We start from the raw sequence: 72,089 nt of genomic DNA, 5'->3' as shown, positions 1-72,089 counted from the left end.
TGGTTGAGTTAGAAATACAATGGAAAACAATTACCACTTTCTTATGCTTCTTGACAGTTGGGAAGCAATTTCAGGGTCCCATTTCAGCACCTTGGTCAGAGCAATAGGATTAAGAGTATTTTTTTTTTCCCAATTGTTTCCTCTATGCCAACAAATGCATATTCAAAAGTTATTGGCAAAGGGATATAATAGCCAGCTATAATCATTCTTTAAACATCCACTTATAGTCTTCAGGCAGCTTTACCTTAATAAACATCTTTGTAAAAAATCAATCATAGAGTCCTCAGGATTAAAAACAAAACAAACAAACAAACAAAAAACCCTTGAAGATCATCTATTCCAAAATTTCTACCTCTCTTTGTATATGAAAAAAAGATTTCTACCGAAGTTATTTTTAAGTATACAATTTTACATAAGAAAGAAAAGACACACAATCCTTTGGTTTCTTTAAAATAAAGTGTACACATCTGTGTGTAGAAGAAAGAGAAGTATATAGAAATGTACATAGTGGTTTCAGAGTTGTGCTTGCTCTTTTTTCTTGTCTGTTTTCTGTTATTTCTTTCATAAATGTGTGATTTTAAAAATAATACACATTTTTGATAAAAAAAAATAAATCATTAGCTTGCTCTTTCAATGATAAAGTGAACCCAAGAACCTTATCAGTGGTCATAGATTTAAGGAAGTCACATCCCTCAAGGGTCTAACATATGTTGATAGCAGCAGTGACAATAGGTAAAGAGACCAACCTAAGAGCACAATGATACCCTGAAAATGAGACATAGCAATTTAGTTGACCATTCTTCCTAGTCACAGGGTCCTTGTCCATTTCTAAATTACGAACTTTCTGTTTATACTTGTAACAGGAGCTATGTACAGTTGTTCCAGATGGTTTTGAAAGTATCTTCCAGTTCTCATTAAGTTTTACTTCCAGGATTTCATATTCTATGCTGATGCTTTTCTTTATAGATGATCATGATAGTGATAGTGATAATTAACATTTCTGTGTACTTACTATGTATCGGAAGCAATTTTAAATATTTCAATATAACTGATTTACTTTTTGCCTCAAAACCCGAGTTAGACACTGTTAATATTATAAATGAGCCAAACTCCTAAATAGCTTAAGTAATATGCCTAAAGCCACACAACTGTTAATCCATTATAAATTTTGAGGAAATCAGCTTTTTTTTTTCTTTTTGGAACTTATCAATTAACAGTTTTAAGTTTTAGTTGACTCCAGACATGATGTGAAGATTGCTTTAACTGTTCTTTGTAGAACTGGAGACTCAAAGATCCAATAAAACTCATCCAAATGTCAATATTTCTCAGTGTTGGTTATAGTAAATGCCAAAGCCTATTACAAAATCTATGAGATAGTAAAGATGCACTGAGAACTTCCTTAGTTCTTTCAGATTTAAGAAATATTTTCTAGAGAGTAATATGCTTTTATTTTATTTTTATTTTTATTTTTATATAGTGTAGTGTTGGCATCTCTACAAGCTGAGTCATCTCTCTTTCTGTCATTGGTTGAGGGTCAGAACTCTCATGATAGTAAAACAAAAGGGAAAAAAAAGTGTTGAAATTCTGCCGTGACTTTCAAAAATATTGCAGAAAATCAAAAGATTGACAGCCACATTTCAAGGAGAAAAAATTATTTCCTTGGCAGGATTTTAGAACTTGATTATAGATAAGTTGGAAGATAAAGGAGAAGGGAAAAGGAAAGGAAAAACAGATGGTCAGATATTTTTACAATCTCCTCTTTCGAAAGAAAAGCCGTATTAAAAGATGAGGGTGAATGGCAACAACATAAATGGCAAAGGTTTCTGCCCAGTGTTCCCTTTGAGATTCTGGAAGGAAATTGTGTACCAGGCCCCCTCCCACACTACAATGTGAACTCTGCTCATTTTCCCACAAGAGGTTGTTTCTTACCACACATTTTTAGAAAAAAATTTTTAAAGATTTTATTGATTTATTTGACAGAGATCACAAGTAGGCAGAGAGAGCCCGATAGCTGGATCCCTGGATCCCAGGACTTTGGGATCATGACCTGAGCTGAAGGCAGAGGCTTAACTCACTGAGCCACCCAGGCGCCCCTACACATTTTTTTAAATCCATAAACATGCACATATGAATTTTTGATCACTGTACATAAAGACACAGGGCTGCTTTATTTTAATAAATTAACATAAGAAGTATTTAAAATTTAATAAATAATTCTATTAAATGCAGTTTAGTAATTTAATAATATTAACCTTAGTAGTGGTATTATTTTATTAAAAATTATAAATTCAGGGTATATAATTGGATAGCTAAAAGAGTGATTTAAACAAAAATCTGGAATTCTTCCCTTCCATGGCTTAGAAATCGTTGTCTCATCTAGAAATAAAATAGCTCAAGTATTTTTGCTTGAATGTCTAACTCAGTCACATAAACTTTTTAAATTCTCCCCCCACTTTTCATTGCCCCTATTTGATTCACTGCTTTGGGAAGATGGAAATTCATCATATGTTCATCACCATGACTTCTGTTCAATTATCTTTGGTTATTAGGTCTCTTTAGCTTTTCTGTAATTGTTTTGGTTTGGATAGTAACAGAAATATAAATGAGAAAAAAAAAAAGTCATACAAATTCTCCTTCCCTCCACTGGTTTTGACCCAAAACACTTAAAAAAAAAAGATTATTTATCTATTTGAGAGAGAGAGAGAGAGAGAGGAGTTGTGGGAAAGGGCAGGGGAGATGTATAGGATCTCTAGCCAAAGTCTTCACTCATCACAGTGCCAGATGTGGGGTTCAATCTCACAACCTGAGATCATGACCTGCGGTGAAATCAAGAGTTTGCTGGCTCAGCCAGCTGAGCCACCCAGGTGCTCCCCACACAAAACACTTTTTATTGTTGATCTCGTTTCTGTTTTCTTGCTGTGTTATGTATACATTTTATTAATTTTTTTCATGTAATGAAGTTTCAATTGTGTTTATGCTTTTGTCACTTAGCATATATTTCATGACTCATTTCCTTTGTATATAAAAAGTGGAATTTAAGGCTTATAAATGCATATGAATATATAAAAGTGCAATATATTATTAGGGGATCTTTTATGAAACTATAATTTGATGGTTAATTAAGAGCATCAGAAAAGATATTTATCAATGCAAAAATTTTGCATGGAAGCAATTTTTGGCATTCTGTCTCTTTCATCAAGCTAAAAATATATAATAATCTACAAGTGATGATTGTAGAGTCTTAGAGAAAAACTAATCAACACTGCTTTAGACTTTTACATGATTTTCTAATATTTTAAGCAAATGGAGAAAACACAAAGGGAAACCTTAAAATAGTTACATATATAAAGTGAAGTTGAATACATTTAAAATAACAGAAATCACTGCTCTTTACACTTTCTAATATTTTAGAGGAAAAAGAAGAAAAAAGTGTGGTTGGTAAATAATTTACTTTGTTACCCACAATATATGAGATTCTTTTTCTTTTTAGAAAGATTTTATTGGTTTGAGAGAGAAAGAGAAAGGATGACAGAGGAAAGGAGCAGAGGGAGAAGGAGAATCAGGCTCCCCACTGAGCAGGAAGCCAGATGCAGGGCTTGATCCCAGGACCACGGGTTCATGACCTGAGCCAAAGGCAGATGCTTAATTGACTGAGCCACCCAATCTTCCCAGAGATTCCTTCTTTCATTTTATAATAAATTATCTCATAAAATATGGTCCTTGAAAATGAGCCTGGATTGCATTTATAATAAAAAAAAATAGTGTAGAACCATATGATACTCTCAATAGATGCTGAAAAAGCATTTGACAAAGTAAAGCATCCCTTCCTGATCAAAACTCTTCAAAGTGTAGGGATAGAGGGCACATACCTCAATATCATCAAAGCCATCTATGAAAAACCCACCACAAATATCACTCTCAATGGATAAAAACTGAAAGCTTTTCCGCTAAGGTCTGCAACACGGCAAGGATGTCCATTATCACCACTGCTATTCAACATAGTACTAGAAGTCCTAGCCTCAGCAATCAGACAACAAAAGGAAATTAAAGGCATCCAAATCGGCAAAGAAGAAGTCAAATTATCACCCTTTGCAGATGATATGATACTATATGTGGAAAACCCAAAAGACTCCACTCCAAAACTGCTAGAACTTATACAGGAATTCAGTAAAGTGTCAGGATATAAAATCAATGCACAGAAATCAGTTGCATTTCTCTACACCAACAACAAGACAGAAGAAAGAGAAATTAAGGAGTCCATCCCATTTACAATTGCACCCAAAAATATAAGATACCTAGGAATAAACCTAACCAAAGAGGCACAGAATCTATACTCAGAAAACTATAAAGTACTCATGAAAGAAATTGAGGAAGACACAAAGAAATGGAAAAATGTTCCATGCTCCTGGATTGGAAGAATAAATATTGTGAAAATGTCTATGCTACCTAAAGCAATCTACACATTTAATGCAATTCCTATCAAGGTACCATCCATCTTTTTCAAAGAAATGGAACAAATAATTCTAAAATTTATATGGAACCAGAAAAGACCTCGAATAGCAAAGGGATATTGAAAAGAAAGCCAAAGTTGGTGGCATCACAATTCCGGACTTCAAGCTATATTACAAAGCTGTCATCATCAAGACAGCATGGTACTGGCACAAAAACAGACACATAGAATCAATGGAACAGAATAGAGAGCCCAGAAATTAGACCCTCAACTCTATGGTCAACTAATCTTCGACAAAGCAGGAAAGAATGTCCAATGGAAAAAAGACAGCCTCTTCAATAAATGGTGTTGGGAAAATTGGGCAGCCAATGCAGAAAAATGAAATTGGACCATTTCCTTACACCACACACAAAAATAGACTCAAAATGGATGAAGGACCTCAATGTGCGAAAGGAATCCATCAAAATCCTTGAGGAGAACACAGGCAGCAACCTGTTCGACCTCAGCCGCAGCAACATCTTCCTTGGAACATCGCCAAAGGCAAGGGAAGCAAGGGCAAAAATGAACTATTGGGATTTTATCAAGATCAAAAGCTTTTGCACAGCAAAGGAAACAGTTAACAAAATCAAAAGACAACTGACAGAATGGGAGAAGATATTTGCAAACGACATATCAGATAAAGGACTAGTGTCCAAAATCTATAAAGAACTTAGCAAACTCAACACCCAAAGAACAAATAATCCAATCAAGAAATGGGCAGAGGACATGAACAGATATTTCTGCAAAGAAGACATCCAGATGGCCAACAGACACATGAAAAAGTGCTCCATATCACTCAGCATCAGGGAAATACAAATCAAAACCACAATGAGATATCACCTCACACCAGTCAGAATGGCTAAAATCAACAAGTCAGGAAATGACAGATGCTGGCGAGGATGCGGAGAAAGGGGAACCCTCCTACACAGTTGGTGGGAATGCAAGCTGGTGCAGCCACTCTGGAAAACAGCATGGAGGTTCCTCAAAATGTTGAAAATAGAACTGCCCCATGACCCAGCAATTGCACTACTGGGTATTTACCCTAAAGATACAAACGTAGTGGTCCAAAGGGGCACGTGCACCCGAATGTTTATAGCAGCAATGTCCACGATAGCCAAACTATGGAGAGAACCTAGATGTCCATCAACAGATGAATGGATCAAGAAGATGTGGTATATATACACAATGGAATACTATGCAGCCATCAAAAGAAATGAAATCTTGCCATTTGCGACAACATGGATGGAACTAGAGCGTATCATGTTTAGCGAAATAAGTTAAGCAGAGAAAGACAACTATCATATGATCTCCCTGATATGAGGAAGTGGTGATGCAAAATGGGGGCTTAAGTGGGTAGGAGAAGAATCAATGAAACAAGATGGGATTGGGAGGGAGACAAACCATAAGTGACTCTTAATCTTACAAAACAAACTGAGGGTTGCTGGGGGGAGGGGGGTTGGGAGAAGGAGGGGTGGGGTTATGGACATTGGGGAGGGTATGTGCTTTGGTGAGTGCTGTGAAGTGTGTAAACCTGGCGATTCACAGATCTGTACCCCTCGGGATAAAAATACATGTTTATAAAAAAAATTTTTAAAAATAAATTAATTAATTTAAAAAATAGTGTAGATTATTTTAAAAATTTACAGCTCTTGGTTAAGCCTGGTACTCTTGGATCCATGCCTGAAACTAGTTTGTTGTCAGAAGGAGAGTAAATATCTCTATTCCTAAACCATATGAGTAAGAAAAAGCCACAGGTGAGGCGATATGATACTGCAATAAAAGAAAAGTCTAAATCCTCCAGAAGAAAATGTAAGTGTAAAGTGGTAGTTTGGAGAGGGTGGAACAGGAGAATTGTGGGCAGGGGGGGCAGTTACTTATTTTCACAATCAACCCCTCATAACTCAAATTTTGAAATTCTTGTCACTTGACAGAATCATCTAGAGGGTTTAAGAGTCTCAATCACAACTTTTAGAAAAAAAAAAAAAGGTGTTGGTTCTATTGATCGAAGTAATTTTATTGAATTAAGCTTCTAAACAATACCTGAAATTTTCATGTCTATCATATATTTGAATGTCCTTTCCATATATGAGGCCCATAACAAATGCAGATATACATGTGTGCAATATTAGATGCAAGACTTTGCCTCATAAGACAAGAAATTCTTCATGGGCAATATTCTCAAGAAATTATTTCTGGTCCTTCAAAACTAGAAGACTTAAATAGGTACTTTTTTAGCCACTCTGATTCCAACATAAGTCCTGGAGCATTTTTGCTATTTATTTTCAAATCCTTAAAAGTGTAAATATTTTTTCATAAAGCAACTGCAATTCTAAGAAATAAACTGGGAAAATATGTTCCTACAAGAGTGTACACTGTTACATTATAGGTAAAAAATAAAATAGAAAGCAATCTTCATATCTGACAATAAGTAATTAAATATGTTACAGTATATTCACATAATAGTCATACAAAATATTAACTGAAAATCATATTGTATAAGGTCTTAATAATGAGAAAAAATGCTAGTGTTTCATAAGAAAGGTTATAACATTGCATATATAATATAAAGATCATATAATGTATATATACATAACTTTTTTTTTACATATTTTTCAGTTCATGTTTTTAATGAAATGTATAAATGTGTATACAAACATGTAAGGTGAAGTACTTTGTAGAAATTTATTTTTTTCTTTTTTGTTCTTTATATATTTGGTAATTTGTAACTTGCTTCTAAACACTTGATCAATGCAAAAGAAGGATACGTTGTAACTTACATTTATTTTACTATACATTTCAATTACCAGCTACAAATGAGCCCCAGTTATTTTCAAAAGGGCCTATAGCATTTCTTTGTTCAATTTAATTTTCACTCCCCACAAACACTTACATGTGGCTTATTGAGAAACATGAACTCATTGAAGTATTGAGAAGATGTAGCTTATTTTTCTTTCCTTTTGATGGTTTCAGTCTTATTGCACTGAAATACCTTTTCCATTTGTGGATAGATCTCATCAATTTTAGGTCATTTTTGTCCATGAAAATAAGTCCAAGTTCATGAAAAGTAGGTTAAACTTCAAGGCACTTTAGAATAGGGAGAGCTGCTCCAACTTTCCTCTTTTTTTTTTCTTTTTTTTTTTTAAGATTTTATTTATTTATTTGACAGAGAGAGATCACAAGTAGGCAGAGAAGCAGGCAGAGAGAGAGGAGGAAGCAGGCCCCCTGCTGAGCAGAGAGCCCGACACAGGACTCGATCCCAGGACCCTGAGATTATGACCTGAGCCGAAGGCACAGGCTTCAGCCCACCGAGCCATCCAGGCACCCCCAACTTTCCTCTTTTAATTTGAGTACATATCTACATAACCAGATGAGGTTTAGCCTATGCCTATTCATAGTTGCTGCTTTCCTGGATCATATGACTGTCTGTTGTTTTCCTCTACATCTTCTATGCAGGCATCTAAATGTTGACTTTTCTGTATATTTTGGATGTATGTCTGGTTTGGTTGTGATAGAGTAAGGTTATAATATGTGTTGTCCTAAAATTCTTTCCAGGTTAGTATTTATCACTCTAAAGAAGTCACAAATTGAAGAGTAGATTGTATGATCATGGTCCTTGTGGGATTTATTTATGTGAACTTTCTAGGGGAGAAGAACTACACAGCTTTGGCTTAATCCCTTCTAAAAAACTCCCTTCCCCTAACTTCAGCTCACACCATCAATGGTCTACCCTAGAGTCTCTTGCCTCTCATGTCCATTGCCTATGAGACAGAGTTCTCAGATTCAGCAGCTTCTCTCATGTGGATCGGCCACAGGAATCCCTTTCCCTTGAACAACTTTGGGAGTCCAGTTGCTCTACTGCCTCATCTTTCACTTCCCCTGCCATACAAGATCATACTGCTGTGGTCAGGGTCTACTCAAGAAGCAAAAGTTCACATCCTTTTTCTCACTTGTGTCTTTTAATCTTTATATGATTCCCCCCTCCTATACCTACATTAGCTCCAAAGAAGAAATTCTCTTACCCTAATTTTAATGGGAAAATGCTTGTGGCAGACACTCTTATCAGTGAAGATTCCAAAAATATAATTCCAAAAATGTAATGACTGTCACTATATATTCTCCATAGTCCTCATGTTATATGTGTAGCACATTTAAGATCTTCAAAGAAAATTTAAAATAGCCTGTTAAACAAACAATAAAAAACCTAGGATTCTGAAACAAAACCAGTGATATGAATGAGGGTCAAGTGGTAATTTCTACTATCTACATCCCTGTACCTTTTTGAAGGGTCAGCCTCACTCAGTCTAAAGAAACTGAGAGAATTTTAAAAGGTATGTATAAAAGTTGACACTTACTAGTTACTATTCTAATGTCATTGTCAATAAGCATGAACATATTTAGTGAAATCATTTTAAGGATAGAAATAATTTATCTAAGTTACTGTCTTTACCCTTTGGGTTTTATAGGTTTCACCTTATTTTTATTATTAGCAGGACATTTTTAGAGGTTACAGCATGTTTCATTGTACAGAATTTTTTGCTGTATTCCAAGGGATACTTTATTTTATAGAAGTCTATCCAGCTGTCACCTGGGCTAGTCATCATTCTCTAAATATTCCTCATATTTTGCCTGCTGAGATTTTCTCCTTTTTTCCCCTTCTACCTTTACCTGTACTGACGCAATTCTAACTTTATACCCAACGAATGTCTCTGACCTCAAGTGTTCAGTGAATTCTTTCTTAGTTTCCCTCCACTACCAACTTGTGAACTCTTTTAAGGCGTGGGCTATGGTCCATAGAACATAAAATTATACTTTGAACATAGTGGGAAAACAGTGAGTATTTACTGAAGTGAATCAGTAGAAATATGTATAAGTGATTTTTAGTGTTGTATTTTATGAAGTATGAAAGTTTCCACTCAAAATTAAATGGAAATGTACTTTTATTCTGTGTGAAGGTTGTGATAAATGACTGAATCTTAACTTAGACGTGATCTTTTCATAATATAAGATTGTGGGATAGAGCAAACATTACCTCCATTTTACAGCTGAATACAATTTGACCTTAGGACAACATGGGGGTTAGAGGTACTGACCCCCTCCACAGTTGATAATCTATGTACAATGCTTGACCCTTCAAAAACTTTACTAATAGATGACTATTGACCTGAAGTTTTACCAATAACATAGTTAACTAATACCTATTTGTATGTTTTATATATTATGTACATATTCTTACAATATAGTAACTAGAGAAAAGAAGATTTTATTAAGAAAAGCATAAGGATGAGGAAACACATTTTAATACTGTACTGTAGTTTTAAAAAAAATCTGCATACAAGTGGACCAGTGCAGTTCATGCTGTTCAAGGATCAACTGCACATTGAGGCTAAGGAAGATGGAATTAATTTCTGAGGTCATGCACCTGTGAATGAAGGAATCTGATTTGTTGAGCAGAGCTCTTTGTGCATGATATCACTGCACAATAAGAAAGGGGAGTGTGAATCTTTGTCTATATTCTTATCTACTATATGAATAAATTCTAAGAATTATTATAGATATTAAACAATCTCTTAAAAGCTCATTCTAAGGTCCTGAAAAGGATACTATTTGCATGTGACAAAGTGCTATTGTATGTCTCCAGTCCTTTTCCTTCTATTGTTGCTAACAGGATGGTTCACAAGAAACCCCATGCATTTCAAAAGAAAGCAGCATATTCATTAAAGCTACTGTAGCAGTGTGGAGTGAGGACCCTAGAATGGGTTGGGTGAACTACTTATGATCCTTAAAAGCAAGAGAAAGAAGGGCTAAGGCTCTTGCAGTATGGTGCTCCACTGTCAAAGGAGGCTGAGATTCCTAGGGGGCACGCACAGCTCTAGTAATGGATGGCACCATGGGCTGCACTGTGCAGATGTCACTCCCTTGTTCCACCCATGGCAACTCCCTTGTGTGCCAGGGATGGAAGAAGAATGACTTTGTGGCTTCTGTAAAGTAGCAAATCTCAGGAGACCAAATGAAAAGATGGGTGTTTTTTGGCCTTTTGCCTGACTGAAACAAGAGGTTCTAACCTCTCATTGCACAGTTATTAGAGGGCTTCTGGTCTCAGGTTCAGAGCAATTGGGGGACCCTAAGGAAACATTACCTTTAGAAAGCTCATGGTTATAGATCTGAAATCCTGGGTCTCATCCCAGGGGGATCAGGCACTGGGTATTAAGAAATCACCTTGAAACACCCTTTCTACAACTTATTATTTCAGATTATAAGCTTGGAAGAGAGATGAAGGGGGGGAAAAAACCACATCTGCTGTGTGCCTGAAAAGGTATTATTTAACCCCTGACTTCCAAAGTGAGCATATTGAATGCCTCCTTTGTGTTAGGAGTTGGATCAGCACTGTAAATATGCTTCTTCAGTTACTTTACTGTCCTTTGGAGTTATACTTAAAAGGATTGCCAGGAGGGAGTAAGGTCCTGCCTCAAACAGGTGTAAAATCTGTTTCCTATACAAGTGAAGAAGAGAGAGCCTGCATGAACATTGTTTATGAAGTGCTACATTAAGCTTTTCTATTAGCAGAAGCAATCAGAAGAGATATTTCTCTTTTCATTTATTCAACTTTTTTCATTTAAGAAGCATACTGATGCTTTTTACCATAAGTAGCATATCTTTTCCATCCTACTCTTTTTATCCCAAATTTCTGCAATAGTTCTCAATTTATTCACTTCTTTCTTAATGAAATGATAGAGGATCAATTCAGTGTCTTATGAACAATCCCTTTTAGCAATGATAGGATTAAGAGACCTGGACGCAGGTGAGCCCTCCAATGAATGTAAGCAAAGATGTCAGAGCCCCTCCATACTTTCAGGGCCCTGGTTCTGAGACCTACAATCATTTGTACCAGACAGGACTGTAAGCCCATTTACTGGTCCCAAACATCATGACTGTGTGATATAGTAGAGAATTGGACCCAAAATCAGTGCCAGGATTTACCTTGGGTTTCAAATACTTACTAGAACATGATGCATAAAAAAAACTTAGAACCAGTTTTCTCATCTGTAAAATGGGAATCAAGATACCTGCTTCTTCCTGATGTTTCCAATAACCTGTCCTGATGACATTCAAGGGTCATTTAAAGTGAGTGAGTCATAGATGTAATGGTCTCCAAGAAAAAAAAAAATCAATCAAATATCCCTGTAAGGACACTAAATAACAACCAGATTATCCAAGACTGATAATAGGAGAATCTCCATGTAGCAATGGATTCCTGGCCTGACATGTAAGTCTCAAACCATTTTCTATTTATATCAATCTTCCTCTTAGGGATGGATATGGGCCTATCTAGTGAATGCAGGGGAAATCTGCCCATGATTACCAGACTCTGTTCTTTCTAGAACATTTAACTGAGGGTTTATTCATCTTAGGGAATTACAGTGTAAAGAACAAGGAGAAAGTCACAAAACCGGAAAACTTATGGGATATAGCTTGCTACTCTTCAAATTTACATTGCCTATCCCACCCTGGTTTCTGTTATGCTTTTGTGTAACAAGTACTATCTCAACACCCTTCCATAATCTGTCCGTATTCATCAGTCTTATTTTAGATCCCAAACCAAATTCTTGACAATATTCCTTGAGCTATAGATCCATGTATAGCTAAAGCATATGCTTGTCGGTTATGAGAGCTAATTATTCCCTTGCTTTGATTAAGCATGTTTATGTTTCTCTCAATTATAGACAAGTTGGTTTGAGCACCTATTTTATCCTTTATTTCCTAGAGAGCTGGACACAGGCTATTATCTTTTGAATAAGCATCTCTATTATTAATTTTACCACTATTGGGAAATTAAAATACGTATTATTTCAGTGCATATTTGTGGCAGAAATGAGAACTGACAACTGTTTTTCATCTGTTCAACTCATTAAAAAACATTTCTAAAATAAGGGCCAAAAGTAGGAGTAAGTTTTTCCCATTACTTTATTTATTAGACATTAATTCATTACAAAATTGACTCACATATAATTAGAAATATTTTAAATCACAAACAAATCAAAGTCATTTAAAATATTAAATGTTAAATTATATTTTACATTTATAGAATATCCACCATAAGAATTATAACTGGATGTCTGGTTTTGCTCATGTAACAAAAAAAGGTAGATAAAATATGACAAATATGTTAAGAAATATACTTACATCATGCAACTTGTAAACCAATTTTATTTGGTTTCATGAAAAATAAAGAAAAAATGGGACATCTAATATTTATGTACATGAATCTTCTGGTAAACTGAAATAAATGTAAATTTGTGTATCCTGACTTTATAGACAAGAAGTAAACTTGTAAAAAATTATCACTGGATGTCTAAACTCTATCGGTTCCTTTGATTCTGTGATATAGGTTGGTTGTTGAATTAATTTGTCACATTGAAAAAAAATCTTTTTTTGAAATAGATAAAATGGAGCAATTTTTTTTCCCATTGATTCACAGTTTTTTTTATCCAGTTTTTCAAAATTATGGTTTAGCATCACCACATTTTTTAATTAATCCCATTCATTGTCACCTACATAACTGAGGCTTTCAAGTGCCTTTATGCTCCAGATATTAGCAAGATACAAATAGGCTTTATTTTCACGTGATCAGAGAACATTGGAAATGTCATCACATTTTAAAAATTGATGCCAGATACTAGTTTTTATGGGAGGTTAGGTTGCACCTGAGTTTTTAGACCATTAACATCTGAAGGCCTCGTGAATGTATCCTAGATAAGGAAAAGAACTCTTTGACCCTAAATGCTGAAGATTGGTCTGGCCACATACGTCATACAAAAGAGGTACAGATCAATAGGATTATGGTTAAAACCTAGGAGAAGAAAATCTATGACTAGAAAATGTTACATACAACATAAAGGTATTATTCATCACAAGCACCAGTTCTTAGTTTTTATTTCTCCTCTTACATTAATAAAATATTACCTGTGGATTACAGGAGTGGCATGGTAAAACCATAATAGAATATATACTTAGGTGAGAGAAATTTCCAGTTTCTCAAACATCAACAAAAGAACTTTTATACATAATGCAAATGAGTAGCAAATGTCTATAGATATGTAGTCCCAAGAAGATGTGGTAATTTTCTTTCATCCATGGTATAAGCCAGAGCAAGTTACCATAATTTATCACAGGAGTGCTTTAATTTCTTTAAACCAGGCTGAGATCAAGCTTCATTTAAAAATGGTTAAATTTTATAAGGCTCTGTTTTATCTACCAAATGCGCTGTGCTAAGCCTGGGTGTTTCCTCACGGTATATAACTTGTGATAAGGCACACAAAAATGCAATAAGTATTTGTTGACTGATCAGTTTTGTTTTACAGCTAGATCATTTAATCTTTTGAAGTAGTTATGTTGCTTTCTTGATTCCTAGGGTGTTAAAGTACAATCAAATTTAATTACTCTTAATTCTTAAATTTGTTATTTTAAAAAGATAAATTTCACCCACCAGGGGCACAGATAGTGCAGTGTTAAGCACTTCTTTGTTACTACTTTTGTTTTGTTTTAGAAAATAGAGTGTGTTCTACCTCTTCCTAAGTCATCAAAATACTCTGGAGAATAATATTAGTTAATATCTTAGTTTCTCCTTCATGGATTATAAAGAAAAGTAGAGGTTAAGAAAACTTTCTAAAACAGATTACTTGCTCACAATCACCAAAATAAAGCAAAAACCAAGCAGCAACAGCAATGAAAGTCATGTCTTGGTTACAAAGAATCCCAAAGGGCACAGTCATGTTCTCAGGCACTGATGGTACAACATGACTTATTGAGAGGTGGGAACAGAAAAACAGGAAAGAAGTTCACCCTGGTGGATCTTATTGCTAACTGACGTTTTCTCCAAAAAACAGAGGTACACGTCGTTGATATGTAAATTATTCTGCAAAAGATAGAGAGCTTGAGGAAAACTAACATAAGCACTAAGAATATATTTTTTATTTAGAAAGAGAGAAATCTTTGATGTCAAAATTTACATTATATTTATGCACACTTAATTAAAAATTATTATCTCTATTTGTTAGATGCAAGTTACTCTCACATACTTAGACTGAATTAACCTATAACATGGGCTCATACCAGAAAAAGAATACTGTGATCAGAGCAATGGTTTCTTGTGTCGACTACAAATGGCTCATGTTTAAGAAAAATTGTATGTAAAGCTCATCCAACATACCTATAGTGTCTATCAAAACTAAAGAGAAGAGTGAGCTGGGCTGGCAGTGTTGGAGTAAAGCTGATGGACCCAGCCTCAGTTATAGAATGTTAGTGATGGTCTCATCTATCTTCTGTATTCTGCAGCCAGGAAAACTGAATCTTCACTGTTGGGAATTAGGTTTCTCAAGGTCACAGCAAATATTGGCTCTGAGTCTCATGAAGGTGGCCACAAGATCTAATTTGCTCTCATTTATTCCATCACCACCCCATAGGACAGCGCCTGATACATGGCAGGTGTTGTACAAATATTTTGCGTGGGCCAATGAATGGAAAACTGAGTAGATGAGTAAGTGAATGAATGAGGGAGACAACGACAGAGTTTGGCTAGACAACACTGGCAGGACCAGACCCTTGACAGCATCTGGGCGATTAAGATGACAACTTGTTGTTATCAAGCATCCCTTAGCCATGTTCTAGTTTGAGTCATGTTGGTTAAAGAGGCAATGCCAGGTGTCTATAGAAGCTGATATACTGTGGCATATTTTGAATTAATTTTAATTATTTTTCATCTTTTAATTTATCAGTGGTATTTCTTATTCAGTAGAGTTGCAACTCATTGAAGAGGCTCTTTGTCAACTCCACAGGGCGCATAACTTCCTGAACTGCTCTACACGTGGCACTGCTCACATCTATATTATGTCTTTGGGAATGATGATGTCCAGAGACCCTTGTTTCTACCCCACCCCCAAGATCGGAGCACTCAAGAACAAACACCTGGAGCAATAATAGTGTTCACTCTCGAGGCAGTTTTCAGAAATGAAGAAGAACAGGACAGGATAAAAGTGAGAGGGTAGAAGCTATGAACATTTAAACTGCTTGATGAAAGGAGAAACGCTCTTAGACTTATTATAATTGGAACAGCATATGTAGGCCTCGAAGGAATATTCGGGCAATTGGAAAATACCTTTTCAGGTACAGGGCGAAGGGATGAAGTCAACAGCAGGTGTTGGTGTGTAAACAAGTCAAATTTAGGTGAAAGAAGAGCAGGCATGTTTCATTATGGATTCGTGGAAGCTGTTCTCTGCAGATTTAAGTGGGTAATTGAGAGTGACATTTAAAGTGGCAGGAAACAGTCAGGGCAAAAGCTTCTGTGTTCCAAATAGTCAGGTTCAAGTGCAAGAGAGGTCTTTGTAAACAGAGTTTATAGCAGTCTTTCGTGATAGAAGGGAGGTCACTAAGACTGCTTAGGGACCCAGGTAAACTTCCAGCCTCCCTCCTCATCTCGACAAACAAAGGCTTGTCCCTGGTGGAAGGAATGAGTTTTCACATTACAGTGAGGGCTCAGGGATGTGGAAAAGGCCATCTCTGTTTTATTGGGTGACACATCAGAAGTATAGTAAGGAGAAGTTTGCAGCCCTCCTGGGGGATTTGAAAGTTGAGGGAGGAAGTGAAAATCTTCCCTGTGCCCAGCAGTGCCATGTGAGGGGGTTGCTGGGTTGCCTCCATAGTCAATTGGCAGATCCTCCCTGGGGACATTTTCATAATCAACTGCATCATCCAGAAATGGAGGAAATGTGCTGGCAATTCTTCTCGGATGAGAGGAGTGGGCACTGTAGTTAGCTGATAAAGTGTCATCGATGGTGTTGAGGTCTTTTAACCCAAGGGTCTGAAGAACCCAAGGGTCCACAGGGGGCCCAGGTTGTCCTTCACAGTTAGCAAATTCACTAGAGAGGTTTCTCTTGGCATTTTTGTGGTGGGGGATCTCAGGAGGAAAGTATCTTTGCTCTTTGGGTTTCCTCTTTCCCTTTCTGAATTGCCCAAATGCTTTGGAGAACTCATCTGATGACAGCAATTTCTAAGGAAGTAGTATTTGGAAAATACACAGTCAGATAGTCAACCAAGATAATTTCTTTACTGCTATCTAATTAAACTTCCTTCACATAGTTACTAATGATCTTAATTCCTTAAAAACATGATTAAAATTCTATTCTCTCATACATACACTGCTTAAAAGTAATTGGATTCATTTCTGATTCTAAATTAAAATATATAGTGACAAGTAACTACCTGGAAACCACAATTCATGTTTTTTACTAATCATTTAAAAGTTGAAAGAAATGAATAATTTCTTTAAATTTTCAATTCATGGAAATAATTATCATTATAATAATGACAATAACAGTAACTATCATGTATTGAACGCTGACTACATGTATATTCATCTCATTTTATAAAATCCACTTTAGTGAAGAAACTGAGGCACGGGCATATTAGAGTCTTACTAAGGGTCGTGCAGCCTACATTAAATCTAATCATCTGAATCTAGACAGAGTGGCTGATTGAAACAATATCTAACACTGATTCTTCTTATTCTGCTAACTTTCAGACCACTTTCACATGATATGTATTATTCCACACTTTGAACAAAAATACTGTCTAATCAATCTCATTTACTAATTTAATGCATGTCCTTTTTTACAAAATGGTGGCTGAAGTTATGAGCCCAAGCTCCTAACTGTGAGATGTGCTCCTTTTCTTAACAAAGCTGACTGGATTGTAAAGGAATTGTAAAGGAATCAGATACGATACCCTTTCCTCTCTCAACTGTTATTTCCAGTGAAGTGGTAAGAAGCATCATCAATTTAAATAAAATAATGTCAAATAATGCAGCTTGTCTAGTGGCAAGGTAAAGATTGATGACAAAGCAATAATGATAACAGAACGGCAAAAAGATAACAAAAATACAAAACACAAAAGAAAAGAAGAAGAACAGAAAGAGACTATGGACAAACTATTTGTCCTTGAGTTAGAAATAGTCCATTCTAAAAGGATAAGATAAAAAGTTCACTAAAAGATAATGTAATTGGTGATACATAATTGCCAGTCAAAAGATCTGGGCTCCAACCCTATTCATAACATTTCAGAGCTGGGAGATTCTTAAAGAATCTTTTAGCCCCTGCATTTACAGATGAAGGTAAGTGAGGCTGAGTGACAGAGAAATGTACTCAAAGTCAAGCAGGTAATTAAAAAAACCAAGTGCCTTTCAGATCTGATTCCCACTCCAGTGTTCCATCCATTTAACTCTATCTTTTGATTAACCTCTGCTGTCTTAGCAATTCCCTGGACTGGCTTACGATTCTTAAGCAACTCTTTGGGTAATATATGGCTAAAATATGCAGTCTGAATTCTTCCAAGAAATAATACATAAAAATTCTTGAGGAAGTGCTATATTTCTTTCAGAAAAATCCATCTAGCCAATGAATGCCTTTGAAGCCATGCTGTTCAATACACCTCCTACACTTAATCAAGCAGTGTTAGCCAAATGGTCTCGGTTCTCAAATCACTGCTTGGCTCTTACAAAGGGGGTAGTTACATACCTTGGCCTTTTCCTCAAGACATTTAACCAAAGCAGAATTCAGGTATTGTCTGAGATGGTTATTCTCTTCATGTAACCTAGCAAGTTCTTCTTCCTTCTGCACCAGAGTATCTTGGAGCTGCAAAAAGCATACAATGGTGAAGGCCCCTCTACTATATTGACTTTGTAACCTTATAATAATGCCACTGATCCTTAACCTGCTTAAGCTTGATTATTATTCTATTTGTTTTATGAACCAAACCTCAGGGAGCCCTTGTCCTCTAAGGCCTAAATTCAATCTACACCCACCTACCACCCCATTGTTCAGTTTTGTGCTCTGAACTTTTTATTCATTGCAAAGTGTTTGAAGAGATTATATGACTTTTAAGAGTGTAACCACAAGGGGATCGGGAAGGTCTATAGGAAAATGAGCTGTGTGCAACTGTTTAAATATAGAAAAATGTGTTCAGAAAGGTTTCACTGGACTCTTTCCTTGAATGTTAAGAAAAGAAGAAAAACAAGGAGGGGGTTTGCTTCCCTCATCTTCAGGTTGATCTATTTGTATATCCCTGAGATTCAATTACTCTCTCAGGAACAACAACAAATAAAACATGGAAAATGAAACATTCTTTGCGAAAACTTAATAATCATCATCACTTCTCCAAGTGAAGGCCTATGTTTATGGATTAAAAATACAAGCACACAGGGTGCCTGGGTGGCTCAGGGGGTTAAAGCCTCTGCCTTCAGCTCAGGTCATGATCCCAGAGTCCTGGGATCGAGCCCTGTGTAGGGCTCTCTGCTCAGCGGGGAGCCTGCTTCCTCCTCCTCTCTCTCTCTCTCTCTCTCTCTGCCTGCCTCTCTGCCTACTGTGATCTCTTTCTGTCAAATAAATAAATAAAATCTTAAAATAATAATACAATCACACTCAGTATATCACCTTTGGTCTTTGCAACAACCTCTCAGGAAGGCATCATAAATCTTTCAATGTCCTAGGTAAGGTAAAAGAGGATTCAAGAGGTCATATAATTACAATGTGTGAAGTCAGGGCCTGACTGTAGGTCCTCCTACAGGGTTTTGGATGTTGTTGTTGACTTTGTCGTTGTTGTTTTTCCCTGTGACACTGATCATCTATCTTCATGTCCATCCTCTGGACATATATCCACTTTGGCTCTAAGCTGAAAGTCAATATATGAATTTAACCAGGGAAAAGAAGCAAGGTGACATCAAGGGACGATGTTAAGAATAAACTGCATGCAAAGTGAAGCAAGTCAACCTGAGAATGACAAATGCCATATGATTTCACTCATATGTGGAACAAGCAAACAAACCAACAAAAAACAGGATCAGACTTATAAATATAGAGAACTAACTGATGGCTGCCAGAGGGAAGGGGGTGCGTGGATGGACCAAATGGGTGAAGAGTAGGGACAGATATGGGCTTCTAGCTATGGAATGAGTAAGTCATGGGAATAAAAGGCACAGCAAGGAGAATACAGTTAACGTTATTATCGTAGTGTTGTATGGTGACAGATGGTAGCTACGCTTGTGGTGAGGATAATGTATAGAGAAGCTGAATCACTATGTTATACACCTGAAACTAACATAACATTGAGAGTCTGTTAGACTCAAAAATAAATAGATAACGAAATAAATAAATAAGCAAATAAATAAGTAAAAGTGGGAAAAAAAAAAAAGACTACATGGAACATGTCGGTCTAGTCTCCGTATTCTGACGAGCTACACATACCTGCTTGTTTCTGTAGAGCTGAGAGGAAAGCTGAGCTTCTTCCCATGAACACGAGTTAGGAGCAGGGAAACTGGAGTCACAGGATGATTCTTTGTGAAAATACCAAATGGATAAGTGAGAAAACACCCTTGCAGTTTTTGTGTAATACAGAGCTCATTGAAGGATTTCAGACATTTTAATAGATTCAATTACCTTTCTAAAAATAGCTATAGCCTCTACACAGGAAACAACATATTTAAAGCCTTTCAGAAGGGATAACCGTGCTGTGAAAGACAAATATTTATAGACTACATGCCCAAATGGCTGAAAGGGTGAATTTTTAGAAGCTAAGAGGTCCATATTTCTTCTTAATATATAAATTTCCACCAGCTAAATTTATAAAAACCATCCCATCTGTACTACGAATTCACTCAGATATTTATTGATCCTTCCCCAACTCAGCATAACATTGCAATTCCACTATGTTTTCCAAGTTTCTATCTTACTTTCTAAGGTTTCGTGTTTGATAACATAGTGTTTGGTTCTAGAATCAAATGCTATTCTTGATGTTACTATTTCTCCCCAGATGAAAATCTCTGCCTATTTGCATGCCAGTTAAAGCTGATGGAGAGTATTCAGAATTATGAGTGGTAGCATTTCCTACTTTAAAGTAATTTGGATCTTGCTTCTCTGAAGACCTTGATGAAAATCTCCAAACTGTACCCTGAACTCAGTGTAGGAAGTGGTGGAACTTCCTACTTTAAAATAATTTGGATCTTGTTTCTCTGAAGACCTTGATGAAAATCTCCAAACTATACCATGAACTGTCTTTTATGCATTGGTGGAGTTTTTTTTTTTCCATATTTGATAGCAAACTATGAGTAAAAATTATGTTTGGGCATTCTATATTGGTTTATTTTTATTTTATTTTCCTCATCTAGTACAGTCTGACTCTTCCCCATCTCTACTGAAACTGACATATTACTGAAATATTTTTTACTGAATTAGAATGATGAGTAGGGAGACAGGAATCAAATTTTATACAGTTTAGTTTCATATTCTTGGGCATTCTGTCTTCTTTGCTGCTTGCGGCAGAAAACTAAAGTTGAACAACTCCCTTCCTGACATATATGTGTGTTTCAATATTTTGGGGCTTTTCTTTTTTTTTTTTTTCTCAAATTCACATGCACACAAAATAATGTGGCTGAACCAGGAATTCAGATACTTAATTCTGAAATGTCTACCAGTTTTTCTAGAAACTGATTGTTAATATATAAATTCCTTTAATATTTATAAATACTCCTTACTAAGCCCCAGGTGATAATTAATATACAATTTTCATCACAAAGTTATCTCTCCTTCCAAAGCTGACATCTTCTTTGAGCAAAAGGAATCATTTTTTTTTTCCTTTTACAGGATGCTCTTCATAGAATTTCCTTAGGAAATAAAAGAGTAAGTTATTAGTTTTCCTTGTCTCCCTCTTAAACTCAGGGGAACTTTCCTGAATTCCAAAAGAAATGCTCCAACTGGTATCTTGACTCCAAAAGCATCTCACAGTATTTGTTTATAAAATTTTGACACAACCCTAAATCCCTTAGTGGGTTGGAAGTCTCTAGGAACTGTTAAGTGTGGGGAGAAATACATACTGGCCAGTGGACAAGGACAAGATTCCCATTTTCACTATCTGGCAAGTATAGAAAAGCAGCTTGTTTAGGCTGTGAAATTCAGGAGTCTGTGGGCTTTCTTCAACTTCCCATAGCATCTCTTCTTCTACAGGGTTCTGGCCCATGATGCTTTGCAACTATGGGTGCTGGAAAAGGACTTCAGACCTACCAGGAAAGCAGACGAGCAGAACTTACCCAGTGCCTGTGGTGCTTGTTGGGGCTCTCTGTTGTCCAGGAGACCAGCAGCCCAGAAAGAGACCCAAGTCTCCGTGGAAACGTCAACACTAGATTCTGACGTTGTAGTGGAATACGGGCAATTATAACTCTGACCTCCTACAAAGTACTGGTCTTGGCAAGGCAGAACAGTGTTCTGTGAAAGTCAGTAGGAAGGATCAGAGCAGGGGTGGGGAGGGTCCCAGGAGATGGGGTGATTGGGATTTGGAGGGGAAGAAGGATGGAAGAAAGAGACACGAATTACATGCAATGAATCAAAAAACAGTACAGGTGTTAAGCACTGATTCCAGATTAATTCAAGCAGCCAAAACACATAATCACTAAAAGGGAATCAGCCTCTTGGTTTACCCAGTACTTTCCTGAGGACCTCTCAGCAAAAAAACAGGTTAGTATTGGATGGACCAAATTTGTAAATATCCAGGAGTACTTTCTGTTTCCATGACTGAGTCATCTTACAGGCTATGCAGGATCTATGTAAAAGGAATTCTACTTACTGATTGAAAGACCTAAGAACTATTTGGCTCTTTCTAACAAATAACTTAATTATATTTCTAATAACCTTGGAAGACACAGTGCCCAGAATGCTAAGGCTGAAATGGACTGAATATAACATATAAGGAAAACTCCTTATTTTAGCTTCTTAGTTTCTCAATTATAAACTTACTCCATTTCTTCCTTCCTCCTTCCTCCGGCTTTAAATGCTGCTGGATCCTATGGTGCTCCAAATGGTTTGAAATGGACTTATTGACATATAGATACATTCCAGAGATAACTAAATACATTTGCTCCTCCAAGCACAAGCACATGTAGTCACTCCAAGTAAAAATACCATCAGAGCTGAAATATGTTAGCCGAGACAGCAGGCTCTAGCTCTCTCCAGCACTAGGTCTCTATGCCCTTGCAAAGTTATCTTGCCACTACTAACTGTCTGGCATCTATTCTGCACTGTGTTCTGAGCCAGTGAACACCCTCCTGCCCCCGACTCCTCAAACTTCAAACACACACTCTTTCCAAATATCCAAGCAGGGGCAGATATGCAGCTTTCCTGGGTTAATTTGTACAACAGTCCATTCTGAATTATTTGTCAATGTTTAATCAGGTAAAAAGCCATTCATTTCAGCAGAGCTCAGCTTTGGACAAACCTCTTTTTGACCACTACAAGTCTTTTGTTGACTTGAGGACTTTCTTGGGCATAACATAAACAGAGAGAAAATAAATAATAAGGAGAGAGAGACACACGGAGAAAAGTTAATTAAGTCACAATTTGTTAATATTCCCAGTAAGCTAAGTCTTGAAAAAGTCCAATCTTGAAGCAAGTCCAGCTTGGGCAGTGCAGACCAAAGAAATTCAGCCCAAAGTTTATCAAGGACTATTTTCTTTTATTCTAAAAGCATGTTTGTAAGCTCTTTCCCTGAGGTTATTATTGAAATCAAAGCTGAACTATTATGCAATTGACACCGGAGAAGAAAACAAATCTCAAACACCCCTAGACTAACTCAAATCCAAATGTTTGCAAATATGTGTCTAATCTAGAGGAACAGGTGGAAAGAAAAGTGAGTGCAGGTATAGAGGGAGAGAAAGTTAGGAGAAAGTACAGAAAGTAGAAATAGCACAGTGGGTAGAAGGATGAGAGAGATGGAGAATGAGAGAGAGAAGATAGGGGGGAAATAAGCAGATGGCGCAGCAGAGAAGACCCCTTTTACTGGGCAAGGTAGCCCAGAAATCTTGCATCCAAGGCGGAAGAAATTCTAAATGCAGAGTTTACTAGTTCTCAGAGCCCCCAGGTTTCCCCAGCGCATTACCTAAACGCTGGCTCCTCACTTACCATCTTGCAGTGGAAGAAGGCGCTGCAGAAACTGAGCCTTCAATTTTTCGGAAAGCCGTGGGAGCTTTAAATGGGACTGAGGGGAGGGGCTAGGAGAGGCGAGTTCTAATCTGCGGGAACTCCCAGTGACGCCTGGGACTCCGAGAGAGCACCGCCCTCGGATTTGGTGCGAGGCTGTCAAACTGGTGACGTGGGTCAGCAGACCTGAAGCCAAAGTCACCGGCACTCGGGGCGACGGCCGCGCGGGGACCTTGAGACCTGTGAGACCTGCCGCGGCGCTCAGCGTCCCGGTGCGCCGCGCGGCTTCAAAACCCGCGCGGTGCCCGCTCCCTGCCAGCTCTCTGCCCGCGGGCGGCGGGGAGTTGGGGTGGGCGGGGACCGCGCCGCCCGCGGGACTGGGCGAACCCGGCTCCCCGAGCGGGGCGGGGTGGACTGTCGGCCCTGTGGCCCGGGCATCAGGGTCAGAGAAAGCCCAGAGGAGGGTCTCGGGGATCAGAGCAGCACTTGGGGAGCAGGTGCAGCAGCCCCCAGACACAAAACTGCTCCTGTGTATTTCCCGGCCACGTGATCAATACCAATTTACTGAATGACATTGTGAATTGATTGGCTTTTTTCCTACTATTTGATGGATCTCCTTTCCCCCAACTCCTGAAGTGGGTGTGAAATGTGAAGATGATCTATAGCCATTCTAGAATGAAAGTTCCGGGGGGAATAGCCGTTCCTGTCCATTTTGTTCAATGTGGTCTCCTAGATGCCTCGAATAATTCCTCACCGGTCATGGGTGCTCAATAAAGCATTAATTAAGCTACAAATTTAAGAACCTAAAGTGTCTGTCTCTGTGTTTGGTCCTATCTTTACAACTACGATTATATAGAATAAGTTATTACAATTAAGAAAAATACTTTTCAAAGTATTTGGTTCCTGCCATCTTTCCTCTTGCATTTTACTCTCACGATTCCTATGAGGTTATAATTCACAAGTGATAAAGGGGTAAAGCCATTTTAAAAACCATCCATCTACTACTAATAGCCCACTTTTATTTCAACTGGCAATAACCTAGGGGGCAGGTGTGCTTATTGTCTCTGTTTCTGTGATGAAGCACTGAAGTTAAGAAATTTTTGACCATTGATTATACAATTAGCAAGCAGCAGACTCTGGGTCTGAACATCTGGCCTAGCATCCATGCTCCTAACTATCACAATTCTGTTTTATTTTTTTTTCTCACTGCACTTATAGCCATTTCTGTAATGGGCATTTGTAAGGACTGAATTGTGTTACCTCAGGATTTGTATGTTGAGTCGCCAACCCTGAATGTGACTGTATTTGGAGATCGGGCCTTTAAAAAGAGAATCAGGGTTAAGAGATCATAAGGCTGGCACCCTAGTCTGGTAAGACTGGGGCTTATAAGGAGAGGAAGAGACACAGGAGATGGCATGCCTAGAGAAAAGGCCATGTGAGAATAAGGCCGGAAGGTGGCCATTTGCCAGTCAAGGAGAGAGGCCTCATCAGAAACTGATAACCCGGCAACACATTGGTCTTAGACTTCCAGCCTCCGGAAATGTGAGAAAATGTTTAAGCCATCTCATCCCTGATTCTGGAAGCCCTAGCAAACCAATTTGGGCATGGTGTAAGGATTAAGAAAACAGAATCTGGCTTGCACAGTCCTCTCTCTAAACCAGTTTTGACCTGCATTCATTTTGCACTGGATTTTACTCATCATCCAAAACACTTAGGGATGGCTAACACAGCGAATGCTCCTGAAATGTTCGGTCTCTGACATTAAGGAGGGAATGGAAGAGGAAAAGGAGGAAGGCACCAGGCTTGGTCGACACCATTTCTCCTGTCCCATACCATTTGTTCACAAGCATTTTTAAGTGAATAATACAAACTTTGGGGATCATTGCCTGGAAAACTCATGGGTCTTACACAGGGTTAAACGACATGATGCATTTCAGTGAGTGACCACTCTCATGGCAAAAGGGGTGGGGATACCCTGGCACTATGACCCTGAGATGATGGTGGAAACAGATCAAAACCTGTTTAGGTTATGAGAATTGATGATCTTGTTCAGGGCAAAGAAAACCCTAATCACTTTTTTGATGAGAGCCAGGGGGAGAAAAAGGAGCATTGAGTTGTTTTGTTTTTGGAAACTCATAAATTAGGTATGTGAACCCCTGGATAATATGATTTCTTGACTCTAAAAATGACGCAAAAGGGGAAATTGAATAAACATGGCATGAAACAAAAGGGCATAGGCTTTGGGTACAGATGTAACTGCAGTCTGATTCTTGTTCTACTTTCTGAGCCTGAAACACCTGGGGCTATATTATCATGTTCTCTAAATTCTCAGTTCCCGTGGTAAATTAGGAAAGAAATATGTACCTGAGAGGCTTATTAAAAAGCTGACCACTGGGTACCTGGCTGGCTCAGTGGGTTAAGCCTCTGCCTTCAGCTCAGGTCATGATCTCAGGGTCCTGGGATCGAGCCCCACATCAGGCTCTCTGCTCAGCAGGGAGCCTGCTTCCTCCTCTCTCTCTGCCTGCCTACTTGTGATCTCTCTCAGTCAAATAAATAAAAATAAAATCTTAAAAAAAAAAAAAAAAGCTGACCACTGTTGCCTTGAAAACTCCAAATTCACTGCCCAAGTCACAAAGAGCAGCTATTATTGTTATGTGTAGAGGACTCTTTGAGCATATATGCTGCTGTGTCTTACCTGTTAAAAATAACTGAAAATAAAAGCTACACTTATTAAACAGACTTTTTGAGGGCTAGACATATTTTTTAAAAAGTCTTTGATGGATTTTTAGCACAGAGACATGTCATAAATCATTAGCTGCTTTAGCTTAGTAGGAGTGGGAGTGTATATGGTATTAGTGGATCCCTAAAGTTAAGCCACAAAGAGCTATTGGTAATTGAACATAAATCATAAGATAAAGCTTACCTGAAATCATAAACTGATGGAAAATTTTCCAAATCCTTAAGGTCTGATTTAAGCATATCATTTTATTTAAGATGTACTGCTTAGGGGGTCTCAGTTGCAGGAACCCACCTCAGGCTCCCTGTTCAGTGGGGAGCTTGCTTCTCCCTCTCCCTCTCCTTTTGTCCCTCCCCCCCATCATACACTTTCTCTCTCTCTCAAATAAATAAATAAAATCTTAAAAAAAAAAAAAGATCTACTGCTTGGGTATAAGCGTTATTTTTTGGTTGTTCATTTGAAGGTGTTTTTTTTGTTTGTTCGTTTTTGTTTTTGTTTTTATGAGGCAAGTAAGAATAATGTGAAATCTTAATTCATATTTTTGAAAGAAAGAGGTACAACTTCTTTAGTGATTATTTTTTCTTCTATAGACAATAAGATCAGTAAAAACTGTCTTTTGTATTGTGGCTGAAGAGACGATGTTAAAAGAGAGGTAGCTAATAACAGTCCAATTGTTGACCTGGGGTACTACCTCCTGCCAGTATGAAGAAATAATAAAATCAAAGGTAATTTGACCTGCACACAAACCAAGTCTGCAGACAGGAAAGGGTAGTGTGTGATCAGTGGTGGGCCAAGGAAATAAACAGATTGGCATATGGAATGTTCTTTTATTTCACCCCTGGAGGACACTTTATTTGATTACCTCGTTAGTGAATTCAGTAGCATATATAATAAAAGAATAAGATAGAAATTCTCTTTATAAACATGGCCTCTTCCTATAGCTTCAACAGCTGAATCTCCAGGCAATAAAAAGATTGTATTTCTGCTTTCACATATAAGGAAAGAAAAGCCGAACCCTTAGAGAAAATTCAGTTCGGTAGATGATTTACATTGGGAGACTTAGCCTTTGAATATTTTATTTTAGCAAGTCTGGAGAATCATGACGTGTTTAGTTCATTGAGGCATAGTTTTGAGTTTCACCCTTCCAGAATAATGTGTGGAAATCAATCATGCTGATATGGGCAGTCTTGACTATTCCCTACCACCCACATGTCAGCAGAGCTTCTAGTAACCACACATATACAATAACATGCCATGGTGAATCTGTTCCTATCTGAACAAAGATATTTATACAAAAGAAAGCTAACTGTTAATTCTGGCAAGAGAAAAGGAAAAATAATAAGTTTGAGAAAATTATATCAGGTTATTAGCCAGAAAAGTGAAGGACCTTGGACAAATTAAAGAGTAAGATGTTTAATTAGGGCCTAGGAAGATTTGTGCAGTTTAAAGCTGTGTGTGTGTGTGTGTGTGTGTGTGTGTGTGTGTGTGTGTGTGTGGTGGGGGAGGGGGGCAAGGAGATAAAAATTTATGATACAACTTTATTGGGTGTTCCAGCCAGAATTTATTTCAATAGTTTTATAACCAGTTTTAACCCTTGTTTTTTGACTCATTAAGTAATTGCTTAATTTTTCAGTTGTACTTTGTTGTATTATGTTAAGGCAGACCATACACTATAATTATATTCACAGATTTGAAGATTCTTAAGTCTAAAGGTATATCTTTCAAATATTATGCCATATTTGAGGGATAACTAGCAAAGGAATAAAGATCTGTATTCATTGTAGAAAGTGAAGCAAGCCTTCCCTGCACTCTGTAACATTGTTTTCTGTCTTTTCTCTTAAAATGACACTTGGAAATAGTATTTGTGGGCATGCTGGAATAAATAGCTGAGGCTTATCTCAATGGGCTTGGGGGTTTCCATTTCTTCTAGATGCTGTCAGGCCACCTGGAGCGTGGGGTTTTAACTCATCATGCCTTGGTGCACTGGCACGGATCTACTGTGTGATAATCTATCTGACCAAACTGTAATAAAATAATTTCAACACTACTATAAAAATACATACAAAACAGAGAAATCGATCTTCTTATACAACAAAGGTTAGAGATGTGGAACCCCGAACAAACGAAAAATCAAATGCAACTCTACCCCTCATTAGTCCAACTACATTAGAAAAAATGAAAATAATGACTTTTATATCAGAGGTATGTTTATCTGGCTATGATTTAAAATATAAGGAATTTTTGGCGTACCTGGGTGACTGAGTCAGTTGAGCCTCCAACTCTTGGTTTTGGCTCAGGTCGTGATCTCAGGGCTAGATCAGCCCAGAGTCTGCTTGAGGTTCTTTCTCCCTCTACCCTCCTCCCTATGTTCATGCTGTCTCTCTCTATCACATAAATAAATCTTTAAAAAAATGAAAAAGGAATTTCTGTTTCAGGAACACTAGTATTTTCATAAACTGGGCTTCACTGCCTTTATTGATCCTAAAATCCCTGTCAAGGATTTTTGATCTAGTGGTTGGTGGATGGATTGCTGATTGAAGCATGAAAAACCAGAAAGGTGAGCTGGCAGCTACAATGATATCCAATTTTATCTGGAAGAAAATAGAAATAAGGGTGTCACTTCAAAAAGCTTGATTCAGAATGTAACAGCAAAACAGAACAGCTGGGACTGGATTCCTTCTAGCCCTGGAATTATCAGAGAGTCTGCAATAATGTGACTCTTTCATGAACGGAAGACAAAGAAATATATTTAGATACAAAATGTTAAGCTACAGTTAATTTAAAATTCCATATTTTTGAAATCCATAATCTATAAAATGTTAATTGGTTTCTTATTAATCCAATAATTTGTGGCAAAATCACCTTCTTTGTAGTCAAATCAAAGTTTGTAATAATAAATTTGGGTGTTTCTAACCCAACTCTATTTTGCATATTTCTCTTTTTTTTCTTTTTTAAGATTGCAATTTTTACTGACAGAGATCACAAGTAGGCAGAGAGGCAGGCAGGGGGCTGGGGTGGGGGGGAAGCAGGCTCCCCGCTGAGCAGAGAGTCTGATGTGTGGCTGGATCCCAGGACCCTGAGATCATGACCTTAGCAAAACGCAGAGGCTTAACCCACTGAGCCACCCAGGCGCCCCAGCATATTTCTTTTTCACAACCTGAAAGCATAATGCCAACCTCTAGTGGGTGGAAGCATTTATACATTCAAAAAAGATCTGAGACAATACCAAGAATCGTAATTGGTATGAAATTAATAATGCCAAATGCCATTAGAATGAGTATAGAGAAGGATTTGAATATAAATAGAGAACCACACCAGCAATAAAGTAAAACTCCAAAATCCTTAGAGGGCAATGGTGAACACAGTTTTTGCTTCCTCCAATCAGAAATCTTTCTGGCTGCCACCTCTGGAATAACAGGGTTAGAACTGCATGACCAAATCATAGCCAATCTTAAACATACAAACAAATTTTAATACCTTCATTTGTAGGAGAAAGGATACCAAAAAATAAGCAAGCAAATTGACTAAGCTCTTGAAAAAAATAGTTTGTTGTCCTAGCACACACTTAGTAAAAACTCAAGTTGCATAACGTAGTTTCATCTTAAAAAATTTTTGTTAGCAATTATTCTTTGCATATTCTTTAGTCTTGGTCTAGAAGTGTATACATATACATGTTTTTATATTTTTGTACATACCCATGCATGTTTCTGGAGAAATCTATGAGGCCCACTGCTTTGAAATACTTATAAATGTCAGTGTAAAGATGTTGGGAAACAAAGACTCATTCTCTATTCCTGGCTTTTTTATAAAGGGTCAATGATTTCCATGAAAACAGATTTATTTGATTGATGAAATTGAAAGAAGAAAAGGAAATGTGTTTTCCACAGTGATGTCAACATCCACAGCATCTTCCCCTGAAGGAAGCTTTCAAGGAAAGCTCTGTCCCAGTTAAACAGCATCACCTGTGTGTGGCTGGCCAGTGTCACCTGTGATAGGGCAACTAATCTGTATTATTCAGAAATGCATATTAGGAAACCTACTAAAACTACAGATGTAAGTCATGTTTGACAAGCAAACATTTTTAAGTGTTAAAGGGAACATTCTTTTCCATGTGCCTGTGTTTTGTGTCTGCTGCTTATTTATTTCTTAACATAGTACAGAAAGAAAGAAGTGTAATTATTATTTTTTTAAAGATTTTATTTATTTACTTGACAGACAGAGATCACAAGTAGGCAGAGAGGCAGGCAGAGAGAGAGGAGGAAGCAGGCTCCCTGCTGAGCAGAGAGCCCGATGTGGGGCTTGATCCCAGGACCCTGAGATCAAGACCTGAGCCAGAGGCAGAGGCTTTAACTCACTGAGCCACCCAGGTGCCCCAAGAGTGTAATTATATGTAAAGAAATATATGAAGAAATAATTGTATGGTATGTAATAAAACATAAGTAATCAGGAGAAAAAATATACATGGAATTCAGCCATATGCAAATATATTCTGAGAACTTTATCAGCAAGCACAGAAAAATTTTATAAAAGCAATATATCTAACAGAAATCATGTACAACTTTATCATATCAGTATAAAAAACACTTGTAAAAACTTTCTAAACATCCAATAATAAGAAACTCTTTCATTAAATTTCAGTATGTCCATATCATGGATTGCATATTCATAGAAAATGTTTTTGGGAAAAGTTAAAGACATGGACCAGCAATATTATATTAAATGTATTAAAAGGTATACAAGTATATTTATATAAACAAAATAAACAAAAGAAAATATACTAACATATTAATGATGTTTGTGGTTTTGTAAGGGAAGTGTGATTATGATTCTATTTACACCTTCCTGCATATTCCTGAAATTTTACAGGAAACATGTTTTGCTTTCATAATCAGAAAAAAGTTATTCAAATATACATGAAATCATACAGATGATTATTAGTGGTATATTTTTGTGGGATAACATCACATTTAAAATTGAAACAACCTGAACAGTAGTGATAATGTCTGTGTATATATTACCTAAAACAAGAATTCCATGTTTCTACTTCTACTTAAATTTGCAGTGTGAGAAATGCTTTATTTTCTTCTTCCCCCAAAACTCAAAACTGTTTTAAAAATTGTGGAACTCTACAGAAAGGAGAAAAAAATATAGCAAAATAACTGTTTTATTTAAATACTTCAGTGTTCCAAAACACCAGAATCAACAAAGAATTAGTGGGGTTTTGAAATCAAGAGAAAAATACAATAAAATACAAGAAGGATTTTATCCATTTTTTCACATATAGAAGAAAAAATTAACTGGATGTGATTATAATCTTCAAAAGAAAACATAGTGAAAGATTAAAAAGAAGCAGTGCCAGTAGGTAGAATTAACAAGTTGCCAGACACTAGTTTAAAAAAGAAAGACATTTTGAACACTCAGTGCTATGTAAATATAGAACCTGATACTCTGAACAGTGAGCTCTTGGTCACTAGAGGAATTTGAAAAAAGTTTGGATTACCAGTAACCTCAGACGTTTTCTATTTCTTTCATCCACTGGTAATACCAAGAATATGTGCTCCTTAAAATTATTTCCAAAACTAAGAACTCAAAATTCAACATGATTTTGATATTAGAAATCTATGTTTGTAATTAATTTTCCATGCATATAAAAAAATTAATTCCATGGACAAAGATTTTTGCTTATTAACATATAATGTATTATTAGCCCCAAGGGGTACAGGTGTGTGAATCGTCAGGCTTACACACTTCACAGCACTCACCATAGCACATACCCTCCCCAGCGTCTATAACCCAACCACCTTCTCCTTAACCACCACCCCCCCACCCCCCCCACCCCCCCACCCCCGTCGGCAACCCTCAGTTTGTTTTGTGAGATTAAGAGGGACAAAGAACTCCTTCCCCTTTCTTATACGGGGGCAGTTTACCTGAGATTTGGTAAAATTGGGATGAAGGGTGATTTGGAAGGTAGAAAGAGGCAGCAATGGGAAAGAATGTTCATAATAGGGGAGGATCCCTGTTAATTCCCAATCCTAGAGCATCTTTTCCTCCATTCTCAGGGTCACTTAGATCCTTAGAACTAGTTGTGGTAAGTAGGAGGAGCACACTTAGTAAGAGGATATAACGAGTCCAGCCTAGGTCTTAAAGTCTCAAGATTTAGTAAGGAACAAAAAAGGAGAATTTGGAGTATACCACCTTCATGGGTCACGTTACACTAAGTCATAATTATCAGGGTTCAATTCAAAGGTAAAGATCACCAAATTGAGCTTCCTCCACATTGATGTCTGTGAAAACTTCAGATTGTGACCAGATCAGGATTTCCAGAAATTTAAAAAAAAAAAATACACAGTTAAAGCAGATGATAATATCATGCATAAAAGGTAAAATTTAAAAAATAAATTTAAAGAATATTAGGAGGAAATGGACCAAAATTGGGCAATCAGAAGAGAAGAAGAAGGTGAAAACTGGTTCAGTAAATCCTCTATTTTATTGAGGCTAATAAGCCATAACTTAAGTGTATTGCTTTTGCTCTTTGTGGAAAAAAGTTTGTTCTCATCTTTTGTTCTTCAGTTAGCTCTACAGGCATGATGCAAGCATTACTTTTGCATTGGAGCTATAACTATGTTTTAGCTGAAAATGTATGTATAGAAGAGCGAAAGTCCTACATAGTTGATGATCCTCAAAAATCACTTTTTCTATGGAAAGCCAGAGGTCGAAGCAGAAACATGAAGTAAAAATTACAGGGATATAGCTTTACATTCAATAGTTAAAGTTCCTTCTAGTAGGGTTGTCAAAAAAGAAATTGTTTTTCCTAGGCAGTGGTGGGTTCTCCAACCTTGGAGGTATTCCTTCTAAGGTCGGAAAGCAGGGAGGTTCGTTAGTGAATGCAAGAAAGAATTCACTCAAAAAGCAAGTGAGCTTCTCTTCCATTTCCTGCTGCCTTACATAAATTCCGGGGAGAAAGCACTGAACAAAATATACATAGTCTCTGTCTTTATGATGTTTATACCCGAGGAGGAAATACTGTACAAATACTGACATAAATTAAAACAGCAATAAACACACACACACAAGAATTATGAAGTGCTATGTGAGTGTTGAACCATGTCCCTAAACTATTTGTCCTAGGAGGGAAAAGCTGGGAGGAGACTGAGGTGTCTAGGTAGGTATATTTTCCTGAGGAAACGATATTTTAGCAAAAACTTGAAGAGTAGGAATTGAACAGGTGGAGAAGGAGAGGCAAATATGCAACCAGGAAGACTCAAGAACACCTGAGAAAGCCCCAAAACACATACTGGAAACAGAAACACTGCTGAGTAATGGGGCTGGAGAGGTAGGCTGAGACTGGGTCACATAGGCATCGTGCTCTATCCTAACAACAGTGGGAAATATTTCAACTAGGGGAGTGCAGTTAGATTTATTTCCACATCTTCAAATACTGGATAAAAAAATGGCCTTCCTGGGGCTCCTGGGTGGCTCACTGGGTTAAAGCCTCTGCCTTCAGCTCAGGACATGGTCTCAGGGTCCTGGGATCGAGCCCCGCACCGGGCTCTCTTCTTGGCAGGGAGCCTGCTTCCTCCCTCTCTCTTTGCCTGCCTCTGCCTGCTTGTGATCTCTGTCTGTCAAATAAATAAATAAAATCTTAAAAAAAAAAAAAAAGAAGGGCCTTCCAAATTTGAGGATCTACAAAATTGAAGTACTTCCTCCAACCGGTTACACCTTAAACAATACCGGTTCCCAAACCCTTGTGTAAAACTAACTCTCATTTAAAAACAATACAAAAATATCCTTTTTCATTCTTCTGTATTATTCCCAAGGTTTAAGATATGGAGATTTAAAATTTTAAGAATAGCAAGGTGCTGTACACCTCATATCATCTGGTTTCTCATCTCCTAAGACATACCCAGGAGCTCTAAGGAGTTGCCCAAAGCTACTTATTGTTTAATGCAAAGTTAAACCAGAACCTGGATCTCCAAAGGTCCTTCCAAACTGGTTATTACTCAATGTTGTTATTTTATGAATGATTAGTGATTATAATAATTTTGCAGTGTTTATTAGGAAGTCACATGTTAAAGATGAAGTCTTTAGCTATTGTGTTTTTATTTTATAATAATTCAGAACTGTTAAAAAGTTATTCTAATAAGTATTCTAAATAACATCGGAAAAACTTAAATAATATCCTGAAATTAAAGTGCAGTTACATTAGCCATATTACACCACTTGTTTAAGCATCATTATTTAGTCTATTTCTAACACAAAAAGCACTATATTTTGGGGGGGGTATTTATTTTTTTTATTATTATCTTTTGTTATGTTATGTTAGTCACCATACGGTACATCATTAGTTTTTGATGCAGTGTTCCATGATTCATTGTTTGTGAATAATATCCAGTGCTCCATGCAATATGTGCCCTCCTTAATACCCATCACTGGGCTAACCCATCCCCTGACCCCCTACTCCTTTAAAACCCTCAGTTTGATTCCTTAAATCCATAGTCTCTCATGGTTTGTCTCCTCCTCTGTTTCCCTCCCTTCATTTTATCCTTCCTTCTCCTAATGTCCTCCATGCTATTCCTTATGTTCCACAAATAAGTGAAACCATATGATAATTGACCTTTTCTGCTTGACTTATTTCACTTAGCATAATCTCCTCCAGTCCCATCCATGTTGATGCAAAAGCTGGGTATTCTTCCTTTCTGATACCTGAGTAATAGTCCCTTGTATATATGAACCACATCTTCTTTACCCATTCATCTGTAGAAGGACGTCTGGGCTCCTTCCACAGTTTAGCTGTTGCGGACATTGTTGCTACGAACACTGGAGTGCATATGGCCCTTCTTTTCACTACATCTGTATCTTTGGCATAAATACCCAGTAGTGTAATTGCTGGGTCATAGGGTAAGCTCTATTTTTAATTTTTCAAGGAATCTATTAATCTGGACTCCGCCTGCAGGAGAACTTTCTAAGCATAAATACATTTTTTCCCCTTTTTTAGAACTGTCCTCTTATCAACTTTCAATTATACAATACAGTATTATTAACTATAGTCATCATGCTAGACATTATATCCCCATGATTTACTTGTCATAACTAGAATTTTGACATTTCGACCATCTTCAATCATCTGCCTCCCTCCCCAACGCTTCCACCCCCCACATCTGACAACCATCAACCTAGTCTCTATGTCTGTGAGTTCGGTTTTTTGTTTCTTTGGTTTTTGATTCCTCAAGTAAGAACATACAGTATTTTACTTTCTCTGACTTATTTCACTTAGTATAATGTCCTCAAAGTCCATTCATATTGTCACAAATGGCAAGATTCCTTCCTTTTTATGGCTGAATAATATTTCATAAATAACATTATGACAAAGAGCAAGGCACACAATATTGGGAAGGTTTGGTTTCCAATTCTGTGTTAAGAGGACCTATGAAGCTTGTCATTTCATTGAAATCATTGTATTTCATTAAATATTGTATTCTTTTCTCATGGTTCCCTAACCGTCCCTTGGCCAGCTTTGTTTTTTATACTAAAAGAAATATATATATTGAGAATTCGGTCCAGGTTTCCCTTCTCCCATTAGTTGTGTAAGTGTAGAGCCTATAGGAAGATAAAAGTTTTTATCACACTAATTTTTACCCTTTTTCTGGTCTTCACTGATGTCTTTGCATTTCTTTAATTTCTTCTGTCTCTCTTATTTTTTCTATGCCAGCTTCTTGAATTTTTCTATTCCTTTAAGAAGTTTAAATGTTTACTGGAGGAGGTGAAAGAAAATTCATAATAAACTTTACATACAAATAAATAAGGAAACTCTAAAATCACAATAGAAAAAATGTGCAAAAGACATGAATATTCATTGAAGAAAGTAACAAATGGTTACTGATGTGTAAAACTGTTAATCTTATCAGGAATTCTAAAATGTCCACATGCATTTTTACTTTTTACAGAAGTCATTTTTTTCTTATCAGTTTTATTTTTTTGTCCCAACTTTTTTAAATTTAATTTTATTTTTTCAGTGTTCCAACATTCTATATGGGACTTTGGGACTGCCTCAACCAAATAATCATCTCAAGGTCTTATGACTCTTTCTCAATCTCTCTGTCTCTTCCTCTCAATACTCAACCTTGGAACCTAGCAAAACTGCTATGAGAAAGACCAGGCTGCAGAAGATAGCCATTCCAATTGACAGTCTCAGGTCCCAACACATGGTCACTATCAAAACCAAACCACCTGAGTGAGAGAGGATTCACATGCTTTCAGCCTGATCTTCTAGCCTGACCCTGGGTAATACTGCAGTGAGCCATTCTCCTGAGCTCTGCCCTGACCAAATTGCAGATTCCTGAGCAAAATAAATATTGTCATTTCTTTAAGCAAGGATTTCTCAGCTTCACCCTACTGATATTTTGGACAGAACAATTCTTTGTTGTGGAGGGCTGTTCTGTGCCTTGTAGGACATTTAGGCCTCTTGTTTACAGTAACATGATGAGTAAATGATGACAATCAAAAAATGTCTTTTGGGAGGTGGCAAAATCACCCTCAATCAAGAATCATTGCTCTAAGCCACTAAATTTTAAGGTTATTTGTTATACAGCCATAGTGATCATTTGTCTCTCCCTGCTCTGGACATTGTCCCCCACCAACACCCCCCATTTATTTTTATTTATCCATGCCTGCATAATTAAATAGATAGACATTTATGTATAATACATGCCCACGTACCCTGTACAGCTATTTTTAGCATAATTTTACATTTTAACATCGTTTTACAAAAGATTAGAAGGATATTATATAGATTTGTCCATATAATATTTTTTCTCACCTTGTAGAAATGAAATAAACTGCAATAATTTTATTCTTTTTATTTTTTTGGCTATAAAATAATATATTAGCTAAAATATTATATTGGCTATATAATATTATATAATATATTCAGTAATTTCTCTCAATGGGTATGCAGATTATTTCCATATTTTTTCCATAAATATCATATAATAAACTTTTCCCATGCATATATCCTTATGTAGGAGAGATTTATTTCTTAGGGATAAGTTTCCAGGAAAGTATTTGCTGGGTCAAAGGGTTTATAATTTTAATAGATATAGCTAGATTGCTTCTTTTAAATTGGCTGTAATATTTTACATTTCAATAGCAGCTTTCAGCTTCTTTCTTTCAGTTGTTCAGAATATTTTATGTACTTCACAATTTATATATATACATACACACATACATATTTCATATGTAATTTCATATATATTTATTACACATTTCATGTAGATCCTATTCTACACTGTTAATTTCTAAATATTTTCAGCTGTGTATGTGTGCTATTATGACTCTGAGGTTTTTTCCCTCTTTCCATTCCCATGTGCTTCAAAGCTAAAAAGAAAACCACTGTGTTGTTTTTTTTTTTTAAACACATGTCCTGTATCCAGACTTTTTACAAATTCTCATATTAACTTTAATAGATTTTTCTAGAATCTCCTTTGATGGATATGATCACAAAAAACAGCAGAAAGAAGTGAAATTCTCTCTTTTCCAGTATCACTACTACTTTTTTCTTTCTTTACCCTATTGTTTTCAGAACACCTCCAGCCAATATTGAAAACTCATGTTAAAAGCAGGCTTCACTAGGCAGTCTGTTATCTTACATAAAATGAGGTAAAAAGCTTTGTTATTTATAACAATATGTTTTGTTTTATTTGCATAGTGAAGTATTAAATTTACTCATTTCTTCTAATTTTATTTGGTGTTATTATTAGAAAGACTAATTTTATCAAATTCTTTTTAATATCTCTAATTTACTCCTTCATTTTTTTTGTTATTAGCAATCATTTAAAAATTTCCACTTCCAGTTTGTTTCCTGAGATTAAGCGTCTATTATGGTTTCTCTCACTCTCTGATTCCATCTTGTTGCTGGAGGGCAGAGAGGTGGGAGGGATAGGGTGGCTGGATGATGGACATTGGGGAGGGTATGTGATAGGGAGCGCTGTGAATTGTGTAAGACTGGTGAATCACAGACCTGTACCCCTGAAACAAATAATACATTATATGTTAATTAAAAAAAGAAGAAAAAATAAAAATAAATAAAAATTTCCACTTATTTTTTCACTCAGCAGTGGTAATTATATAGCTTGCCAAAGGATCATTCATTTCTTTAGGTTCTCAAATGTGTTGCTATATAATTATGTATCATAACATTTTACTATTTTTAATATCCTCTGCAGTTAAGTGTTATCTTTAATCTTATGTATTTTACTTCCATTCTTTTGTCCTTGAACAGGTTAATGAAGTCTTTATCATTTTTTATTGGACTTCTCAAAAAAAGTTTGATTTATTTATCTTTTTTTCTCAAGTATAAATAGAGGTTATGACTGTGTCAATTTCACAAAGATACTATGGTGAAGATTGTGAGTGAATAGTCACAAAGTTCTTAGATTTACTCAAATTTCAAATGAAACATATTGCTGGTTCTTATTTTAAGTATTTTTTCATCAACTTATATATATTATATATAACACATATAATATATATTATATTCTGATATGTACTTCTTATATTTATCTACCATATTATTTGTCATACATAGGTCTTTAACTGCATATCTTCCTCACAAAATGTGTCTTTTTCAAAATATTTTATTTATTTATTTGAGAGAGGGAAAGAGAGCATGGGGGAGTGGGTAGAGGGAAAGGGAGAGGCAGTCTTCTGCACTGAGTCCAGAACCCAATGTGGGGTTTAATCGCATGACCCTGAGACCATGACTTGAGCCAAAACCAAGAATCTGTCACTTAACTGACTGAGCGACTCAGGCACCCCGTGTCTTTTGTTAACACATGCCAATCCACTTTATATTTTGTTAGTGCTTTCATCATAAAATCCACTTTCTGACATTGCCATTCTTTTTCTCTGCCTTAATTGCATTGGCTTTAAGATTTTCCTTAATTTTCATCCTGATTCTTATGAATAGCATAGAGCTAGTTTTTTTTAAATCCAGTTTAAAAACATAAGTATTTTTATGAGAGATTGTAGTCCATTTCCAGTTTAAATAGTAATTGATAAAGTATTTTGTATGTTTCATTTTGTTTTATGCTTTTATCAGTTTGCTATTTTTGGCAGAATAATGTTCATTTTATTTTCATATTGATGAACATTGATCTTTCTAAGATCCAAGAAATCAGAAGAATTAGTTTTTATTTTTACATTTTTTTAACTTGCTTGTTCTGTAAAGTTAACCATTTTCTACTCTATAAAGCATTAAGTAACTGTTGTTGCTCACTATTTAGGGTTACAGAAATGATTATATATGTACACATACATATATAATATACATATATGTATTACTAAATACATATATATAACTTAAGTGGTTATATATATTACATATAATTATATATATAATTATATATGTGATTATATGTGTATATGTGTGTTTTTAAAATATAAATTACTGCATATTTAAAAATTATATTTACTGTGGCATATTCTATAGATTTTATAATGATTATATGTAACTTTATAATTAGAAATTTTCTGCCCCTCACCCTTTTATTTTTTTTTAAGAAAGAGTTTTACACTCATTACATCAAAATTGGATTTAATACTGTGTCAGCTAAAACCATACTGCCCTCTATAGGATTTTGGCTGATTCACACTGTACTTAAGTATGTATGTCTCTATGGCCCAGAGATTTGAGCAATGGTATCTATTTACATTAAAGAAACTTAAGTATAAGATGTAAATGTGAGAGAAATATACTTTAAAATGGCCAAGATAGTCACATGGGCCACTAAATAATTATCATGGTCCTCCTAATACTGAACTTAATACAATTTAATATGAAACATATGACTGGTAGAAGTGAAACCAAAAGTTCATAGGGAAAAAAAGCACTATGATTTAAATAAATTCAATTCTTTAAAGCATTGACTTAAATATAAATAATCAGTAATTTTGAAAAATATATGGAAAAGAAAAGCATCAGTTGTGACAGATTTGGTTTACTCTGCAATGGCTATGTATGTTCTTTGCCCTATGTGTAGCACTTGGTGGACATGCAGAAATTCATTTAATATCAGAGATGCAAAGAACATTTGAGATCCTTTAGTTCATTTCTCTCATTCTGTAGACAAAGAACTTATTAGCAGAGAGATCACAGGACTTTGTCTGGCTCACACTGGAGACCCTAGCACAGCTCTTTCTTGGATACATCTCTCCATATTTCTAGGCTAGCATTGTCTTTCCATTCCACAGAAATACCACTTTTCTATTTCTGGGCTATATAATGTCTTACCATTCACTTCTATGTCTTTTTATATATCAGAGTTTTTCTGGATCTCCTTTTCTTCCGTTTCACTGAAGTTTTCTTTTCTCCTTCTGCATTCCCTTCAGCATTGTCTTAAGCCCACTTAGCTGTTAGATTATTCAAATTTAAGAAACCACTGAGGATAATAGCATAAAAATTATACTCAAATCTCTTTCTATTTAGAATTTAAGATATACTTTACCTGTGAAGTGGGTCATACAGAATATGCACACATGTAGATGTTGAATAAAGTCAACCAAGACACATTATAAAGAATTTGGACCTTGAACTCAGACTGTGGCTTAAATCGTAGCTCTGTCTCCTACTAGAAGTGAGATTGTGAGTAAATTACTAAATCCTTCTTCATAAATATATTTCTTAATTTCTTTATAAATATATTACCACATAGTTTGCATGGTTGTGATTTGGAATAAATGAAATAACATGCATAAAGATTCTAGTATATTGTTCCTGTCATTTAGTGGGTACTTAAATGTAATCAAATATTTAATGAGAACTCCAAAATCTATCTATCATACATTAATCCTATTAAAAGTTAATGGAGTATTTGCTTCATTATCAACAAAAGTATCTTCACCTACTTAGTGTTTTAATTCTGCACTCCAATTGATTTTTTCTGATGTCCTGAAATTCTGAACGTTAACGTTATTTAACTGATATTTCCTTTATGATAATTCTTTTGTGTCCTGTTTTTAAAATCTTTGGATACCTCTATATTTTCTTCTGAAGTTTTTGTTGTCTTACCTTGTGCATTTATATCTGAAATCTATCTGATATAATGTTTTATTGTGTTAGGTTGAGGTTAAGATTCACCTTTCTCTTTTCTCTCACCTTTCTCTATATCAAGAGATATACACCTGACTCAGTATTTTTGTTAAAATGATTGTACTTTTTCTCCATTACACTTCAGTGTTACTATTTTCACAAGTCATAAATCAAGTGATCATATATTTGAGTTTAACTTATACTTCCTATTCTGTTCAACTCATCTTGTTTTTTGTTTGTTTTTTTTGCTCTGGTAATGCACTGTCTTAATCACTATAATTTTATACTAAGTTTTGAAATCTTATCTTCTATTCATTTCAAAAGATACCCAGGCTAGGGGCACCTGGGTTGCTCAGTCTGCTAAGGTTCTGACTCTTGACTTCAGCTCAGGTCAGGATCTCAGAGTCAGGAGATCCAGCCCAGCACCTTCCATCTCTGCCCCGGGCACGGAGTCTGCTTAAGATTCTCTCTCCCTCTCCTCCTGCCCCACACCTCTAGCACTCTCACTTTCAATCTCTTTCTTTCTCTTAAAAAAAAAAAATCTGGACTATTCTTGGCCATTTGCATTTCAATGTTAGCTTTTCAATTTCTGCCAAAGACTGCTGGGTTTTGGTTGGGATTATAGTGAATCTATTTATCATTTTTGGAAGAATTATTATCCTAATGACATTATGTCTTATAAACATGAACATAGTCTATCCAAATGCAAAATTTTAATAAAATAAGTGTCTTTCAAGACAGAAAGGATATAAGATTCAAAATTCAGAAAAAGCATAGGGGTTAGAACTTCAATAAGAAAAGGGAATAATTAGCGATAAAAAGATGTGGAAGATTGATGTGATGCAACCTTTTTTTTCCTAAAGATTTTATTTATTTATTTGACAGAGAGAGAGAGAGAGAGACAGCGAGAGAGGGAACACAAGCAGGGGGAGTGGGAGAGGGAGAAGGAGGCTTCCCACTGAGCATGGAGCCCAATGCGGGGCTCAATCCCAGGACTCTGGGATCATGACCTGAGCCCAAGGCAGATGCTTAATGACTGAGCCACCCAGGCTCCCTAGTGTGACATTTGAAAGAAGATTAAGAAAGTATCTACTGGGTAATTTCTATTTTTCTCTACAAAGAAGGAGATAATAAATCCATTGAGAGACAGAGATACAGGCTTGTGGGAAATTATGACGGTTAAAAATTGCCACAGAAGGGAAACAGAGAGGAAACAGTAAGCTCTAGGGTTCAGATAAAGAGAAAGACCATGAGTGTATAGTAACTAAATTATGTCATCAGTAACATAGGAGTAGAACAGATCAAAAGGATGTTTGGATTGATCTGTATTTGAGGGTTTGTATAGGAACGTAGGTATAGTGACAGATTTGAAGGTTTTGGTAAAGGACAAGTAGAAGTATTGGATCACAAAGAAAAAATTTCTCAAGAGAGCTGAAAGAATTGAGGAAGACAGTCAAGAGACTAGGTGCTTTATGGAAGGAAGGAATCAAGCATAGCAAGAATAAATGAGCAAAGTATTGAAAACATGGGGATTATCATCAGATAATGTGACAAGAAGAAGTTATGAAAGACATCCCAAAGCTACTTAAATGCATTTTAATCTCTTCCTCTTGAATATAATGTAGAACTTAATTTAGCCATCCCTTCCGAGTACTTGGTTGTAGAATAATTTGCCTGACTTGGGTCCCTCTTATGACTGAATGAAAGCTTCTGGGTAGGATGGTGAATGCGGATTAAAAAAGGGAAGCTGTGACAAAGAGTGAAAAGAATCAACTATATTTGATGTAATTAGAGCTTGTATTATGTGATTTTAAAATGAGGTGTTTATTCCACCGTGTTTTATAAAGTAAAAAATTGGAGGAGTACCTGGGTGGCTCAGTCAGTTATGCTTCTGACTTCTGCTTGGGTCAAGACTTCTGGGTCCTCATTCAGTGGGGAGTCCTCACTCCCTGTTGGGCTCTCTGTTCTGCACGGAGGGAGTCTGCTTGTCCCTCTCCCTTCGTTCCTCCCCCTGTTCATTTATTCTATCTCTTTCAAATAAATAAAATTAAAAAAAAATAAAAAATAGAGGCACCTGGATGGCTCAGTGGGTTAAGCCTCTGCCTTCAGCTCAGGTCATGATCCAGGGTCCTGGGATCAAGCCCCACATCAGACTCTCTGCTCAGCAGGGAGCCTGCTTTCCTCCCTCTCTCTGCCTGCCTCTCTGCCTACTTGTGATCTCTATCAAATAAATAAATAAAGTCTTTTAAAAAATTAAAAAGTTTAAAAAATAAAAAAAAAATAACTAATAAGAAAATGGAATCTTGGAGGAAATAGTATTTGCCATAGGGGTAGAATTGCAATTTGAACTTAGATCGCTTGTCTGTCTCATCTTCCACCAGGGTGGGTGTACCCATTATACTTTCCTTGTACTTTGCAAGTAGGTATCCTATATCTTGAAGCATGGTAGAATCATTCGCTAGTTGGAAAACATTTAGAGCATTTTTAGTTTTAATGGTATTCCCATGAGATATACAAAATTTTCATAAGTATAACTCTGTGAGATTCACTTCAATGTTTCACACTTAAAAATTATGGGATCAGGGGTACCTGGGTGGCTCGGACAGTTAAGCTTCTGCCTCCGGCTCAGGTCATGATCCCAGGGTTCTGGGATTGAGTCCTGCATCAGGCTCCTCAACAGGGAGTCTGCTTCTCCCTATCCCTTTGCCCCTCCCCGCCGACTCATGCTCTTTCTGGCTAATAAATAAAGAAAATCTTTTTTAAAATATAGGAATCATAAAATATTGTATATACTAACTTAAATATAGCAACTTGCTGAGAGAGATGGTAGAGATGCTCTGCTGGTAATGCTCTGATGCTTTGACTCTTTCTTTTATACTGATGGACCAATAGGACTGCCCACTGATGAAAGTGTTTTATAAAAATAAGATGAGACAATGCATGTGAAAGTACGCAGAACAGTGCCTGGCACAGGTTTGGCTCTCAGTATATTTTACTTATTTGGTATTTAACTTCATCTATGATAACAATGATGAAAGTTGAAGATGAGGTAGAGAATGAAATTCCCATGAAGCCTTTTTTATTTTTAAAAGGGACTTTACAAAGTGTGATGCAAATGATGAGAGTGGCTATAGATAGATTCAGTAAAGGCAACCACAGTGCATTTATTTCTGAGTCACTACCATTCTTATCTGGCACAGACCAGCTCAATCAATGAGTAAACAAGCCAGTCTTAAGGAGTTTTATAATTCCGTCCCATGAAATATATTACAGAGACGGAGAAATTCTGAACCATTGACAAGCTCTTCCCCAAGCATGTCTAGCACTCTCTTAATTCACTGCTTGCATTGTTTGTTCCATGTGGAGGCCTCATCTCTAAAACGTTTTTATCTGTCTGTCAAGTTGTGATTCAAGCTGTATATTCTTTGTTCATTTACCTCTGCATCGGTATGATGGGTAAGGAGGAACTCCTGTGTAAGGTATCCTTAGTACCTGGCAAGATTAGGAACACATCACAAGAGAGCTCCAGCATCACATTCCATCATTTATAAGGCACAGAAAAGGCTGAAATTAAAAGGTACTAAACACAATATGTTCCCACCTTTTCTTTCAAACTTTTGTGTTTCTCCCCATAAGATTATGAGCTCCCAGCACACACCTCTACCTCTACAGCACACCATCACATTCAATGCCCAGTAACAAGGAAGAGTTAAATATTTTATGCAGACTACTTCCAGCAATAGTGTGCAGACAAAAGTCATACACTCAGGGATAAAGTAACTAGGGTGTTTCAAACTGACATTTTTAGAGGTAATTCTTAGAGTATTTTCTAGAGGAGCCTTGTCCTTTATACATTTTGAAGGAAAGATGGGGAGACCAAAAGTTGCACACTCTATTCAAAGATAATACATGAGGACCGTTTTTAGCTTAGCTCACACCACCACTGCCAGTCCATCATCATGAACTTGAGTGGAAAATCAAGGCTTATTGCTTTGTTATGATATTTGCATGTTCTACATTATCAGTAAACTCTACCAAGACAGGTGACAAATAAGATAGGTGCTAGGTAGCACCTTTTTTTTTTTTTTTTTTTAGGTAACAACTTTTAATAAGTGGGAAATGAGTAGCTAAACTTCATTAGTGATCTTATTTTCAGATTCACAAATAAAATATTTTAATATTTAAAAAAATTTTCCAATAACCTATCAGATAAATTCTGACATATGTTAAATCTTAACCCATCATCCTTCTCCCCCATCCCTGGATTATTGTTCTTTAAAGAACTATGGTTCCTTTGCCCTTTTTGTTAACCTTCTCTTTTTCTCTTTTATCCCAATGAATATTTCCTCATTTCTATATCCTTTCCATTTTAAAGAAATCCCATATCTTCAAAATCCCTTACTTTTATTTTACTGTGGGCCTACTTGACCCAAATCCAAGTCCACAGGCCAAAATAGAGTTTTCCGTGAACTTGGAGTCAGGAGACCTGAGTTCTACTACTTGATAAATACTGTTGACTTTCAGTGTGACCTTAGACAAAGCACTTTCTTCCTGGACATTTAATTTTCCAATTTTTAAACTGAATGGATATTGGAGTTGATGATTTCCATGGTCCCTTTGAGCCAAATTAGAGGAGACAATCTAAAATTCTCACATCCTTGTCTCTCATATCCTTCCGCAGTGAGCTGTTGCATCCTTCAGACACTAGAGGGGGCTTCCTGAAGACTTTTCTAATAGAGCCAGATTTAAGTAAGGAATGTGTGTCTCTTAATGATAGTCCGCATTCTGATTGAGAAATGTGATTCTACTTTTTATTTTAAAGTAAATGTGAAAAAAAAAAACATGTTGCAGCAAATATGAAAGTTTGTATTAATATGACTTTCTAGCATGAGGCTAATTTCATTTGCTTTAAAAACCAACTGGATTTAGAATCATCTACCTTTTAAATTTATGAACATAGGAGAGAGCACTTTTAGGAGCCAGTGGAAGAGAAATACAAATCATGAGTAGGATTCTAAAAGCCATTATTCACAACTAAGATTCTTTTTGTTTGATAGCATTATAAAAGGGGAATTATGATATCCCTTGTACTTTTTGAAGACTATGTTATGAAAAATAAAGAAGTGCAATTTGATAAAGACATATTTCAAATTAAAATGTTATCTGCTCATTACTTATATCCCCAAAAAGGCAGATTTAGCAAGTTTGTGAACAAATAAGGAGCCACCCATCTTCCCGGGCCCTGGGTGCCACAGTTAGTTGAGTAACTGACTCTTGGTTTGGCTCACGTCTGATCTCAAAGTTGTGGGAGCAGCCCACTTCTGGTTCCACGCACTCTGCATGGAGTCTGCTTGGGTTTCTTTCTCCCTCTCCCTCTGCCCCTCACCTCTGCACACTCTCTCTCAAATAAGTAATTAATCTTTAAAAAACGAGAGATTTATTCATCTTTTTATGGAAATATAGGTTAAGATGAAAAGTTAATTAGTATTTGTATTATTTTTATTAAGAAATAGTTCAACTTATCTGTAGATCAAAAAGAGCTAACATTAATTTAATTCTTTGCTACCTTTATTTTTTTTTAATTTTTAAGATGTTTATTTATTTAATTGACAGAGCTCACAAGTAGGCAGAGAAGGGCAGAGAGAGAGAGGGGAAGCAGGCTCTCCGCTGGGCAGAGAGCCCTATGAGGAACTCGATCCCAGGACCCCAAGATCATGACCTAAGCAGAAGGCAGAGGCTTTAACCCACTGAGACACCAAGACAACCTGATTCTTTGTTGCTTTTAAAAGTTACTTCTGGGGCACCTGGGTGGCTCAGTGGGTTAAGCCTCTGCCTTTGGCTCAGGTGGTGACCTCAGGGTCATGGGATAAAGCCCTATATCGGGCTCTTTGCTCAGCGGGGAGCCTGCTTCCCCCTTTCTGTCTGCCCACCTCTCTGCCTACTTGTGATTTCTCTCTCTTTGTGTCTAATAACTAAATAAAATCTTTTTTAAAAAAGCTACTTTCTTATTCTCTTAGAGTCCTTTAGATTTTATCTTTGATGTTCTTTTTTTATATTTGATATTCTTATATATCAGCATGTCTTTTTTATTATTATTATGTTATGTTAGTCACCGTACAGTACATCATTAGTTTTTGATGTAGTGTGCTGTGATTCATTTATTATAACACCAGTGCTCCATGCAATCCATGCCCTCCTTAATACCTATCACCTGGCTCACTCATCCCCTCAACCCCCTCCCTCCTAAAACCCTCACTTTGTTTCCCAGAGTCCATAGTCTCTCATAGTTTGTCTCCCACTTTTCTCCCAGTATGTTTTTAAGGTGTTGAGATTTTCTTCTCTTTAAGGCCTAAAACTCTACCAAGCTTTTCAGTCTAAGATCTTATCGCCTCAATATGAGGAATTCTCAGTTATTCTTTTAATTTATTGCTTTCTTTGCACTATTTTCCTTTGTTCCTTGCATTCCTGGTATGAAAGTACTGACATGTCTCCGCCTAACATCCATATTAATATTGAGCTGTATCATTCTCTTTTCTAATTCTTTCAGTTTTTCACTTCAGCTATTATATTTTTGACAATCAATATCTCTAATTCTTGCTTCTTGTTTCCCAACATCTTTCCTTAGAATTCTGAGAATATTTATATCCAAGTCTTAAATATTTGGGTTTTTTTCTGTTCCATTAGCTCTATATTCTCTATAATCAGATATTCCATTTTTGAACTCCTAGGATGTTTACACTCCTCAGAAGTTACATGGATTTTTACTGTGAACTCATTATCAATTGCATGAAGCTAACAGCTACCATTTCTGACTATAATATTTCAAGGCTGAGACAGTTATAGTTCTGTTCTATTTATTAAGTGTGACTCTGCATTTGTCATCTTTCTCTGTCTTTTTTGATCTGTAAAGGTTTTGATGTCGGAACATCAGCCAGGGGCTCATATTTTGATAATGTTTGTGTAAAGATGACAAGCCAGTGACTTATTGGATAATATTTCATTTCATATTCAGGTATGGAAATTAGATTAACATTTAATGTTTTTTCTCCCCTCTCTCTCACTCTAGCTCCCATTTTCAAAATGCTATTCCTCTAGTTTGGAGCACTGTTTTTTTTTCTGAAATCCATAAAGTCCGTATACTACTGGGTGTTAGTAAAATAAATAATATGAGTTATTGATGAATACAAATGACAAAGATCTTATATAAGAATGCAAAAAATGCTACATACATTTTTATTAATCAAATTTAACTAATTACATAATGTCAGTGGGAAAGATACAGATTAGGTATAAGAAGACTAAAAGTAAACTGAAAAAATTTAGATATAAATCCTAGGCTGGTTTTTATGAATAGTTTTACCTTGGTTTAGTTCTAAGACCTCAGGACTTCAGTTTTTAAATTTGCAATACATGAATAATAATTCATTTCTTCTCTTGATTTTACTTGCTAAGGGAATGTATAAACATAAAAAGATAATATACCAATGAGGAAAAGAATGTGTGTGTATCTGTGTGTGTGTGCGTGTGCACACACACACTAATTTGGGTGTTCACCTGATAAGCCCCAATACAGGGTACCTCCAGTAAAATATGATGGAAGAATGCACTTAGGAGTGGATGTCTAAGTAAGATTTCTTTAAATCTAGAAGGGTTATTTTGTAGAACAACGTCCACTTATTCAACTAGTCACATGGTTGCCTATAGCTCTTCTCCTTCACCTTGGAGCACAGACAGAAGAAAGAGAGAGTAAATATATGGCTTGCACTGCAAAGCTAGACCCTGACAGTGGCGTGACCAGGTGTGTTTTTCACATGGGAATAGGGAACATAAAGATTTTGACACCTGGTTTCACAAAGGTAAAGAGAAAGCAAGGCATTTGCCTTCTTCTTTCAGAAAAGAAACTTTGCCTACCAGCAAAACATGATTTGATTCATGTCCAGAAGAGTCAATGACCAAACCCTTTTCTTATGGGCAGAAACCTGAAAGGGACTGAAGAAAGAAGTTAGAATTGTCCACAGAAGTGTCCTTCTCTAAGGTTAAGGCAGATATTGAGAAGAGAGGAGAAGAGAAGAGAAATCTCCTTTTTCTTTCAACAACAGTAACAATTATATGAAGTAACATGGGAAGTACTTGGCAAGGTAGAAATCACAAAACAAAATGGAGATATTTATTATATTAAAGAAAGCATTTATGTAAAATCATTTTATGCTCCAGAAATGACAATTTTTCCAAAGTTGCTTTGTGTAAAGTGATTATCATTCTTGTGGAAGCATGGTAGGCACTCATCACAAGGTATTTTGTTATTAGAATTTCTACTAGACTTAAGGATCTAAAAGCTCCATTTAATCCTGTCAACAAAAAGTGTACAATTCATATGAATTTCTTAAATTAAAATCCTTATTAGTAATAGTCAAAATACTACTATTAGTCGTAATTAGTATGTCATAATACTAAGGGTACTTCAGTTTGAAAATCATGGGTTTATAACCCAATTTACTATAATATATTTTAAGCATCAATATAGTTTTCAATTTATTCATCTTAACTTTATTATTAATGGCATCTTTTTGCTCATAATTTTTTTTTTGTCAAAATAACGTCATTCTCTTGTGTACCTGGATACCACAAATTCTTTTCCTCTTCAATTTACCTGTGACTTCAGAGTCTCCATTGCCAACTCCCCTTCTAGGAGACCACTGGAATTGCTCAAGCTGTCAGTCTCATCCCTTTTCTTCTTCTACAAATTTTTCTGGAGCAAACTGATCCACTGCCATAGTTTCAGTGATTTCCTACATCTTGATGACTTCAAAATTTATATATTTAGCCTGAGTGATTCCTGGAATCTCAAGATCTGTGTATTTGTTATATTCTTCCTATCTCCTACTTGCTACCTCCCAAGCAGCACAGGCACAACTTGTCCAAACCTGAACACAATTGTTGCTATCCTTCTCAACCTTCTCCAGGTCAGTAAATGGAACCACCATTCCTCCAATCCAGGCAGAATCTATCAAGGAAGCCATATTTGACCCCTCCTTCACCCTCTACACCTTCTACAGTCATTCATGAAGTCTCAATCTTAAATGAACTTCCAAGACTCCAATTATTTCCACTTCCATTCCCCACCACGGTGCAAGCTTCTGTCATTTTTTGTCTTGGACAATTCAGTCTTTAGCTTTGTTGAACTCACTCTTTAGCTTTGCTGGACTCAGAGATTAGTGAATAATCTCTAGTAATTTAAGAAAATTAAGAATCAGGATATAAACCAAAGCCAATACTCCTGAAAAAAGTAAAGTCCATGTCTACATGTTTAATAAATTAGCTAAAGAAAAAAATATCACACGGATATCATAAAAAGTTTAGAATTACATAAAATAATTTTGCATAAAAATGTGTGTGAAATAAAGGTTAAGGATTGTGATTCAAATGCTTAAATGAATATACTGGGAAAAAAGAAAAATCTCACATTAACTAAATCTTTTAATCTAAAACAAAAACCAGAATAAAGTAGAATTTTAAAATGTAGAAGAAAAGAAATTATAAAGAAACGGAGCAATTATAACAAAGAACTGAAAAAAAAAAAACCTAATCAACTACTACTAATTAGTAGTAGTTTTCTGAAAGAAACTAATCCAATAGACATATATAATTCCCTGGTTATGAAAAGAGAGATTTAATTTTTAGAAATAAGGGAGCTATAAGTTTAATATAACTAAGTTTTTTTTTTGTTTGTTTGTTTTGTTTTTTTGTTTTTGTTTTAAATTATAACATGCTGGGGCTTCTTGGTGGCTCACTCAGTTAAGTGTCCAACTCTTGATTTTTTGCTCAGGTCCTCATCTCAGGGTCATAAGATTGAGCCCTAGGTCAGGTTCTGTGCTCAGCTGGGAGTCTGCTTAAGATTCTCTCTTTCCAGGGTGCCTGGGTGACTTCAGCTCAGGTCATGCTCTCAGGGTCCTGGGATGGAGCCCTGCGTCATTGGTTGGTAAGGGCTCTGCACTCAGCAGGGAGTCTGTTTGTCCCTCTGCCTCTCCCTCCACTCATGTGTTCTCTTTGTCTCTCTATCTCAAATAAATTAAAAAAAGAGATTCTCTGTGTCTCTCTCTCCCTCTCCCTCTGCCCCTTCTCCCCTACATGCTCTCTCTCCCTCTCTCAAGTAAATAAATAAGTCTTTTAAACTCTTAATATACTATGAATTTATTAATGCAAATATCTTTGAAAACTTAGGATGATCACTCTTAGAAATATGAATTAATAAAATGACTCAAGAGAGAAAAATAACTCAAAATACAGTGATAGCTTTTAAAGAGACTAAATGCATAGTTGAAAATCCCCTTCTAACATACATACTGGGCTCAGATGGTTTCATAGTCCAATTTTTAATACAATTTTCAAAGAACTGATAATCTCAGTTTATTGCAAATAGTCACAGAGAAGAGAAAAAGAGAAAACATACCCCAATTCATCTTATCAAGCTAGTATAACCACCATATCCAAACTAGGATAAGAACAGCATTAAAAAAGGAGAATTACTGACCCATTCTCCTAAAAGCATGGTTATAAACTACTAAGTAATACATTATAAAATCTCGCCTCTCTGTGTACTCCTGACTCCATACCATTTGACTACACTGGCTTTCATATTTGAGAAATGGAATTTGAAAACTTCGAGTGATGTTTAATTGGATTTAACTGGACTTTTAACCATTTTCTTTAAGGCTCCATGAGATGTTTTTATCTTTTTTTAATCTTTAGGATTTGACTAATTCTAGTAGTTTCTGTTCCTCTTTTCAGCTCTTTTTATGTTCTCATTCCTAACTTCTTTCCCTTCTGCCCCTTTATCTTGGGAGTTAACACCTAGGGCCTGACCTATCGCTCCTCTTGGTTTATATCTGCTCCCTTGAAGAGTACACCATCCACATAGGTCCAGCAATCCCCATCATATCAGTAACTCTCAGACTGAAATGTTCCCCTCTGCCGATCAGAATCCAGACCTGCCAGATTCTTATTCCTATTGTGCATAACACTCCTCAAGTTTAATTTGACTAAAACTATACTCACTATTTCCTCTGTCAAAAACTGACTTCCAATATCTTTGTCTTCACATCACTTTTGCGGCTGTCATGGTTTTCACTACGAAGCTTGCCAATCTGGCATTATCATCTTGAATTTCTTCTTTCATTAGCTGTAGTCACCTGATTCATTCCATAATAATATATCTCATATTTGTCTCTTTTCATCTAGTCCTATTTCAGCTGTCCTTGCCCAAGGGCCTGTCACAAATGTAGTGCTCAGCATTTTCAACCACCTCTTGCTTTGCTCCAATCCACACTGCTCACCACTGTCAGTTTTTTGTTAAAACATCCCATTCATCATTATATCACCGTTCTCTGTTCTTCCAGGGTTCACTATTTCTTATTGTAATCCGGCTGTGAGATGTTAAGATTCCTCAAAATCTGTTCTTAAGATATGATTACCATTATTTCCTATTTCTAATCTGAATATCTCCATGTCCTATTGTACAATAATCATTATAAATTAAACCATTAAAAACCAATCACATTGAAAGCTAAAATAAAGAACTCCTACTTTAGAATCGTAAATACCCTTGGCTATGGAACTAATATTATATTTTTAGTCACATCATGCTTTATTTTGTTTAAAATGCATCAAAATTAAAAATTTGGAGTGATTAAACTGAAAAGGGGGTTTATTAATCAATGGGCAATTTTTAGCAGATTATTTTCTTGTTCTTTTTTCATTTAAGTGTTAACTTACCTGACGACAAATAAGTTGCAAAAAAAAATTATTTTTAGGGGGATGGTGACTAACTAGTCTTTGAAAATAAACGTTTGGCTGTGATTGTTATTTGTTCCCTAAAGGATAGGGAAGACGCTTGATGTGTCTTGTCTGACATTATCCTGAAAGGGTTTATTAAGAAAATTGCCTGTAACTTGTACCAAGCTGTGGTTTCTACATTTTCCCTTTGGCTTATGCTTTCTAATTCCCTGGTCCCAAACCACATCAGTTGTTTCTTAATTTACTTTAAGCCACGTATCATCATGACAATGTCTGTTACTCAAGACCCCTGAGTCCACGGCCAACCTCAGTGGTTATTTAATATAATGGTAGAGATTATGTGATTGACAATGAAATTAGATCTCAAGCTGATACTAAAAACAGTGACCTATTCTAGGTAGTTATCTAGATCATAGGTTTGTTCTGTCCCTGTTCTTTACATTGTCCAAAATTCTTAGATTGCTTTATGAAAGGATTTCCTAATAACATCAGGAACAGCATCAAAATCACAATAATCTAAGAGTAGCATTGCTTAAAATAATAAATTGGTTTCTCTTTTATAATTCATTATTACAGAAAGTATTTAATCTTATTTTTTAAATTTAACTTTTCTATCTTCTTGTATGTTTATATCCATAATTTTGGTCTCATGAGTATTGTTTGTAAAAACATAAATGTTTGTTTGTTTGGCCAATTACATTTTGTCCCTCAATTTTATAGCAATTTTTATTTTAAGTGTATACATTAGGAGTACATATTCTTACTTAACTAATATTTTATTCCAATTTAGATAACTATATTACTTTATATAAATTAAAGTTCATGATATTTAGATTATTTTTAAAAATTGTCCTTAAGATTTTGCAAGTTTAGAGATGTTTTCATTTATTCCCCAAACTCTCGAAAGCTTCAAAACAAGAAATGAGATTGACAAATTTTGCCTATTAAACCTCAGGTTCATATACACCTTCAGTATTAACTTTTCATCTTTTAAGAAAACATATTGATAAATTTATTGTAGTATCTGTATAAATAATTTTGCTGAAAGTAGAGTAATTCATCAGTGACTCATTTAAATAAATTTAATGAAAGTATACATTTTTATCAAGTATTAGATATTTTTCCTTAGTGGGAAAATATTTCATAATTCTTATTTCCCTAGAACTTTTTGTGTTGTTTGCCAACTCTTTTTCATAAAGAAAATCACACACTCAAACATTTATAGCCTCAAAGAGTAGATTGAAAATATAATTTTACATGTAGCACTTCTTACCTTGAGATGAGATTTCTTAGCCAGCATCGTACACTGCTGTTTCTAACATTAATTTCTCATTGCCTGGTAACCTCACTACTACCTAAAAATGTGTTCCACTGGCTCATAAACAATTATATCATCGATCCCCTCTGTGTGTAACAAGAGACCTTAACCACAGAACTGGGAAATAAAAGGAAGAATTATGCCAGAAGTAACAAGGGTGCCAGAAACCTGCTTTGCAGTGATTGGCTAAATGGGGCCAACCAGTTGAGTTTCATTCATCAGACTTGTTGAGTTAACCTTTACAAGCATTTTTTTTTTTTTTCATTTTCTCTATTTTTCTTTTCTGAGGTCTCCTTTGATTTCATGCTGGCTTTTTAAATTGAGGATAAAGTTAATTCACTTAACAATGCCACAGCTGGAATTAAGTATGCCTCTTCTCCTACCGCTGAGGGGAGGGGCCGTTGCTGGTTGGTGGTGTCTTATTGGATGCCCAACACCCTTGAGGGCTGTTGCTGAATCAGTGGTGCCTCTAGCGACAGACAAGAAGTTAACTAATTATGAACATATGGTTTGGCAGACACCTTGTTAGCTTGCTGCTGCGTAGGTGTTTGGAAGGAGGTAAAGGGGAAAGTTTGAGGTAGAAGGTGTGGTTAAAAGTCCCACTGACAAGCCTGGGGGAGATTTGATTGATCCTAATCTATTCTTTTTGTCAGGAATCAGCATGCTTCTGGCAGCAACAGCTTGGTAATAACAGAGATTTGTGGCCCTTAAGCTCTTGTGGTGATAGTCCGCACACAACCAGTCAACTGGCTCCTTACATGGCCCCCATTTAATTGGCCACAGTGGTGGGAAGAGAAATGAGATGTTAGGTCAAGGTACAACACATGGCCTACCTGAAATGGTTCACAATGATCTAAAGCACAGATGTCATCTTTTATCGAAGTGAGTCTCTTATGGCTTCATTGCCATAGGAGAAGCCTTGAGAAAAAGGCTAAGGGAGAGCCTTCAGTCAAGCCATGCAAGTACACTATTTATACTTGAATCACTTAGAGAAAAAGGCAGATGGAGAAAGGATAGGGAGCTGACATATTAGACTAAATTATGACTAAGTCTGATGAAGAATAAAGTGGATTTTCAATTGTATAAAAGGGAAGATTTCTTGGGAAATTAATAGTGGATAGCTTGAAATATTCTTTAAATTGTATGTCTGTCAGATAAATTGGAAAATCACATGTCTGGTATTCAATTGCATAGCTGTAACCAAAAAGATATTTTTTCCATTATCCACAAATTTGTATACCATACTTGTACTTGGTATCCGTCACTTGTACCCAAATATATAGGGTGCTACAGTCTCTGTACCATAAAGGCTCCCACTCAAAGTCAGCCATAATCAATAAGGATATCATCAGCTTTTGTTCATTGTCTCTTAGATCTGTTGACTGAGGTTTGTCAACTTAATCTAAAACACTAAATTTCTGGATACAGAAAAAAACCGAAAACCTCCATGATATCTATAGAGGTTTAGTTGAGCTAGCAGAAAATACTATTCTTAGAAGATCTGCTAAATATTTTCAAATCTTTGTCCTTTACTTACTGGTTTTCTTATGTTTGTTGTTCAGGTTAGTATAGATAATAGAGATGGATGCTTTATAGATCAAATAGTATAGACACTTAAGTAAAATTGATTATGTAGCCTCCCTTACTAGATTGTCACTAACAACTTTATAGCATTTATTAGTGAATTAATAGTTGGGAGAAGATTTACAGATATGACCAAGTAGACTCATTTCTATGCTCTGCCATTACACAAAGTACACATGAACAGCATGTGTGAGTGAATATATGCGTGTATGTGTGTGTGAATATGATTATTGTTTTCCTGAGAATGGTTTATACAGAATTTCTTTTTTAAATTAGCTGTAATTCATTTTAAACACCCAAAATTCTACATCTTGCTGAAAATATAGCCAGGGGAAACTTCAAATAAGAAGGACAAGAAGTGCAACAATGTAGAGCATGGGATCTGTGTTAGCTTGTTTGAGGCAGGGATGTAATACTTAGCAACAATATGGCCTTGAGAAAATTGTTTCCTCATCTGAAAATATCACCTGTCCTACCTGACTTACTACAGGTAGTTGGTGTAAGGATGAACTGAGTTAATGTACATAAAGTTTTTAGCATCAGGCCTGGCACAATTTTTGTGCAAATATGTGTTCACTAATAATGAGACATATAGTGAGATGCATTATTCTCACATAATTTTGTCTTCAAGTGGTCTGACACCTCAGGTTTTATTTCACAGAAACAGAGTATTCAAAATGGTGGGGATCAATCAAGTCTAAAAACAGAACTTGTTTAGGTCATTAGGTAAGGAAATTGCACAGACCAAAGAGTTCAATAGGGTCTTTTTGGTGAATGGAAGGTTGCTAACTGCCTGCCTCACACTGAGAGGTGAACTCACAGATCAGTGCTCTATCTCTGCAGAGCTTCTAATTTTTGAAAAACACTATCAGTAGGGCCAAAAGAGGATGGCTTTTCATCAGACTACTTGTGTGATTGTTCTGATTAACTGACTGGTGCCACTTGATCATGGTGCCTTGCATACAGCAGGTGTTAAATATTTGCTGTGAAAAGAATCCCTTTTTTTAGGGTCTTCATTTCAGTTGATAGAAGTTTATTGAGCATATCAATAATAAGATCAGACCCCAAAAAATCTAATTCCTTTATATTGAAATACCGCTAAATCCACTTAATTTTGTTATGAACTATGCTTATTTTGTTATAAGCTGTGGGCTGAGTCCCTGCAATGTATTGTTTTAAGACCTGGGGGCATAAATCAGTTCGCTTTTTCTTATTTATATAAATGTGTATTACTCACCTACATCCTGGTAGTTTGCTTTATTGTTTGATCTTTTAAATTAAGCCATTTCAATCATTAAGATAGTTTATTTTCAAGGACAAAATATCTATTTGACATTTGTATAAAGATAAAGCTTTCTATCAGTATTAAGAATACCTGCGTGTTTCACATGGGATCATTTGTAACATTTGGATTATATATTTTGCTTTTAACAAACAAATTTTAAAAATACCCTTTCCTGAATATTATTTCATGCATTTTTAACTATTTAAAACATATATCCTCGAGGAACCTGGGTAGCTTAACCAGTTAAATGTCCAATTTTTTATTTGGACATGATGTCTGGTCATGATGTCAGGGTTGTGAGATTGAGAGCCCCATGTCAGGCTCCATGCTGGGTGTGGAGCGAGCTTAAGAGTCTCTCTCTCTCCCTCTCCCTCTGCCCCTTCCCGCATTCTCTCTCCCTCTCTCTAAAATACACACACACACAAACACACACACACCTTATATCCTTTATTTATCCCCTTAGAAATAACAGCTTATAGCTTTAAGATATTTCCAGGATTTACTTTAAACTAGAAGTGGGACTTTTAGGACCAGAAACTATTTGCACAAAAGAGCATTTAGACCATTTAATTCAACAACATATTTTATTTATTTTATGTTTACGAGAGAACCAGATTGATTACAGCGATGTGATGCTCAAGTTCACACAATTGAGACCAAACCCTGAATGTCTATCATGTTTCTTATATGAAAACTTCTATCTGTATATTTAAATTTTTAGAATAGTTGTATAGAAATATACAGTATACTTATGAGAAAAAATCAAGTTGTTAGTACTGTAATTTTATTTATAAGTAAGAAAACCTTATCTTGCTTAGGGAATGTTCAGTTGTTTTAATGATTAGCATAGGAGCCATTCTTAAATCAAACTTCCTACATTTATCAATTGTCTCAGGATGTCAAGACTTCATGGTTAGTAGAATTTTTTATTCAGTTGAAGACTAAACAAAACTAGGACCTTCTGATTATACTTCAGAAAATACCTAAATGCTTGAAGTCTTTCTCAGTAAAATTTTACCTGAATTTGCAAAAATCGTTAGCTATGCTAACATGGACAAGGAACATGGTTATTTACTTGCAACAGAAACATTTTCTGAATTAAGAATTTTCTATGCTAATAATGGTTTTAAACTCCTTTTTGAGGGAGCCTGGGATTTGTCCAGTGAAAACCTAAAGAGGTAGTGAGGAACAAAGAGGTGACTAAGAACTCAGGCAGGCTTCTGAGTTTCTCCACTTAAATTCAAAAGGGCAATGTGGTAGATCAAAAATATGTTCAGAACTTCTCTGATACTCATTTCTTCAAGAGATGGAGCCCAGTGCTTCTGTCCTAAAGTGAGGACTAGACTTACTGACTCTTTTGGAACAAATAGATTATGCCAAACATAATCATGTGGGTTACTATAATACTTCCTCATGAAAACATCATGGCTTCTGCCTTGATATCTCTCTGGGATCACTCATTGTGGAGGAAGCCAACAGCCATGTCTTGGGGACACTCAGCCAGCCATGGGAAGAGACTCCTGTAAAGAAGTACTAAGGCCCTGTGAACAGCCATGTGGAAGCACATCATGCTGTTTCAGTCAAGTTTTAGAAAGACTGCAGCCCTGTCCCCTGGTTCTAACAAAGCAGGGCCACAGGTTCCATAGTTCCATTAAATATTAGTAAATACTTAATGATAAAAATGGCTCAGGGCTCAAATACATGTGAAGAAATCAGAAGAAACAGAGTTCAGAAGACTCTTTCTTGCAGAATTTCAAAAATTCTTTAATGTGTATGATACATACATTATGATTCTGGATGATTCTAGACCTGAAAGGACTCGACTGCCTTCATTTGATCCTGAATCTTGGTAGGATGTTTTTCTAAAATTTGTAGGCCTGACTAGTATGAAATAACTCTTTACCACTAATTTGGTACAAGACATTCTTCCAATGGCTAAATGTTAGAGTCAGGTCAGTCTTTCAATATAGTAATGGATTATACACTTTCAAAAAATAGATATAAACAGGGTTGTTGTACAGGTGTTCAGTGTAAGATAGATGTCTTAATCGTGTCTTTTAATAATACATTCTTTCCTATGCTATATACTCTCCTAAACACTTCTGAATAATAAAACCTATTTAACAGTCAACAAGCTAAGTTTCAGAAGAATGGTTAGTTGCTCGAGGTAGGAAACTGTCAAAATGGCCCAGTGGGGGATTCAGGTTTTTCTCCATTATCCTCCTAAGCTGCCTCCATTATGATCCTGGCATATCTAACTCTATCTGGATTTTCAACTTCTCTATTCACTCCAGTTAGTCATAGCCTCAGACATACCTCTTTCTTTTGTATCCTCTCCTATTCCCCCCACCGCCTTTTCAGTGACTATCAACAATTCCTGATCCTCAAAGAATCATTATCTAACTAATATTATTGATCATTTATTACATTTTAAGCACTCTATTTACTGTAACAGCTAATTTACTTGTGAAGAAACTGAAAGACAAGGCATTTCTTCAAGGTCAAACAAATTTTGAAGTTATTGGGGTTAGAACTTAGATCTGATTCTAGTACCCATGCTCTTCACCACTTTGTATATTTCCATGACCTATTTTGTTCTAAGAACTTGCTCCTGCATCTGAATTAATGAAGCTCATATGTTTTCTGTACCATTTGTAGGGTCCTAACATACAGGACCATATTTCACTTATTAATGTTAATGTGTCACTTTTTGTTTTATGGAAAATTATATATACTGTGCAGCTTCATTTTAAGCATCACGTATACCTATATATACAAAGTTTTCTTTTAAGTATTTTACATATATACATGTGTGTATATGTGTAATGTCACTTTTCAACTACATTATAGACTAATTAAAAAGTAGGAATCGCATCTTAAGAAAATACCAATGCCTGACAAATTCAAGTAAGCTGGTTTGTGTGATGTGATGTGGTGGAAACATTGTAAGCAAAAAAGAACCAGAGAAAGCAGTTTTAACGTTTACTAAAGTTTCCATTAAACAGCTTTGAAAGTTATGCTCAGAAAAAGTGAAACCCTGATTACTTTGTAATATGTATGTGGGTCTTCATGATCCTGCTCTCACTTCCTTTTCAAGCCTTGGCTTGTATTTCCATCATTCACAGATGGAGATGCTCCATCCAAACTCCATTCTCTCTAAGCAAAACCACGCTTTCCTCTTTATTATTGCATGTGCAGTGTTTTGCTTTGTTTTGGTTTTGATTTTGCTTTTGGTTTCCTGTCTGGTAACCTCTACTCATTCTTCAAAACCCAGATCCACAGTTCTCCTTTTGGCAAGAAAGCAGTCATTCCATTTTTCTGAACTCTTGTTAGCATACTTAAAGCATTGTGCTGGGCATGGTGGCGCGCGCCTGTAGTCCCAGCTCCTCCGGAGGCTGAGGCAGGAGGATCGCTTGAGCCCAGGAGTTCTGGGCTGTAGTGAGCTATGCCAATCAGGTGTCCGCACTAAGTTCGGCATCAATATGGTGACCTCCCGGGAGGGGGGGACCACCAGGTTGCCTAAGGAGGGGTGAACCGGCCCAGGTCGGAAACGGAGCAGGTTAAAACATTGCTTGATGCTAGCTCTAAGTGCCTCCAAATGGATCCTTAAGGAGGTTCAATCATGTAGGATAGAAAATATTTTATAATTATTAAGAACATGAACTTTGAATGTGGAAAAAACTGTATTCAAATTCTGACTCTGTCTCTAAATAACTATAGGACCTTGGTCAAGTTGCTTAACTTTTCATTTTAGTCTCTTTCAACATAAAACAACAATGTTAATAATCTTACAGATTCTTACAAGAATGATATGATAAAATATATAGAGTGCCATGCAATTATAATTTTATAATATGCAATTATGATTAATATATCTTTATATTTTACTAATTACCACTGTGTCTGAAGTCTCACTTGATAAATTTCTTGCAGAAGGAACATATGAAAAATAAATACTTGTATATCCATGTTTCCATTATACACCAAAAACTACACAATATGGCCATAATGGATTTTTGCAGAATAAAATTAAAAAGCACAAATCTGAGTGTTCCTGGGTGGCTCAGACAGTTAAGTGTCCAACTTTCAATTTCTGCTCAGGTTATGATCTCAGAGTCATGAAATGGAGGCCCCTTTGGGCTCTGTACTTAGTGGGGAGTCTGCTTGAGATTCTCTTTCCCTCTTCCCCTGCTTGCTCTCTCTCTCAAAGAATTAAATAAATATATTTGAAAAAGTACAAGTTAGCAACAAATGTCTAAATTTTGAAACCTGAAGAATACAATTAATAAGTTATAGAAAGTCAGTGGTGGAAAGAATATTAGAAATTCAAGTGACTCAGATTATCATACCAAATTAGTGACTAAACCCACATTTCCTGATGGTCTTGTCTAAAGTGCTTTTCAAGTTAGCAAGATATTCAAATAAGACTGAAGATAAAGTGTGGCAGTAATAGAGTAGCCATACTTCACAGCCAGCTAAAACTTAAGACTTGGCCACTTAAAACCCACATGGCTACAGATTTTTTAAGTTAAGACCTAGAAATTCCAGATTTATCTCCTTCCTTCTCCCCATTTACTTCCAACACACTTTCTCAATGAAAAAGAGACATCTAAGATCATAAAAAACTCTCTCATTCCCATTTGTCTTCTGCCTAGGATTTTCTTGAGTGAAACAAAGTCTAGAGAGGTATCTTCTTGACTTGACCAAAAGACTATTTGATGAATCTCTCAGGGGTGGAACACTTCCTTTAAGGAGGTATATATCTGTTCTCAGTTTGAGGAAGTTTATATGCTGGCTTTTAGATGTTTCATTTTTTATCTAGCATGGAGTAGTGGCTGAGATTTTTCAGTATTTATCTAGCAGGGAGTAGTGCTGAGAGATAGTATAAAGTGCCCAAATTCTAGAGTAGATTTCTCAGGTCAAAGTCTGCCTATACCACTCACTAACTATGAATCCCAGGACATATTTCTTAAATTTTTACTTCCCCTCTTTATTTCTCATATAATATCTCTCACCAACAACTGGTACTTAAATCTCAAACCTATCACATCTTTTCACCTCTGTCACAACCATACCACTGACAACCACCACTAAACCTGCCCAACCTACAATAATCTTCATCTGCTAGTAGATTCCAAACTGGGTCTTCCCATATCCTTTGAGACCTTCTTCCAATCCAAACTCCACAATGTTACAAAAATAATATTTTAGGAATGCAAATTTCATCTCATTATCCATCTTTGCTTAAAACCATCTAATATTTTCACATTGTCCTGATGCTCAACATCAGGACACCTGTGTTATTTACATCTAGTACTTTTGGACTCTCACTTCTGCATTTCTCTCTCTCTCTCTCTCTCTCTCTCTCTCTCTCTCTTTCTATCCCTCAGAGACTGAGACATGACCATTGTGACATGTATAGCTGGAGGTCATTTTCAATTGTCATTCACAGTCCAGAACTTGTTGAAGTCTGTTATGTTCTCTTTACCAAACTTAGCTGGAAGGTTGGAAGAGAAGGCTCTTGGCTGGCACTATACCTGCCTACTAGTTTTACATAGGTGCTGATATGGTTGATCTAGATAACTAACTAATCATGTGGGAAAGACATAGAATACAGACTAAATAGGAAGAGAAATGATTTTAGTAAGCAATGAGTTCCTTAGGTGTAAGATGAAGATGAAGTGGTACTCATAGGTATAGAGCACAATAGTAGGAAATCCATATTTACAGTACTAGAAGCCTAAACAAGCATGTATTATGTGTCATGCACTACACTATATATTGGCCATTTCTTTAGTGAAGAAGTATTAAAAGGAAGCTAGTTGTGATATACCACTATAGGACAATTTAAAAATTCTTGTAGAAACTCTTCAAAGAGCTACTCCTTCCTGAGGAATTCAAGAAAGATTTCACAGAGATGATATTTTATGTGGGGCCTGGGGTAAGACAGTAGTTTGCCAAATGGAGAAGGGCAGATGGAATTTTAACTGGAGGGAGGAAAACACAGATGGAGTTTAGATTTAACCATATTTGTAGTTGGGGTAAGAAAAAAAAAGTCTTCAAACCTGAAATTTTATCTTAAAAGTACACAATTGTCTACCATTATATAACATTGAGAACAGTTTTGCAATAAAATATTACCATTTATATTATTTATAATAAAAAAGCTAAGTCCATTGGTCCCTTTCCCACCAAACAGGATGTTGCCATTAGGGTGACTTGCATCCTGCTGAAAGCAGTATGTCTGATGTTTAAGGCACAAAGACATTGTTTAAAGAAGCCTTATGATTTTGAACAAACTGGCCCAGCAGGGGGATTTTAACCTGCCCTCCCTAACAGGCACAACAGCCTGTGTTTGTAAACAGAGCCTTATTGCACTAGTGAGAGCGGACACAGAACAGTGTCAGCTCATTAATTGGGTGTCAGCTTCCTGCAGGGAAGAAAGCTTAATGAGTCATCTCATCATAAAGAACTGGAGCTCACGGGAGGGGCGAATGGCTTAGAGAAAAGGGGAAAGATTTGTCTGCAATAACTACGTGTATAGAAAAGCCTGAAGCCCACCTGTTGGGATAAAGAGAGAGCAGCATTTGGGAACGGATGGTTTCTCTGTATTCTGCTATTCAAAAGGAAACCTGAGTTTATGAACTTACAAATGCAGCAATTACCAGTGTGCATATCCATGTGTCCTGTGAGTGTAATAAATTAAAATTATTTGAAACATATTTTTGTATAAAGTTTATGAAATTCTTCTCTCATTCTGTTCATAGTAAAATTATCCTCCAACTTTTCCACACAAAATCTTCTATAACAAAGCACGTGCTACACTCAAGACGTGTTTGAAACTCAAATATGTACCTGATGCCTTCAGCAAACATGATGAAAAGATGTCAAATTTCTCTTATGCTTCATAGTCATCATTTAAAAACTACTTTAAAAAATTCTTAAACCTGAAAAAGAATTTCTTTTTTGAATTTTTGCTTGTTAATCTAACCTATTAATTATGTAAGAAGTTATGCCCAATTTTCACATAATGCTGCGGGCTTACATCTCATGTTAGTTCATTATTAGAACACTATGTTCTTCTCCCTTGGGCTGTTGGTCTTATTTACTTGTGAAATCATTAAAATATTAAATAAATGGTATTTTTACCATTATTAAAGTATTAAAATAAATTTTAGTATTTAAATAAATGGTATTTTATAATTAAAATACCATTAAAATAAATTTATTTTATTAAATATTAATATATTAAATGGTAATTTAATTATTGAAATAATAATATTATTTTATTATTAATTAATATTAAAACATTATGGTATTAAATATTAAATATTACTTAAATATTTAGTGTTTAATATTTTTACTAAAATATTAAATATTTTTATTTTTAATAAATAAAATATTAAAATATTAAATAAATGGTAAATACAATGTGTTTACCATTTATTAAATGGTATTAAATATTATTAAATTATTAAATTTAATAATTTTAGTATTAAAATAAATGGTAATTACAATGGTAAATACATTGTTCTGTATTTCCCCCAATTTGTTTACATTTTTACTTTACTAATGGCATTTTCTCCATGAAATTGATTAATAAATTGAATTTTAAACTTCTTTCTCATTTCACTATTTTTCTCAGTCCCAGAATAATCCCAAAACCTGCACTCTTTGCTGATTGATTTCTCAAACATAGTGGCTTTTCCAGAATTTTCCTTCTCATATCAAATCACTAGTTCTTTTTTTTCATCTTCATCTACTCCTTGACCCCATGCATGTTTCTCTAAAATTAATCTATCATTGTGGTTTTAGGTAGGTAACTATGTTCCCTCCCCTTAAATCTGGATGGGCTTGTGACTGTTGACAAATTAGGTGGAAGTGGTGCTAAGTAAGCATAGATTTAAAAAAGCTATGAAGCTTCCATCTTGTTCGTTGAAACATTCCCTCTTGGAGTTTGCAGTGTTAGAAACCCTACTACACTGAGGCCACCATCCCTGGACAGGTGATATAGAGAGGCCGGCTACATGGAGAAGCTCTAAGATTATATGGAAGGAGGAAGTCATTTGAGTTATCACTGTGCAAGCATGTTACATGTAAGTAAAGAAGTCTCCAGATGATTCCAGCACCCAGCATTCCAAATCTTCCCAGCTGAGGCTCTAAACCTTGTGGAACACAAAGATAAACCATGTGTTCTGAGTCCAACCTTAATTCCTTATACACAGAATCTAGAAGTATGATAAAATAATTTTGTTTGGGGGTGGTTTGTTTTATAGTAAATAGGTAACTGGATCATCTGCCTACTATAAACCTGTCTTTCAATAAGTAGGGAACCTTTCTACACACACTCCAGCACTTGTTATCTCTCCCCATTAATCGCCCTTTCCTTGTCTTCAGGTATTTGGTGGGGATTATATTGAACCAGCAGATTGCTTTGAGTAGTATGGAGATTTTAATAATATTAATTCTTCCTATCCATGAACATATATATCTTTCCATCTTCTGTATCATTTTCAATTTCTTTCTTCAAAGTCTTACAGTTTTCAGAATACAGGTCTTTCACCTCCTTGGTTAAATTTATTTCTAGGGTTTTTTTTTTATTCTTTTTGATGCAATTATAAATGGTATTGTTTCCTAATATATTCTTGTTTTGCTAGGATTATGTTAATGATTTATGCATGTATGTGCACAAATGTTATTTATCTGTATTTTTTTTTTATTAATGAGGTTGTTACCTAGTTTTGATATCAGAGTAATACTGGCTTATACAATGAGTTAGAAATTGCGCTTTCTCTGTTTTCTGAAACAGTTTGTCAAAGCTTGTTATTACTTTTTACTTAATATTTGATAGAATTCATTTTGAAGCCATGTAAGCTTGAGATTTTCTTTGTGGGAAGATTTTTAATTACTTAATTTTTTTTGTCTGTTATAGATGTATTCAGACTTTCTATTTCTTCTTGAGTCAGTTTTGCTAATTTTTGCTCTTGTAGGAGTTAGTCTATCTTGTCAAAATTGTCCAATTTGTTAAAAATGTTCATTATTTTTCTTAAAATTTTAAAAATTTATTTTGGTCAGTAATGATGTCTTTTATTGATTCCTGATTTGTACAATTTAAATCGTCATTCTTTTTGTATGATTTATATGACTTCCATATAAAGAATATAAAACTTCTTATATAGTATAAGAACTTTCCAACAGTATTCTTCCTTTTTTTCTGTTGAGGATTTTTGCTATTTTTTCAATTATTTTTGCCAATTATTTTTTAAAGAGATTTTAACTAAAAACATTATATTTTGCTGAGTAGTTACCATTTTGGGTGATTGTCATTCTGCTTGCAGATGTAGATTCTCATCTGATATGAAGCACTTCCCTTACATTTTTGCTGTGCTTGTTTTCCTTTAGCTTTCTATGTCTAAAGTAAGCCTTTCTTTCACCTTCATTTTTTATAAATATTTTTGATAGGTAAAAAATTTTGTGGTTACAGTATTTTTCTTTCAGTTCTTTATTATATTGGTGTTCTTGTTCTTTTTCTTGTTAGATTTTATTTATTTATTTGAGAGAAAGAGAGCATGAGCTGGGGGGGAAAGGCAGAGGGAGAGGCAGAAGCAGACTCCCACTTGAGCAGGGAGTCCAATATGGGACTGGATCTGAGGACCCTGAGATCATGATCTGAGCGGAAGGCAGATGCTTAACCGACTGTGGCACCCAGGCACTCTTTCAGTTTTTAAAGATGTTGCTCCACTGTCTTTGGCTTCAGTTGTTTCTAGCATTATATTTGCTGTTATTCTCATTTTTCTTCCTCTATATGCAATGTGCTTTCTCCTAATTTAACCATTTTTAAAATGACTTTATCACTAGTCTTTAAGTAAGTTAGTTATGAAGTATGTTGGTGTGTTTTTTTTTTCTTTTGTGTCATTTTGTGTTTTGTTGTTGTTGTTGTTGTTGTTATTTCTTATGATTCAGGTTTATGGAGCATCTTGCCTCTGTGGGTTTATAACCCTGCTATGTCTTCAATTCACTAATATATTCTCTCCTGTAGTATCTATTTGCCATTTATCAAATTCCACATATTTTTTTCTCAAACACTGTAGTTTCTATTCTTACAAATTTGATTTATGTGTTTTTATATCTTCCATATTTCTGTTTAGTATACTCATTTTTTCCCTCTAGATTATTGTGTATATGGAATGCAGTTGTAATAACTGTTTTTATGCCCTTGTCTACTAATTTCATCATTTGTGTCATTTCTAGATCTGTTTCATTTTATTTTTTCCCCTTATAAATTGTAATTTATAATTATTTATAATAAATTTATAATTTATTATTATAAATACAATTATAAATAGTAATTCCTATTTCTTTTCATGCCTGGGAATGTTTGGTTGAGTTCCAGAGATGATTAATTTTACCTTTTTGAGGAGTGCCTTTAAAATATTTTGTTGGGACGCCGGGGTGGCTCAGTTGGTTAAGCAGCTGCTTTTGGCTCAGGTCATCATCCTAGCGTCCTGGGATCGAGTCCCACATCGGACTCCTTGCTCGGCAGGAAGCCTGCTTCTCCCTCTGCCTGCCACTCTGTCTGCATATGCTCACTCTCTCTGACCAAAAAAAAAAGTAAAATATTTTGTTTCTGTAAAGGTCTTTGATTTTTTTTTTTTTTGAGGATACAGTTAAGTTACTTGGAAACTATTTGATCCTTTTCATTCTTATTCTTAAGATTTGACAAACAAAACCACAGCATGTTTAACATAGAGCTTGTTTTTCACAACTACTGAGAAAAAACAAAACAAAACAAAACACTGAATACCCTCTTCAATGACCTATGGATTATGAGGTTTTCTACTCTGATTGATAGGAATAGGAACAGAAACATTCTGTGCCCTGTGTGAATTTCAGAGATCGTTTCTCTTAACTCTTTCAGGTGGTTCTTTCAATGACCTTGGATAGCTTCCTCAATTAAATACTATTTAATCAGTACTCATTACACACCTGAGTCCTCAAGAGGGCCCCTTTTCTATATCCAGAGTTTTTACTCTGTGTAGTTTTCTTTTCTCCCTGTCTCTGCACTGTGAACTCTAGCTACCTTGATCTTTCTGGATTCTGTGTTCTATTTTCTAGTGCATGGAGACTACCTGGCTCCACCTGGGTTCCCCTTTCCTGCATTGTTGCCTGGAAACATTCAGACATTAAGCTAGAATGACTGTAGGGCTTAACCTATTTTGTTTCTCATATTAAAGATTGCTATCCTTCATTCCCTGATGTTCAAATACTTTAGAAACATTTTTAAAAATATATTTTATCTGGTGCCTGAATTGTTTTAGTCATGATGTCTGTCTGGCTCCTTTTGATCCATCTTGGCCAGAAGTGGAAATCTTTCAAAATGTCTTGCTCATTTTTATGAACTTTAAGTTAGTTTTCTCATTATGCCATTATTCTGTTTTTAATCTTGCTGCAACACAGATCTTTATTTTTAATTTGTCTCCTTTGTACAAAACACCAGGATAGACCTTGGAAATACAACAGTAAATTAAATAAAGATGCTACCTTGAGGGAGTGACAGCCTGAGGGATGGGTATTAATCACGTATGAACATGAGTAAATGAGTGTGAAATAGAAAGCAAGAAGATCTCTTGATTTGAATCCTAGCAGGGACAACTTATTTCCTGTGTAATTTAAAGCAGGTTGCTTAATTTCTTCCAATCTAAGTTTTCCTCAGATGAAAATGGAAATTATAATAATATATTAAAGCACACAATATCTTATAGTGTTTTGTGAGGACTCAATGAGATAAATTTTATAATGTAACAAACATGGTGTCTCATGCAAAGTAAATGATTAATGAATATTTACAAAGTACTATGAAATGAAATTAAAGAGAAGTATGGGAATGTATAGTGAGGGGTCCACATTTTGATAGAGTATAGACAAACAGCAAGAATCAAAGTTTGAGAACCCCAAAGTGAAGGAGATATTCTGGAAAAATAAAACTGGAGACCTGTACTTCTCTTCATTCTCACTAAGAATATTTTCTTCCAGAACTCTTTTTGGCTCAGATATTTTTTTAATGGTTTTTGACTTAGCAAGGGTATTTCTTTGTAGATTTTAACTACTCTATTTCCATTTCTGAAACAACCATGACATGAAATTATTCACATAGTTAAAAATAAGGACCAGCTGAAGGAAAAGAAAATGTCTAGCCTTAGAACTTTGCACGATTTGTAAAATGATAACAGCCTGATTCTCCTGGAGGAATTAAACTGTACCCTCAGATTCCAACAGAAAATAAATTTTAGAACTTTAGTTAGAGGTATCCATCATGGCACCCAACTGGCATGCATATGCACTATTGTCCAATTATTTCATGAATACAAGTCAGTTTTTCAGAGAGGAAGCCTTGATCCTAAAATCAGGGGCTATATCTGAAATTTCTATGTCTCCCAGGACACTGAATATAGCACTAAACATATTAAATAGAAAATTTCTCTCACTATTTCCCTTGAATTGGCACTCCCTTTCCTTACTCACTTTCATTTTCAAATACCCATATTTGGCTTAAATAGTAATGCCTTGAAAGATCTTCTTTTGCCCTCGTTACATAAGACCTGTACCTCCTCAGAATACTGTGGTACATTCTCTTGTTCCTCCCCACTTTCTCTTCATACTTTACTACCTGGAGCAGACTTTATCTACTAGATTGCATGCTTAGTCCTGTTAATGCAGGATAATAGTAGTGTTGTTTCATGCTTTCTTATTTGCATAGCTTATTCAGACACATCGTTTTTATTTGATTCTTATAATCTATGGAATAGCAATTTTATCATCTCTCTCTGAAAATCCTATTTAAAATTATTTGTAATTCAATAATTCACACCCAGATACACCTTTATCTAATAAAGTATACACATAGATAATTACCTAGTTTCTCTGAACCTTAGTTTCTTTACTTGTTCAACAAATGATAAATGTGTTTTGTTTAATGGTTGGTCTGTAGTTATACCTAGTAAATTATAGTCATTATTAACAATGGCAACAATAACAGTTAAGTATATTCAACTTGGGTTGTCAATATATCTTAAATCCAGCATCTTGTTTTTGCTTCTTTCCCCCCACTCCATAATTCTAAATAAGGGAAATAACAAGAAAAAGTGGAATGTATAAAATAATATCCTAATCCTATTTTAATTTCTTATTTGTCTCTGAATGTCTAGTTCAAAGTTTATCTATGGTGTCTTCTACATGTATGTGTCATTTTACACATTAGGAGATTACATCGATATCATTTAAATAATCAGATTAATTGAATTTACTGCCTTCCTTTGATAAAGACAGTATTTTTAATGTACTATCAGAAATCCTTGCACTTTGAATTTTTGTTCTGGCTTCTTGCCACAAAAATATCACCGTCTTAACTAGCCTATATTTTAGACTATAGAATTTGGGAGAAACCAGCAGCCACCGGTATAGGGTCAAATCTGTGACACTGAACTTTGAGTATCATGTTGTGTCTGAGGCCATTCTCTCAGTGTTAATTGTACTTTCTAGAACCAGCGTGCCCTATTGACTTCAACTCCTTGACAAGCTAATGATAAAGCAAAAGTCTCAGCTTGAGTCTAAGGATTTGTGTCTGAGTCCCTGCTGGTATTTTGCTCATCTGGAAAGCTTCAACATGTAAGATGGTTGTGAAGAAGCACAATATAAATTAAAAGAACTCTCCTTGAGAGGATTTTATATTTTCAGCATTTTTTAAAAAGATTTTCTTTCTTTATTTTTTGACAGAGAGGGACACAGAGAGAGAGGGAACAAAAGCAGGGGGAGTGGGAGAGAACAACTTCCTGTGGAGCAGAGAGCCCGATGTGGGGCGGGATCCCAAGATCCTGGGATCATGACCTGAGCCAAAGGCGAACACTTAATGTCTAAGCCACTCAGAAGCTCCTATTTTCAACATTTTTAAGGATCCTCTCAACTTTATTTACATAACTCATAAAACTTTTTTTCTTCAGAAAATTGAAAAGGAACATTTACCCATACAGTATTGCAGGCGTGTAAATGGCCATACTTTAAGAGAGAATATTGTGTGTAAAATGACAACATTTTATAAATATAAGTCAGGCCCTTTCATGCCTCTTTTTCAAAAGTTTTGACTTGGGATTCAACTTTAAGAGTTATAAGAGGCAGCATACTTTGTAAATTCCTGCTAAGTAAGTTATAATTACAGTCCAGATTCCAATTAGGAAATTTCAGCATTGCTAAGCTGAGGAATGAAGCTTAAAGATACAATTAATATGAGCTTATATTAAAGGCTTTAGTGGAATTAATAAACTCTGTAACAATAGTTTATTACTCAATCTTGAACACAGACAACAGGCTCTTGCTGTCAATAACCAGCAAAGCAGCCCACCTTCTATTTGCTGCTTTTGAATAGTGGTATTTTATCAAATAAAACCCTCTAACCAATGTAATTATAAAGAACTTGGGGATGATTTTAATGGAAAACAAAGAAAAAAAGCACTTGGAGTCCCACAGAGTAAAGTTTCCATTTAACCCTCAAACGGGAATAATCCAGCACTGATTCTGAAGGATACAATAGGAAAGAAAGAATAATGGAAAAGACAAAAGAGAGAGAGAAAAAAAGATGCTTTTCTTAGAAAGACTAAGAAGATGTAGAGATACAGGTATGTTAAGAAGACAAGAAATAAGGCCTCGATTTTGGTTAGAAAGGTAGTCACAATGTATTGGCTACATTGTATACTTGGGCCTTTTCTTATCAATATTGGGATAAATTGGTTGCTAC

At 35.7% G+C, this 72,089-nt stretch overlaps 1 protein-coding gene across 2 annotated transcripts; it reads right to left on the bottom strand.

Annotated features, from left to right (window-relative positions):
• Window positions 1–13,201: 13,201 nt before the first annotated feature.
• GMNC (geminin coiled-coil domain containing) lies at window positions 13,202–54,505 on the bottom strand. Of its 2 annotated transcripts, none has more exons than XM_032337870.1 (5): window positions 54,388–54,505; window positions 21,618–21,792; window positions 19,780–19,868; window positions 18,055–18,171; window positions 13,202–16,532 (listed from the first exon to the last, which is right to left on the bottom strand). In XM_032337870.1, the coding sequence occupies exons 1-5, from the start codon at window positions 54,412–54,414 to the stop codon at window positions 15,912–15,914; spliced, it is 1,029 nt and encodes a 342-aa protein (XP_032193761.1). In that variant the 5' UTR covers window positions 54,415–54,505; the 3' UTR covers window positions 13,202–15,911. The 2 variants fall into 2 exon arrangements, with proteins under 2 accessions (XP_032193761.1, XP_032193770.1); XM_032337879.1 differs by lacking the exon at window positions 54,388–54,505 and adding an exon at window positions 23,482–23,766.
• Between the last annotated feature and the right edge of the window lie 17,584 nt (window positions 54,506–72,089).

The sequence above is a fragment of the Mustela erminea genome, chromosome 1 (genome assembly GCF_009829155.1).
Source record: "Mustela erminea isolate mMusErm1 chromosome 1, mMusErm1.Pri, whole genome shotgun sequence".
Classification (NCBI taxonomy): domain Eukaryota; kingdom Metazoa; phylum Chordata; class Mammalia; order Carnivora; family Mustelidae; genus Mustela; species Mustela erminea.
Note: the sequence above shows the minus strand (reverse complement) of the source record. Positions and strands in the feature narration are given on the sequence as shown.

Bases quoted from the DNA above. Each gene is read 5' to 3' on its own strand.
- GMNC (XM_032337870.1), bottom strand. From the start codon at position 54,414: ATGCTGGCTAAGAAATCTCATCTCAAG. The intron at 21,793-54,387 runs GTAAGAAGTGCT...TGACTTTCACAG, and splicing joins CTAAGAAATCTCATCTCAAG to AACACTGTTCTGCCTTGCCA. The intron at 18,172-19,779 runs GTATGTGTAGCT...TGCTTTTTGCAG, and splicing joins AGCTCTACAGAAACAAGCAG to CTCCAAGATACTCTGGTGCA.